This window comes from Nycticebus coucang, chromosome 2 (assembly GCF_027406575.1).
Source record: "Nycticebus coucang isolate mNycCou1 chromosome 2, mNycCou1.pri, whole genome shotgun sequence".
Lineage (NCBI taxonomy): Eukaryota > Metazoa > Chordata > Mammalia > Primates > Lorisidae > Nycticebus > Nycticebus coucang.
In genome coordinates, this window is record NC_069781.1 from 141438178 (window position 1) to 141510266 (window position 72089).

The window sequence follows — 72089 nt, forward strand, 5'->3', positions numbered from 1 at the left end:
ATTCAGGAAGCTGGAACTGGACGTGCTATCCAGTTTGAACACAACATCCGGTTGGAACCAATTTCACATGCAGGCCTGTGCCTTCATGACCCATCCATATCCATTGCTACTGATCCTGGGGTGCTGGCCAATATTTCTCACCCAGGTTTTCTCTGGTATTATTTCAATTTTAATTAACAGAGAACCTAGCCATTTTACTGTGCTTCTTGAACAATGTGTATTCTGGGTACATTCCATAGTATTTTTCACTTCAGTGTTGATTCCCTAAGCAGGGGAAGTTTGGTGGGTCAATGTAAGGAGCTCAAGCCTACATGCATGCATCTGTCTCAATATGCCAATCTGTCGTCCATTTCTAGAATGTGTTACATATTTCTTTGCTAGTGGTCTTTTGGTTGCTCTTTCATCTGCCTTGAATCCCCCTTTTTTTCCCTTGGAGTACTGTTATCTAGAAGTCCTATCAAAGACTCTGGACTCTCTCATAAACCAATGTTTTTTCTACTCTCCGTGCAAAAAAGTAGATGTTTATTAAGTTTTTGCTGGATACTTTGATTCCATTTGTGTTTAGTTTTATGTCTTTGGTTTTTATTGTGACACACATGAGAATGACCAGGGAAACAGAATACAGTTATCTGAGTCTAACCCCAGACCAAATGCATCAGATTCTTAAGAGGTGGGACCCAGGCAATGACATGTAAGAAAAACAACAAAAACTCCTCCCCAAGTCCTTCTAATTTGTGTCCAGGATCAAGTGAGTTAAGCTATAATGTTAACAGACCAAATGTTAACACCCATGTAGCCCATTTAGCTTTGAACTAAGATAATCTTCTTCTTCTTCTTCTTCTTTTCAATAATCTTTTTAAGAAACTCATTGTTTCTCACAAAATCATAACTAACGAACTCTATTAGCACATAGTCACCATGAGAATCCCTTGTCACAATGCAGAACAGGCACATACAACACAGCCTGCTGTTATTTCTGGAATAAACATTGTGTAAAATAAAGCCCTCCTGATGCCAGGTATAAATGTCATCTAATCTACCAAGTTACAGGTGCGGGCATTAGAAATGTGCATCAGATTGTAGAAGGCTAGAATTAAGTCTCAGTAGAACTAACATCATGAAAAAAATAGAATATGGGAACCCAGGAATGAATCAGGTTTGATTGTGTTTAGTCAGGCATTCAGGAGCATAGGATCTGAAAGGGGACCATGAGCTCCAAGTGGGAAGGAAACATAAAGTGTGAATACCAGAGTCAGATCTCGCTTCAACCTGAGAGCCAGGGAGGGCCGTGGCAGGTGAGTGACGGGGCCCCAAGCAGGAGACAGGTAAAGCTTCCAGCAGGCTTTAGGCAACTGGTTTCAGTTAAGACCTGGGGCAGCTAGAGAGGACCTGACTCCCCCCAACTCATGTAAGGACTAGCTTTGAGAGTAGGGCTGATCAAATACAAGATGCCAGTTAAATTTTAATTTCAGATAATTTTTGTGTGTGTGTGTGTGTGTCCCAAATATCGCATGAGATCTGCTGCCAGGATTAGAAAGCTGTGGCACAGGAGGAACTGTTCTGCTGATTCCTCCTGACGGACAGCTCCATCTTGCAGAGAGTACCCTTCCTCTTCTCGTATGTCCCACGTCCAGCTGGCTGTGCCATCACCCATTCAAATTCAATAAGATCAATTCAAATATTATAGGAATGTTGTTAGTAACATATGGGCTTGAACGTTTAGTTGTGGGAGTCTAGCTTCAGTTTTTTAGTGAGAGGAAGTTGGGATCTGAGCTTAAATCAGATCTGGCTGCATTTCTAAAATTTACTGAAGTACATTTTTATAATTCTGGAGGGAAAAAAAATCTTAAAATTTATTCAATTGATTTTTTTGTCCTAAATTTTCCACTTATGAAGAGATAACTCTGAATGATGTATTTTACATTTTTAATGATAGGTTAACCTTTTACACCTGGGGTCTCTTTAATACATAGAAATTGACAGAAATGGCTTTTAACTTCCTATTGATTTACCACTAAAATCACCATCTAATCAAAGCTCTTAGGAAACTAACTTTAACCTCTTGCAGTTATTTCTGAGTAAATTACTGGCTCCCTGGAGAAATGGGAGCACGACGAATAGGGGAAGGCACAAGATGACACTCAGTAAGAAAGTGTTCAAAGACTGGTGGAGACCTCAAAAGGACCAAGGCATTCTGTTACAGTAAATGGGAAGGCATTTAATCAACAAAATACACAGGTTCATTAAACTCAGAAACCAGAATGTCAGAAAAAAATCATTAAAACCCATGCTATGGCATTGAAAAATGTTGAGTTTTTCCTTTTTTTTTTTAATTGTTGGGGATTCATTGAGGGTACAATAAGCCAGGTTACACTGATTGCAATTGTTAGGTAAAGTCCCTCTTGCAATCATATCTTGTCCCCATAAAGTGTGACACACACCAAGGCCCCACCCCCCTCCCTCCCTGCCTCTTTCTGCTTTTCCTCCCCCTCCATAACCTTAATTGTCATTAATTGTCCTCATATCAAAATTGAGTACATAGGATTCATGCTTCTCCATTCTTGTGATACTTTACTAAGAATAATGTCTTCCACTTCCATCCAAGTTAATACGAAGGATGTAAAGTCTCCATTTTTTTTTAATGGCTGAATAGTATTCCATGGTATACATATACCACAGGTTGTTAATCCATTCCTGGGTTGGTGGGCATTTAGGCTGTTTCCACATTTTGGCGATTGTAAATTGAGCTGCAATAAACAGTCTAGTACAAGTGTTCTCATTATAAAAGGATTTTTTTCCTTCTGGGTAGATGCCCAGTAATGGGATTGCAGGATCAAATGGGAGGTCTAGCTTGAGTGCTTTGAGGTTTCTCCATACTTCCTTCCAGAAAGGTTGTACTAGTTTGCAGTCCCACCAGCAGTGTAAAAGTGTTCCCTTCTCTCCACATCCACACCAGCATCTGCAGTTTTGAGATTTTGTGATGTGGGCCATTCTCACTGGGGTTAGATGATATCTCAGGGTTGTTTTGATTTGCATTTCTCTAATACATAGAGATGGTGAACATTTTTTCATGTGTTTGTTAGCCATTCCACTGTCATCTTTAGAGAAGGTTTTATTCATGTCTCTTGCCCATTGATATATGGGATTGTTGGCTTTTTTCATGTGGATTAATTTGAGTTCTCTATAGATCCTAGTTATCAAGCTTTTGTCTGATTGAAAATATGCAAATATCCTTTCCCATTGTGCAGGTTGTCTCTTTGCTTTGGTTGTTGTCTCCTTTGGCTGTACAGAAGCTTTTCAGTTTAATGAAGTCCCATTTGTTTATTTTTGTTGTTGTTGCAATTGCCATGGCAATCTTCTTCATGAAGTCTTTCCCCAGGCCAATGTCTTCCAGTGTTTTTCCTATGCTTTCTTTGAGGATTTTTATTGTTTCATGCCTTAAATTTAAGTCCTTTATCCATTTTGAATCAATTTTTGTGAGTGGGGAAAGGTGTGGGTCCAGTTTCAGTCTTACATGTAGACATCCAGTTCTCCCAACACCATTTATTGAATAGGGAGTCTTTCCCCCAAGTTATGTTCTTGTTTGGTTTATGGAAGATTAGGTGGTTGTAATATGTTAGTTTCATTTCTTGGTTTTCAATTCGATTCCAAGTGTCTATGTCTCTGTTTTTGTGCCAGTACCAGGCCGTCTTGACCACTATGGCTTTGAAGTACAGACTAAAATTGGTATGCTGATGTCCCCAGCTTTATTTTTATTACTAAGAACTGCCTTAGCTATACGGGTTTTTTTCCAGTTCCATACAAAATGCAGAATCATTTTCTCCAAATCTTGAAAGTACGATGTTGGTATTTTGATAGGAATGGCATTGAATAGGTAGATTGCTTTGGGAAGTATAGACATTTTAACAATGTTGATTCTTCCCACCCATGAGCATGGTATGTTCTTCCATTTGTTAATATCCTCTGCTATTTCCTTTCTGAGAATTTCATAATTTTCTTTATAGAGGTCCTTCACCTCCTTCGTTATGTATATTCCTAGGTATTTCATTTTCTTTGAAACTATGGTGAAGGGAGTTGTGTCCTTAATTAGCTTCTCATCTTGACTTATTGGTGCATACTGACTTGTGGACATTGATTTTATATCCTGAAACATTACTGTATTTTTTGATGACTTCTAGGAGTCTTGTGGTTGAGTCTTTAGGGTTCTCTAAGTATAAGATCATGTCGTCAGCAAAGAGGGAGAGTTTGACCTCCTCTGCTCCCATTTGGATGCCCTTTATTTCCTTGTCTTGCCTAATTGTATTGGCTAGAACTTCCAGCACTATGTTGAATAGTAAAGGTGACAGAGGACAACCTGGTCTGGTTCCAGTTCTAAGAGGAAAAGCTTTCAGTTTTACTCCATTCAGTAAAATATTAGCTGTGGGTTTGTCATAGATAGCTTCAATCAGTTTTAGAAATGTGCCACCTATGCCTATACTCTTCAGTGTTCTAATTGGATGAAAAGGATGCTGGATTTTATCAAATGCTTTTTCTGCATCTATTGAGAGGATCATGTGATCTTTATTTTTGCCTCTGTTAATATGGTGGATAATGTTTATGGACTTGCGCATGTTAAACCAGCCTTGCATCCCTGGGATGAAGCCTACTTGATCATGATGAATGACTTTTTTGATGATAAGCTGTAATCTATTGGCTAGGATTTTGTTGAGAATTTTTGCATCTATATTCATGAGTGATATTGGTCTGAAATTCTCCTTTTTATTTGGGTGTTTTCCTGGTTTTGGTATCAGGGTGATGTTTGCTTCACAGAATGTGCTGGGGAGGATTCCTTCTTTCTCAATTTTTTGGAATAATTTCTGCAGTACAGGAATAAGCTCTTCCTTGAAGGTTTGATAGAATTCTGGTGTGAAGCTATCTGGACCAGGGCATTTTTGGTTGGAAGATTTTTATTGTTTCTTTGATCTCAGTGCTTGAAATTGGTCTGTTCAGGAGCTTTATTTCTTCCTGGCCAAGTCTAGGGAGAGGGTGTGATTCCAAATATTTATCCATTTCTTTCACATTGTCAAATTTCTGGGCATAAAGTTTCTGGTAGTATTCAGAGATGATCTCTTGTATCTCTGTGGGATCAGTTGTTATTTCCCCTTTATCATTTCTGATTGAGGTTACTAGAGATTTTACTTTTCTATTTCTCATTAGTTTGGCCAATGGTTTATCTATTTTATTTATTTTTTCAAAGAACCAACTCCTTGTTTCATTAATTTTCTGAATGATTCTTTTGTTTTCAATTTCATTGATCTCTGATTTGATTTTGGATATTTCTTTTCTTCTACTGAGTTTAGGCTTAGATTGTACTTCTTTTTCCAATTCTGTAAGATGGCTTGTGAGATTGTTGATGCGCTCTATTTCTGTTTTTTGAATGTAGGCATCTAAAGCGATAAATTTTCCTCTCAAAACTGCTTTTGCAGTATCCCACAGGTTTTGGTAGCTTGTGTCTTTATTGTTGTTATGCTCAAGGAAGTTAATGATTTCCTGTTTTATTTCTTCCTAGACTCATCTGTTATTAAACAGAAGATTGTTTAATTTCCATGCCTTTGTGTGGGGTCGAATGTTTTTGTTAAGAGTTGAGTGCCTTATGGTCTGAGAAGATACAAGGTAAAATTTCAATTCTTTTGATTCTGTTGATATTTGTTTTGTGTCCCAGGATATGATCAATTTTGGAGAATGTTCCATGGGGTGATGTGAAGAATGTATATTCTTTATCTTTGGGATGGAGTGTTCTATATGCGTCTATTAAGCACAGTTGTTGTAGGGTCTTATTTAAATCTCTTATATCTTTGTTTAATTTCTGTTGAGAGGATCTGTAGAGCTCTGTAAGAGGAGTGCTAAAGTCCCCCTGTTTTTATGGTATTATCAGATATCATATTGCTCAGACTGAGTAAGGTCTGTTTCAAGAATCTGGGAGCTTTTAAATTGGGTGCATAAATATTTAGAATTGAAACATCTTCTTCTTGTATTTTTCCCCCTTTCTATTTTTCAGTAGTAACTGCAGATGTGGTGATCAAGTAAGTGTGGGTGATGAAGAAAGCTTCTTGTTACACAAAGAAGTTTATAATGGTAAGGATGAATGAAGTGAGAGAATGAGAAAAATTAACATTATGGTGCTGTCTAGGGCAAGGATTATTAAGCAGTGTTAAAACCATTGGATCAGACTTATGGGGAACTGGGTATTTTCATGGTGCTGAAGTAATTCCATGTGGACTTCTTTCCAGGAGTAAAGGGGCCCTAACTGTGCAAAGAGGGGTAAATTACCATGATCTTAATTAGTTGTTAATTTTCCGTCATTGACTATCCCACAGTCACACATGGTTCCTGCCTACCTAATGCAGCAGGAACCACAAAAGCATGGCCAGCAGTGAACACCAGCCAGGACGCTTACCTGTTGTATGAATCTATCAGATTTCGATGTCCAGCTGCCATTCTGTGGAAACTACTGGACTAGGGGACTAAACTGAGAAGGGCTGCAGGGAAGTACCCTGACAAATCCAGAAGGTTGAATATTTTCAGCAGGAGAGTCTGTGACTTTTGTTTTTAATAGTTTAATGTCATGAATCAAGAAATGCGGAGGGGGGCAGAAGGTGGCCTGGGCCGAACAGAGAGACACAAGGGAGGGGGGTCACCTCCAAATTGGATTCAGCTGTGGTCTGGATTTCCATCCTGATTTGGACAAAACGACTGAGGAAGAAACTTTTCAAACACGTGAGGAAATTTGTTATCGCACAGAATAAAATTTCTGACATAAACAGATGGACATTGTTAACTTTAAAATATCACTTACAGTATGACCTCATTTGGGTGAAACTGTACTGATCTATGTATATGTGTAAGGAAAAGGATCTGGAGGGACATCTGCTGGGGGTGGACAGCGCCGTTTCTGGGTGCGGAATGCAGCACTTTCTTAGTTTTGTGAATCTCTGTTTTCTAACTTTATATGGGGATTATCTAGCTTTGGAGGTGGTGAAAACATATTTTTTAATTGAAAGTTAAATAGAAGCAGCATTGCTGATAAACATACATATCCATGTTAAAAAATATTTATTGGATTTTGTTTTCTAGAACTTTCACTTGGATTTTCAGCCAAATGCAAGGCTCAAATAATGCTTTTCCTCCTTCTGATTTCACATAGTTTTCCAATCTCGCCTGGAAGAAATCCTTTCTCAATCCCCCAAGAAAACCATTTTCACTGAACTTTTGATCTTACCGGAAAAAATATTTGTAAAGAGAAGTCTGTTGCTTCTCTTTACAAATTCAGTCTGATGTTAGATCAAAGAAATTCAGATAAACATCAGGGCTGAAAGTTGCAAATTCAAGATTAATTCCTAATTTAAACTTCTGAAGAAATTCATGAAGTGTTTACTTAAGTATAATGAAAGCTTCAGGAAACAGAATAAAAGATAAGTTTAGCAGTGACAAGAATAACACCTGTAAAAAATATCTGAAACCTTAGTGAGCTTTATTAACATGTTTATTGACATGATAACTGGAAACTGAGGCAACGGATTCAGAAAATTTATACAGAAGGTGATAGTTTTCTTTCCTAGCATCTATGTAGCCAATAGTTTTGTTTTTTCAAGAGTACTTACCACAGGGCAGAGAAGAATGCACTCAATACATATTTAATGAATTTTCTCCAGCTGAACAAAGAATTTTCTGTTCTGCATATTAAAGCTGTTTCTACCTAACTGTTTGAAATCGAAAAAAATGTCACTGGGCTGGGTTCATGTCTGAAAGTTGTTCACAACTACTTTTACAATTTTATCTCTATTTACTATATTCAGTATTTCTTTGGGTAGCTGGTAGACAGCAGTTAATTAAATGGAACCTTGAAGATAACTAAATCTTGTTATAAAAGTATTATTACCACCTGTGAGTCCATAGCACCTTATACAGAACTCTTATAGCCATATACATTTGGAAATCAGAAAATTCTGGACTTAAAGTAATATGGTGCCTATAATCATGTATATAGGACTGTAGAACCAACATATTAATATTGCTGCAATGAAATATATCAGTACCCAAAAGTGGAATAAAAATAAAGCCTGCACATAGCAGAGTTCCCATTAGTTCATATCAGATTTTGCTGGCTGATGAATTTTGGTGCCAAATTTTAAAACAGCTTTGGGCTTTCAGAGCTTTGTGGACTTCAGAATTACATTCTGAATACCTGTAGTGTTATGGACCAGTGTCATCAATCAATAATCTGTCAGAAACTAACTCCTACTCCCTACTTTTTGAAATGAGAGGCATTATTTCACTGCCTAGACAAAATATGTTTAGGACATGTTTTAAATATGCCATTACCTTAATAATCCATCATTGTTTGGACTCGGTCTATGTGTGTTACTCCCCTGAGAGACTAAGAGAGACAATGTTTTGTGAGATTCTAACCGCAGGGCTCAAGGGACGCAAGTGAACACCCAGCAGCAGAACAGAGCAGATAACTAGGGAAGCTCTGGCACAGACCACCCGCTCCTTCCTTAGGACACAGGCAGACTGGGCAGGTTGCAGGCGAGCCCTACATGCCTCGGATCAAATGCCTACAGCTCTTTGGAGTAAGTTGGCTATTCCATGAGTAGAAGACAATTTATTACATTATTAGAGTAATTAAAATTAAGTACTTCCTAAGATGATGAATGGTTTCCAAGGTATTTGAAGATGTTCAAAGAATCAAATGTATGGGTGGTTTTAAGTTGATTTATTATAAATCAATCCCATATTGGTTATTAAAATCTATATTGAATGTAAAAGCTTTGCCAAGTGAGAAAAATTAATCCATTCACTGAAACCCAAATCATAAGAAAACTTTACCACTTGTAGAGGGAGTTAAAGGTGATGTTACATAATCCCTGAACCTTGAACTATAAAAGCGACCCCTTTCCCAGTTCCATCTGTGGATAAGGTGAACTCTACATCACGTATCACAAATTTCAGCCTTTGTTCTATATGTTGGACCAAAGATCAAAAAGAGGGGTAGGACCCGAAACAAACCAAGACAAAGAATAAAGAAAAGTAACTTACTAAAGATAGGAAAGTTGTGAGAGGTAACTTACTAAAGATAGGAAAATTGTAAGAGAGGTGAAGGTCACTTCAACCCATAGGGCAAGTGGAGGAGAAGGCGTGTCTCCCCCTTTTCTTCCAAACCACCCACTTGAGGGTAACGGCTTGAATAGGAAGGAGGGATGAAGAGCTTGCGTGGGCTGTCAAAAGGACCCCTGAGCCTATGGGGGCTTTCAGAGTGTGGGTGTTTTCCTTGGGGAAGACACCTGGTTCTGCTCTCCAGGAGGAGAAGCAGAGAGCAGGGACTGTGCTCTGGCGTCAGGCAGACCGTCTGTGTGTGTTTGCTCAGGATGTCAGGGCACCAGCTGGCCTCCAATAGAAATCATGTGCCCTTGATTGACAGCCCTTTGTACTGTGTGCGTTGGGACTCTTGGCACAGGATTGGAGCTGCAGGAAGATGGGGCATTCCCCCTTAAAAGCAGACATTACTTTGTGGACAGGAAACACACAGAGAATTCTTCAAGAACCTCACAGAGTACAATAGATTTACTGAGTAACCACAATTAATGCATCTAGAATGAGGCTTGGAAATGCCCTCTGTGGCAGGCAGAATAATACTTCATCTCTGAAACCTTGACTATGTGACCTGGCAAAAGGACTTTGCGGATGTGATTTAAGTGAAGGACCTTGAGATGGGGAGATGACGTTGGATTGTCTGAGGAGGCCAGTGTCATCAGCAAGGTTCTCCTGCAAAGATGACCTTTCCCGGCTGGTTAGAGGGAGCCAGAGGACACCAGAGGCAGCACCAGAGAGACGGCACACATTCGGCTTTGAAGACAGAAGGAAGAATTAGAAGCCATGGAACCTGGGCAGCCTCTAGAAGCTGGAGAAGACACAGGGACAGATTTCCTTCCAGAGTCCCCAGAAAGAACGCAGCCCTGGGACATGTTGATTGTAGCCCATAGAGACCTGTTTCAGGTTTCTGACCTCCATAACTGTACTGTGATAACTTTGTGCTGTTTTAAGCCCCTAAGTTCACGGTGGTTTGTTAAAGAAGCAAGAGAAAGCTAGTACACACAGCACCCAGTTGGTCACTGAGTTGTGTGATTACTTACAGGACAGAGTGGCTGTAGGCTGGAGGGTCCATTGCTTTCATCAGGCCATTCCTTTCCACTGTTGGATCCTCTTTCTTTGTTCAGCTTGTTCACCATCCTCCCCAAGCTGCCCTGTCTTCTGGCGTAATACAGAGCGAATACAATTTCTCTTTTTTCAGTGTGTTACAGGGTGGTTGATCTTTGGGTGAATAACCACCTTTTTGAGTTGGTTTTCTAGTCTCCCAGTTGCTTCTCAGAATAACCAAACCACATGTAAATACTAATCATGCAAAAATATTTTTACTAAAAAAACTCTGTAAACATATTCCTTATCTGTATAAATTTAAGGTCAACACATTCATTGCTGACTAGTTATGAGTGACCCATTAACGTGGACAGTTTCTGTGTAAAATTGCCAGTCAACAACATGTTATGATGTTAGAGGCACTAAGTGGCTCTGTGTTATAAGCAGCTGAGAGATAAGGAAGAGAGAAATAATAAAAAAGGCCAAACTGGGGACAACTGGGAATTGAGACCAGAAGAAATGAATCAGGGAACAGCTGCTTTGTTAACACATCATTGACCAGCAATTTTACACAGAAACTATTCATGTTACAGGTAAGTTGTGACTGGTCAGCAGCAATATGTTAGAATGAAAAAATGTAGTATATATAATGCTTTTACCTCTTAGTAGCCAAAGGGTTAGAAGTGTGTGCATTTCAGTTTTCAGTCCATAGAGTGAGGTGATAATAACTTGAAACTCCAGTATTGCTCAGAGGACAAAACAAGTTACCATGTAAGAATATGGCCTGTAAATTTTTAAGTGTTGAAAAGTTATGGTTACATACCTGCAGTCTCTTCAAATGTATCCAGTAAGCGTGATTTCTATCCAGTTGCAAACAATACATAGCTTTTCTATATAATCATTAGACAATCTTCCATGGGAAATGTTACACCAATTAAGGATCACAGGAAATGCAGAATTACACGTGAACATGTATATGCACACACACATATTTGAGCATCTCTAACAAAAGGGCACAAGGACAGCCTCATCCGCTATTGTCTTGAAGGTAGGGCCCCCTTCCTGGCACAGCCCCGGGGCAGAGGGCAGGTCCCAGCCTGGGCTGACCCGGCAAATATCCCTGTCTTGCAAACCTGTAGGCAGAGGCAGCCCCATCAACGACTCCACCAGCTGGAACCCCCAGCCCGGTCAGCAGGGCTTCTCACCGCCTTATCCTCTGTCCCAGTTTCTGACCCGGCTCTCTCCTTTACCCTAAAAAGTAACTGTGGCAAAAGGAGGAACATGAAGATTCACTGTATGAGGTTTCTTTTCATGGTATTTTATGGGAAAAAATATTAACTTGTTACGTTCTACATCTGATCAGCCCCAAGGCCACCTTCCTGGAGACTCTCACATTCTCCCCCAGTGAGAGAAGCCAGGCACGTGTGTGGCATCTGAGCACCAAGATGGGGCGCCAGCGACACTGGGTCACCCTGTCTGTGCTAAGAAGATCGCTTAATGCTATTGGAGCAAAAGAAATGATTGATGCTGCTGGGGCCTCTCAGGGGAGGACGCAGGAGGAGACAGCTTGACATTGATGAGGTTTGAAGAAGTTCCCACCTCAGTGGGAGGATTGTTTGCCCCAAGAATACAGATATTTTTTTTTTTTTACAACCTCAGGCTTGGTTAAGCAATGCCTCCAAATTGGTAGCTGAGTGAGGACTGAAAAATCACCCAAGCACACAATGCTGATGAGTTTGGAAAAGTCCCTAAGACTTTCAGCCTCCTCAAGACTTCACAGATGACCTGTGGCACTGTCCTCAGTATGAGTATGGATAAAGAATAAATCAATTAGAGGTCATTCTCACTCATTATATATGCATCAAATATATTCCTTTGGTTATAAAATCTTCTTTTAGTCAGATGCATTATGACAGGAGAAAAGAGTTGTGCTTTTTTTTTCCCAAAATTGGGTCCAAATGTTAAAACATGACTTTTAATTGCCTTTCTTAGACTTGGGTAAGATCATAGCTAGGTACCCAGTGAGACGGTAGGAAGGGGGAAACCAGCAACCTTGTTTTCATTAATCCAGTGGGATCACATCGGGTCACACAGTGAGCCCTGCACACAGATGTGGACTGTTGGGTCACACCCATGCTTCAATTTCTGTTGAGTAGAGAAATAGAAATAGAGCATCCTAAAGGCACCGTATTAAATACATTATGAGCTATAAAGGACTAATAAGTCATGACGCCTTCCTTTAAGGGGCTCACACACAATCAGGAGACAGCGCTGGGGACAGCCATTCCAGAAGTTCCCAACACGCCACTCACAAAACCGCCTCTCTTGCAATGCTCAGTGGGTGGATGACAATGGTAAAGGTGGTCTGCTTGGCTTATATCTTGCATAAACAAAAGAAATTCTGAGTCTTTATAGATCTCTCTCTACCAGGGAACTCTGTGGGATCTGCGTGGAATCTGCCCTGTCAGTTGGAGATCACAGCTAATGCCCACAGGGTTCCTAGTAGTTTTCCACAATCTAGAAAGAGCACATTCTCCTGAACATGGATGTCCAGCGTCTTTATATTCCAGACTCATCCTGAGCCAGACTCCAAACAGCATTTTCCAACAAGGTCCTCAGGTACACTGGCCCTTAGGCTTGGTCTCACTTTATTGTGAAAACCAGTACTTTAAATGTTTTCCTTAAATTTGCCATTTTAGAACTTTATTCCTTACTATAGTTCTTCAAAATAGGACCACAGACTCAAACTTTTAAATTAAGATGCATTCGTTTGCTGATAATCTACGTGTGGGAAGGAGAGAGTGTGAGAAGGAGAGAGAGCCCTGCTGAGTGTGTGCGGTACTCAGGCACCCGCCTCTTCCTCAGCTCCAGGACCTGTAGACAGTGACACTCACCCTTTCACATATCTTTCTGTAGAACACATGTGTGCTGAAGATGTCGGGCAATTTGAGCATCATGTCCCGGGTCTTTGCCCAAGAGTTTCCTTCGTCCAGGGCTGAGAGGGGGCAGTACTTTTCTGGAGAGTTTCTCTCTTTTCTTTTATTTTATTTTCTTCCTTCCTTTCTCTCTCTCTCTTTCTTTCTTTTCTTTCTAGACAGAGTCTCACTTTGTTGCCCTTGGTAGAGTGCCGTGGTGTCATAGCTCACAGCAACCTCAAACTCCTGGGCTCAACTGATTGTCTTCCCTCAACCTCCCAACTAGCTGGGACTACAGGTGCCTGCCACAATACCTAGCTATTTGTTGTTGTTGTTGTATTGTCATTGTTGTTTAGCAAGCCCAGGCTGGGTTCGAACCTGCCAGCCCAGTGTATGTGGCCAGTGCCCTAACCCCTGAGCTATGGGTGCCGAGCCGAGTTTCTTTTTCTTATCTGTGCTCATGCAACACAGGCCAGCTTTGGAGAGAACTCTGTGTGGCGGCAGGCATTGTGAACTGCTGCCAGGGAAGGGCGAGGGGACTCCTGGTTGCATTTGTTGAGCACTTTCTCATTCATTCTTATGAGAAGATGTGGTTCCTACCCATGTCCTGTCCCATGGGCACTCATCTCTGTCAGGGATGCTGACCCTTCGACTGGGGCCACCACTGCAGCCAAGCTGCTGATAACCTGAAATCCTTGATGTATCAAAGCCACACGAGCCTAATGGGGATCTTAGGCCCCAGACCCTGCAGCTGAGAACATCAGAAAGAGCCAGGAAGTGTCCACCATGCATGGCCCTGTAGGAGGGGAGGTACCAATCAACAATCTGCACCCAGTATAAAGAGCATTCTGGAAGGCGTGCATAGCTCGAGATTGCAAACATACCTGTAGATAAATATGCTAAGAAGATATTCCTGGCTGCAGAAGGGATGCCATTCCCAAGCAACACTTGTTTGGCAGGTTTTTGTTGTTTTTATAAGTTTTAATGAGAAAAATTGAAATTAACATTAAAAATCACATCTTTTTTAAGCTATGGAAAACAGTGTACGTTTCTCACTTCACAGGGTAAGACTCACTATTCTCAACTAGTCCTTCCACTGCTCTGTGCATGGGGCAGCTGGATCAGCTCTGCAGACTCTGATAAGTGACCTTCCCTGGGCCCAAAGGCTCTTCCCAAAGATTTGCCTGTCAGGCAAGTCATAATAAATGCTGCCTACAGAGAAATATTTTTCAATTACAAACTAATTCTTAAAAACAAAGACAAAAACAAAGGGAAAGAACATTTTCACCCGCTAGTCAGACTTAGTTCAATAAACATTTGTTGTGTCCTTACCACATGTCACCTGGGGAGGGAAGGGCAGAGAATGTGAGTGAGAGACATTCACTGCCTTGTCAGATGACCAAGATTATTTTCTGTAACGAAGGGCACTTACACAGAAGTTCACAAATAAGGCTTAGTGCCCATAGCTCAGTGGTCAGGGTGCCAGCCACATGCACGGGGCTGGTGGGTTCAAACTTGGCCTGGGCCTGCTAAACAAACAAACAACAACAACAGAAAAGAAAAATAGCCAGGTTTTGAGGTGGGCACCTGTAGTCCCAGCTACAGGTGCCCACCTGTAGGCTGAGATAAGAGAATCGCTTAAGCCCAAGAGTTTGAGATTGCTGTGAGCTGTGACACTACAGCATTCTACAGAGAGCAACAAAGTGAGACTCTGTCTCAAGAAAAACAAAAGAAGAAGTTCACAAATAAGATGCAAAATTGAGGCATTTCTTAGTGTTGTCAGAAGACAATGTGTTAGGGAAAGTGTTTACTATGACAGTTGTACTGAGTAATACAGGTCTGCATAATATTCTGTACATACCCAGAAGTATGGAGTTTTTTGGTGAGAAAAGCATGTTTTCAGGAGAATTCCTAAGTATTAGGGGGTTGAAATGATTGATCATAGTTACGCAGTGGCTCCAGTCTCAAGAACACACAAAAGCAGCACTGTACTTCCTGAGTGACCAGCTGGAAATGTATCAATTGCTGGGCCATTATGCCCCTCATAACTGGGGAAAATGTAACTGTTACGTCCTTGGCTGTAAACCCTGAGAATCAGGAGAGTCAACACCCTCAGTGTGCCCTCTAACAGCGACACACTGCCACTTTGCTCCCTTGTTCGTTCCTTCCATTCTGAACCTGTCAGGTGGAGACACAGTAAGAAAATGTGGTTTCTTTCTACATCTGAAGGGATATGAAGAGATTTGAATGGCATTGGCTTACTGGGTTTCAGGGATCTAGTCTGAGATTCCTGTTAAATGATCATGAATATAGGGCATCTAGTCATCGAACTTCAAAAAGCCTTCTATTAGCAAGTCTGCCTTCTGGGTCTCTGTGCAATGTTGAACACATCCCCCTACCCCATTGTCTTCACACTCCCTCAACTCCTGTTAGGAACCTCAGGTGAGACTTCTCACCCCTCAGAAACAGCTTGTCCCTGTTCCCTCAACTTCCCCTGAGAAGAAAGGGGAAGCTGAGCTCCATCCTGTAGACACAAGCTTAGTCCACCTCCAGAGAGAGCTGCATGCGGCCAGCCTGTGCTCTCAGGTGGAGTCAGGTCTGCTTGAAGTAATTCCTGGAAGGTTTTCTCTACCTGAGGTTTTCCAAGACCCGTATCTGTGGCTGTAAAGAGAAATCCCTAGGCCCCTGTCGCAGATATGGCTCAGGGAGACCCAGGGTGAGAGCGGCATAAACAAGACAAATGAGAATCATTGAGACTTGCTGCAGGCAGTACTGCTTCAGAAAAGCCAGACTGTGAATCTCCCAAGCTGCCTGTAGATGAAAATACTCTCCTTGCAAATCCCTAGCTGTGGGTTGCTGAGCTGCCGGGTTCCCAAGGCCTTGGCAGGAGTCTCCATTTCTGTCTCTTTTTAAAACAGTGTTTTTAGTTCTTCAGAAAATGCAGTACTCGCTACAGAAATTGCTTTACATGATTCTTATAAATGGAGTCTTTGGGGCGACCCTGGAAATCTACCAAGGAGCCCGGACTCAGCCTTGAGTGGATTTCCGCCCACATGTCTTGAGACGTCAGTTCTCTGGAGGTTGTGCTGTCTGTCTGTGTGTCTGGTTCCGGGTAGACTGTGCGATTTCTCTCTTCAGGTAAAACTGGCCTTTAGATATACAGACGCGTTGTCTTTTAGATTGCTGTTCTACACTTGGCAAACTCTCTGGCACGATAAATACAGTCCAATGTGGAAATGTCTAGAAAGGAAAACAGCTGAAGTATTTTTACTGTCATCATACAGGATGGCTAACAGCCACTCAGACCCTTCTCTTTGAAGATCTCTGCCCATTCACAAAGACTCCTGCTAGCTAATAGGTACTCTCTCCCTTTAAATGCTCCTCAGAAAATTCCAGTTGTCCCTAAAGCCTATAGTTACAGTTTTTAGCCTTGAAAGTATATCATAGTTTAAATATCAATACATCCTTCTTCACTATTGAGTAGGCAGCAATAGCTCAGAATAAGTGAGGCAATGGACACATGCTGGGAGGGAGCACAGGCTGGAGGGGGCATAGGCTGGGAGGGGACACAGGCTGGGAGGGGACACAGGCTGGGAGGGGACACAGTCTGGGAGGGGACACAGGTTAGGAGGGGGCACAGGCTGGGGGGGGAACACAGGCTGGGAGGGACACAGGCTGAGAGGGGGCACAGTCTGGGACGGGGCACAGTCTGGAGTGGGCACAGTCTGGAAGGGGCATAGGCTGCGAGGGAGCACAGTGTGGAGGGAGCGCTGGCTGGTACGGGCAGCCGCAGGCAATAGTGAGGGGTGGAAACACACTGCTGCTTCTCTGAGACTACAGTCCCTGTGTATCTGCGCTGCAGTGGTGCCCAGGCTCTGCTAACATTGGTCTGCATACCGCAGAGTGCGGGGAAGACTTATCGGAGAGACATGCAGCCCCTGAGCAAGATGTTGGAAGACCCCAAATCATGGAATTAGAGACTCAGCACTTTGCAGGAGCTAGACCATCAACAAGTGCTCTGGAGAGGTGAAGGGTGTAGATCCCTGGGTTGTTATATTCCACTGACATAAATCTCTAAAATGAAGAGCTAGCTGGTTTGGAGAGAGATTCATGCGGCATGAGTTTGGGGATGATATTGACAGGATGGGGTGACTGGGAACTGCTAGGGGAAAACCCCCATTTCTAATGATCAAGATAAACAGCTAGGGCTTCAGTTAGGGCATGGAGGTCCCGGGAAACCAGTGACAGAAGTGGAAAGGCAGTTGCAGGTTTTGGTCCCCAGGACCCAGCACTGGGCCAGCGGAGCTGCACAGACCATGTCCCTACAGCTCACAGCATCACCTAGCAGACCATCCCAGCAGAACTGTGCTCCAATCATTTCTTTCTTTTTTTTTTGTTAGTATTTATTTTCATAAAGTGCAGATTTAATTTCAATTGTTTGCCTCAGTAAATGTCACCTCATTTCAGGACACACACACTCCGCCCCCATCCAAATGAGGGAGGGAGAAAAGGGTATTTTTAATTTTTACTTAACAAATATCTAATACTAAAAAAAATGAAAGACCTAACAGAGACAAATTTTTTACAGACATGTTTCCAGGTAAGATTTCTAAGGACAAAAGTACTAAGTAAAAAATAATCTTTCATAATTAATACGAACATACATAATAAAACAAGGAGTACATAATTTAGACCTCCATGCTTATTTGGCAATTTTAAAGTCTCCAATGATGAAAAAGGTACGTCACAACTGAAAAGAAGTGGCCACATTGCTTCACTAAAGTTGTCTGAAGACATTTTCTGGTTTTGGCCCCTGTAAGAAGTTAACGCTTATACTCCCTTACCATAACGTCACTGTTTTAGTCCTACAGACATTTATATTCAAAATGGGCTTCCCATTTTACCATGTAAGGACTGGCATTTTTTTTTTTTTTCAAAAGAATATTATTAGCAACTGGGTAAACTAAGGAGTATTAATTGGCTTAAGTTTGCCAAATGTTTGCTTCTGCGACAGTATAAATATGGATTATTACAGCAGTCTACTGAAGTATAAAATCTATGCACAATATAGGCAAAATCTTCAAAGGCCAGGAAAAAACTTTTTTATGAAAGTGCAATTACAAGATCTTTTGAACGATCTTCTTAGACAGTTCTGCAGAAAACTTAGTAGTTTGGCTCAGAAAGTAGAGTTCCTCAGGAGGAATTTAAGTTCTTCCTAGAAGAATACAAAGCAAAATTTCAGGCAGCTTTCTGAAAGTAAACCATTAGTTTATGGCTATACCATGAGACAAACTGGAACTTATAATAAGGAAGGCTTTCGCATTCATGGTTATTTGCACAAGAACTTCGCAGCTTTTTTTCTTATTCCAGGACACTGGGCCATTTTGTAATGTTATATATAGCAGTTACAGCATTTTGTCCAACACTAACAGTGGGCAGGAAACTGTATCAGCTAGGAGAAAATCAGAGGAAGTGTTTTCATGTGCTTCAATGTTTTTAAGGTCAAATCATTAAAAATATAACGTTTCTCTGTTACTTTCAGTATTTTACATAGTTAATGGACAGAGTGAAAGGGTTTTCTATCAGTCCAATCATTTCTTATATGATGACGACTTGGCACTTGGAACACATAGCCCCCTAAGCAGCAGTGGGTTGTGACAGTGATTGCATTTGTAGTATTTCTGTCTATCTCTCTATTGAGTGGCTTCGTACCCATTGTGCTGTGGACCAGACCACCGCCCAGAGCCACAGTGCTGCATGGCCATTTTTCCACAGAGCATCAGGTCCTGTGCAAGCAGCATGCTTGGTTCCCTTCCTTAATTCTGAAGAGCAGAGGTTGGCATATGTAATACCCTGGTGAGAAAATGTGATTTCCTTAAAAAACTAATACTAGCGGACATGAGTTCAGGTGTCATTATGTATGATGGACACTTCTGAGTACTTTACATGTATTGATTTTGACTTTCTGCAGCTCTTTGATTTGGGTGCCACCTTAGTCAGCTATGGAGGCTGTGACAAATGACCACAGACTGGGTGACTTCTAAGCAGCAGAAACCTTTCTCCCAATTCCGGAGGCTAGGAAACTGTGAGCAGGTGGCCGCATGGTGGGGTTCTGGAGACGGCCCTCTTTTAGATTGGGGACTTCTCGTTCTGTCTTCACCTAGTAGAGAGTGGGGAGGGAAAGCAAGCTTTCCCTTACTCCCAGAAGGCACTAATCCAATTTGACTTCAAATTGCCTCCCAAGGGCACCACTTCCAAATACCATCACATTTGGCATAGAGCTTTAACATATGAATTTTAGGGGGGCACAAATATTCAGGCCATACCAGGTGCTACTGTTTACCCCAAACAGAGGAACAGAGCAGTTAAATAACTTGTTCAAGAACATTGGTCAAGATAGGATTTTACTATGTTGGACTCCAGAGGCCAAGTTGTTAAACATAAGGCCACACTGGCCAGGACAAAAACACAGCATCCTTGGGGTGAGTGGGTAGTGAGGTCCCCAGCTCTGTCCATCTCAGCCTCTTCCAAAAGTATCTTCTTCATTCCTATTAACAAGCATTTTAAATTTAATGATGCCAGGGAGCCAACTTTTGAGAGATGTTTATGAAGGCTGCAGATTGGTAATAAAAGAAGAGTAGAATAATACAAACCCTCTAAGTAAGCAACCTGGCTCTAAAGTTAAAGTTCATCTTCTGGGATACAGGCCCAGTTCAAACACAGATAAGATCCCCCCAAAACCCCAGAAAGGCCACATTCTCCTGCCTCAGAGATCCTCCTGGTGAGGGTCCTTTAATACCTAAAGCTCTGGGAAAGTTTATCCAGACACCTTAACTCCACAAAGTTGAGATCAAGAACTTGATTTTCTCCTTTATGTACACATCCCACCAAGACACAAACATTTCCCTTCTGGTGGCTCCCACTTACAAAGAGCAGCCTGTGCATTTTACACTAAAATTCTATCACCATTTTCTCATTGATATTTGTGACAGCCTTGAGAAATTATTACCATTATCCCATTTTACTGATGAAGAAACCAAGACTCATGGGAGCTAACCCACTTGTTTTGATTTTCTGAGTGAGAAAGTGAGAAAACAAGAGTAAAAAAGAAAGTTCATTGGATAATTTGGGGGCAAAAACCAAATCACCTAGAAAGTATTTTAGATGCTTACAAATAAAATCTTGATACAGGATGGCACCAATTGGTTATGGTTTCTGGACATTTGGTCTATTCTAAATCCCAGATCTAATTATACATGTTAAAGACAGTACCATAATACACATATTGTCTTCTACATGAACTAAATTAATTGGTTTGCATTTATGATCAAGATGAAGCAAAGGGGGGTGGATTTAACCTCCTACCAGAAACAATAAACCGGACAAAATACATAAAACAATGGTTTTCAGATATCAGACACCAGGCATTGCTCAGCAGTACATTGACCCCTGAGAGAGAAGAAATAAATTTGCTATGATCACTTAGCTTCTTCCTCGGAGAAAGTTTCCAGCAGCTGCACAGGATGAGAAAACTCAAGCCATGTCCAGTGGTCTCCCTGAGTTGAGAAGGTGGAAGTGGGAGGAGTCCAGGCACTGAAGTTCTCAGGACAGAGTAAGAAAGGAGAGAAGGCACAAAGAGAATGCTCCAAAGCTCTGTCGCCGTTACCCTTCCAGGCTTCACAGGGCAGCTCTGTAAAACCGAGGACAGAACTGCTCAGACGGAGCAGAGGAAGCAATCACCATTTCTGATACATAAAGCGGAAATAACTTATCACCAGCAGACTTGCACTACAAAAGATATTAAAGGCAGGAGGAAAAGATTCCAAATAGAAATCTGCATCTCTAGAAAGGAATGAGGAGCACCAGAAACGTCTTATAAAAGACATCTTTCCTCTTAATTTTTAACCTTGTTAAAAGATAATTGTTTCAAGCAAGAACAATGATGTATTACAGAAGTGGTGACAACAGAGGCACAAAGGCTGGGCAGGGCTGATGGAAGTGTCAGGTGCTTCTCTGGCATGTGAATAGCACACCGTCACATGAAGATGACTGTGCTAAGTTAAGGACATATGCTGTAAGTCCTAGAGCAACTACTCTTAAAAATTTAGCACCAAAAAGCCAACAAAAGTGTCATCCAAAAAACCCACAAAACTCAATCTAGCTCAATTCAAAGGAATACAGAAAAAGGAAAAAAAAATGAACAAAGAACAAATAGAACAAATAGTAAATAAATAGTAAATGGTAGGCTTAAACCCAATCACATCAATGATCACATTAAATGTATGTGGTTATAGATCCCAAATAAGAGATATTTTTCAGGTTTTATACATAAGAAAGACCCAACTATATGCTGCCTACAAAAAATGTGCACAAATTGCTTTAAATGCACAAACACAAAGAAGTAAAGGAGAAAACATGGGAAAAGATGTTTTGTATTACTACGTAGTACCATGGGTGGGTATTTCAAAATCAGGCAAAGAAGATTTCAGTAAAAGAGTATCAAGTATCATGAGGGATAAAGTAGGTCATTTTATGATGATACAGTGGCCCATTCCTTATAGAACAATGATCTTAAAAGTTTTGGTATACCTAACAACAAAACTCCAAATACATGAAGCAAATCTGATAGAACTGTAAAAAAAAACAAATTCACAATTATAATTTGAAATTCCAACACTACTCTTTCAATACTTTGTAGAACAAGCAGACCAATAACAGCACAAAACATATTCTTCTCAAATGCATGGAGAGTATTTCATGATAGACCATAAAACAAGTCTCAATGCATTTAAAAACATTCAAATCATGTTCTCTGACTACAAAGGAATTACATTAGAATTTAGTAACAGAAAGGTACCTGAAAAACCCTCAAATACTGAAAAACTAAGACAATTCTAAATAATTCATAGATCAAGGGTGAGACTCAAAGTGAAGTTAGAATATATTTTGAGTTGAATAAAAACAAAAACACAGAATATTAAATATTGTAGGATGCAGGTAATAAAGTGATTTGAGGGAAATTAACAGCACTAAACACCTATCTTTAAAAAGGAAGAAAAATGTCTTCCAAATAGCTACACACGTGCATACACACACAGAAGGAAAATCCCAAATCAAGGACTTCAGTACCCACTTTATAAAACTATTAATAGAAACACACAAGATAATTAATCTAACATAATTAGAAGAAAGAAACAAATATATTATGACAAGAAAAATGCCCATTTCTTCCTCCTATCTTGTTTTTTTTTTTCTAGTTTTATTTTGTCAGAATCACAATGAGCAAGTTGTTCTGTGGGATAAGAATGCTGAAGGGTGCTACTTTATTAAGAAGTAAGGCACTATATTTTTCTTTTTCTCTTTTGCTTTGAGACACTCTCACTCTGTTGCCCGGACTACAATGTTATGCCATCATCATAGCTCGCAGTAACCTCAAACTCCCGGGCTAAAGTGATCCTCCTGCCTTATCCTCCCAAGTAGCTGGGACTACAGGCACCCACCACAACACTCAGTTAATTTTTCTACGTGTAGTAGAGACAGGGTCTCACTCTTGCTCAGGCTGATCTCAAACTCCTGAGTTCAAGGGCTCCTCCTGCCTCTGCCTCCCAGAGTGCTAGGATTACAGGAGTGAGCCACTGAACTGATGAAGTCAGGCATTACTGAGGCAGGTGTGGGGAGGGCTGGCTCCCAGCTTTGTCTACAAGGAGGAGGCCCCTACTCATATTCAACTGTTCATATTACAACTGTCTGTCTGACCACTAATTGGTGACCGAGTTGACAATGTTCAGGGCCAGAGTGGACTGCACATGCCCTTTATTCTACCACTGTCTTGATGGAAAACTCCTCTGAGCACTATCTAACCTGTCAGCTTCTCGCTAGGGGCCCACAGAGGTCCTACCTCAGACATCACTGGAGATGTATTCAGAGTCAGGAATCTCCCACAGAAATCCCAAACTCAGTGGTCACTTCCCTCTCACACATCCAGCTTGCTGATCTGCCCTGCTCTCCCTTCACTGGTTCCTTCCTTACTGGCAGCTGCTGCCCTACTTTGAGAAGATAAATGCTCACATATGCTTATGAGAAAAACAAAAAAGAAAAAAAGAAAAAAAAGAAGAAAGAAAGCTACTGGTTGTGCCTCCTCCCACCTTACTGTAATCTTAATTTTGGCACAAAAAAGAAAAAGTCAGGAAGCACCAGGAAGAGACCAAGCCAGGCAGATGGCTGGACTGTTGCTCTGGTGGATGGAAAGCCCAATGCCAATTTGCTGATCCAGATACTGGGGTAAAATAAGAGGAACAGCATGTTCAGCTTGAACTTTTCAACAATTAGACCTGTCACGGTTTCGTCCAGATGACCCAACTGGATTAAAGACTCTTTTTTCTGGTGGTAGAGGACACGGGCTTTGTTTTTCTCACTCTGCTGCCCTGTATAGAGTGCTGTGGCATCATAGCCCACAGCAACCTCAAACTCCTGGGCTCAAGCAATCCTCCTGCCTCAGCCTCCTGAGTAGCTTGGACTACAGGTGCCTGCCACAACACCTGGCTAGGTTTTCTATTTTTTGTAGAGAGGGGGTCTCTCTCTTGCTCAGGCTGGTCTCAAACTTGTGAGCTCAAGCAATCCACCTGCCTTGGCCTCCCAGAGTGCTGGGATTACAAGCGTGAGACACTGCACCCAGCCTCAGGAAGTGGGTTCTATAGAGGATAAGGTGAAGAGGGGATAAGAAGAGAGAGAAAAAAAAAAAAACATTCTATCCCCCTATGCTTTTCCCCCCATAAAAGAATCAAACCCAATATACACGGGTTATGTATTAGAGCTGTGATTTAGAGCTGCCTTCTGAATTTGATTTCTGTATATTCACAGTAGGCAGCATTAGAAATACTCTCCCCAGTGTACCCCCCCGCCCCACTAACCTTCAACCAAAGAGGAAAGTTCGAAACACAAAATAATTTATTGGATCTGAATTCATTCCTCTTCTGTACAGCAAAGGGAAATCCTCTGACATCTGATGTCTCTTTCGACTCAGCAAGGAGCAAAACACTAATTGCTGTAAAAAAAAAAAAAAAAAAACCCAGGGTGCACTATATCATTACAGAACAAAGTCAAGTCTGGCTTACAGAAGAAATATGCTCTCTTCATATGAAAATATTTTTGGTTTCTGACATAAAGCATGTGTTGGTGACATGTGTCAGCTTTTTAGTTTACCTCTAGTTTTTATTAGCTGCAGTGCCACCCTTCAGGAGATACACAGGTGGCTGAGGCTACCCAGCTTCCCTCCAGTTAGAACCCTTTGGGCTCCAAGGTGAAAGTCTTTGTGGCATCCAGCTGAAGCCATAAGGGTTTGAATTGCAAAAAACAAGATAGTTAAGGTGGGGGCAAAATTCATACCCAACCCCCAGGAATTTTCTGAAGAAGATATGGGACAGGCCTGCTGATCTGATCCTTTTGTAATGAAAATTCTATTATTATTATTGTTGTTGTTGTTGTTGTTATTTTGAGACAGAGTCTCACTCTGTTGCCCTGGATAGAGTGCTATGGTATCACAGCTCACAGCAATCTCAAACTCTTGGGCTTAAGCGATCCCCTTGCCTCAGCCTCCCAAGTAGCTGAGATTACAGGTGTGCACCACCATGCCCTGATAGTCTTTGTATTTTTAGTAGAGATTGCTCTCACTCTTGCTCAGGCTGGTCTTGAACTCCTGAGCTTAGGAGATCCACCTGCCTTTGCCTCACAGAGTGCTAGGATTATAGGTGTGAGCCACCACACCCAGCCTGTAATGAAAATTTTATACCACATTCCTTATCTGAGTTGCGTTGGCTGGAAAGCACTTAGGGAGAGAAAAATAACCACCCCTAACCATACTATGCTCCTGACAGCAGGACATTGCTGGGGACAGGGCTAGCAAGACACAGCCTCTGTCTTCCCAGTACCCCAGGACTACTAACCTAGAACTCTCCCCACAAACCTGGATGTCTCATAGGCATTTCAGATGTTACAACTCCTGTCTTAGTTTTTGAATTACTATGAAGCAATATTTGTGGCTGAGTGATTTGCAAAGAAAGGAGGTTTATTTGCAGGCTGTATAAGAAGCATGGCACCAGCATCTATTCCTGGTGAGGACCTCAGGAACAGAAAGGGAAGGGGAAGGGTGAGTATCCCATAATGAGAGGAAGGAAAGGAGAGAGGGGAGGACTGCCAGGCTCTATATAACAATCAGTGTTTGTGGGCAGCAATAGATTCAGAACTCACTGAATGTGGCACCAAACCCTTCTCGAGGAATCCACCCGACCATGACCCAAACACGTGCCCACCTCCAACACTGTGATCAAATGACAAGATAAGATTTGTAGGGCACAATTACTCAGCTCCAAAAATAGACTGGAGTCTCCTAGCTTTCTCTTTTGTCTTCCCAAGCCAGCATTTTTCGCTATCTTCTTTGACTCAGTTGTGCTTGTACATCCCATTTATCAGACAATCCTGCCAGATTTGCCTTCAAAATATATATATATATGTTGTGTATATATATATCTTTGCCTTCACAAACCACCACCTCCAGTCTCACCACAGTGGTACAAGCTGTCATCATCTCAGCTAGGTTAGGACAATGGCTTCCTGGCTTCCTCGCTCATGCCTATCCTCAACGGAGGAGCCAGAGAGACTGTGCTGAAGTGTGTATCAGGTAAGTTCATGCCCCTGCTCAGAACCTTCCACAGTAGTCAGATTAAGTCAGGTGTGCTGGTCCAACAAGCAAACCCTGAGTTCTTGGTGGCTTAATGAAGGAAGTTTACCATGCAGCCTCCAGGAGGGTTCAGTGGTGCTCCAGCAAAGCTTCCTTCCAGCGGTGGCTCAAAGCTGCGGGCTGCTTTTCTGTGGTAGCCACAACTTGTGAAGCACAGCTTCCACATCACAGGGTCAGTGGAAGAGAGCACCCAGGGAACACAGGCATGTCCTGCTGTACTATGTTCCAGACGTCTACTGGCCATGGCTGATCTCTCAGACCTGCCTGCTCAGAAATGTGGGTGGGCACATGAGCATTTGGTCCGCATCAGATCTCTCTGCTGCACTTTCCACTAGCTGCTTCTCTCCTTTACAAGTAAAGACAAAGTCCTCACAATGGCCACCCTGGGCATCTCTCACATCAGAGCCTTTGTACTGGCTGTGTCTCATTCCTTCACCACCCTCCTAATGCTCCTTCCTTAGCTCCCATGTATTTTCCCCATGACAACTGTTACCCTGTAACCTTCTATATGATTTTTTCTTTTTTTGAGACAGAGTTGCACTCAGTCATCCGGGGGTAGAGTGCTGTGGCATCACAGCTCCCATTAACCTTGAATTCTTGGGCTCAAGTGGTCCTCTTGTCTCAGCCTCCAGAGTAGCTGAGACTACAGGCACCTGCCACCACATCCAGCTAGTTTTTCTATTTTTAATAGAAACGGGATCTCACTCTTGCCCAGGCTGGTCTCAAACTCCTGAGCTCATGCAATCCACCTACCTCAGCCTCCCAGAGTGCTAGGATCATAGGCATGAGCCACCTCGCCCAGCCCTTCTATATGATTTTTGAATTGAAAAATTTTTTTTTATTGAGGTAATTGTAGAACCCTTATCTGGATTCCTCCCAATGGTAACATTTGCAAAAGTACAGTACACTATCCCAACCAAGATATAGATATTGATATAATCCACCGAACTAACTCCTAACAGATTTTGCCAGCTTTACCTATATTCACTTGTATGTATGTGTATTTATTTCTATACAATGTTACCATGTGCATAAGTTCCTGTACTGACCACCACCATCATGACACAGCACATTCTGTCATCTCATCTTAGGGGCCCCTCCTGTACCCCATTCATAGCCACCCCTCCCTCCTTCCCATCACTATCCCTCCACCCTGTCCTTATTTCTGACAGTCACTAGTCTGTCACTTATAAGAGTGTGCATTTCAAGAATGTTATATAAAAGGAAACATACAAGGGGTAGTGCCTGTGGCTCTTGCACATACCGGAGTTGGCAGGTTCAATCCCAGCCCTGGCTAAAAACTGCCAAAAAAAAAAAGGAGACATATAATGTGTCCCAGCCCTGGGGGCTGCACACATGTATCTCTATGTTCTTACTGAAAAACAGCAATATTTAGGATTCCAAGGACCAAGGGTGAGAGGGACAGTCCTGATTTTCCTATGAGAATCCATCATCTAGCCATGGAAATGGAACCAGAGACTCAGACACTGCAGCAGCCTTGGGTGGTGCCTGGGTGAGGCCCACAGGGCTTGTTCTTGGCCCTGAGTACCCTCTGAACAACTGGCAGGAGCCTTGGTCACCTCTGCCTTTCATCTCATCAGCCCTACTCCCTTACCAGAGAATCCTTTTATTATGTTAAAATAGGACGTCATTACCGAAATTAGAAAGGAAAATACCAGCTGCTTTAGTCCTCCAGGAAGCACTAATTAGCCAGCAGCCACCCTGATCCCAGGCGACAGTGGAATGTGTGCAGACTAATTATTATACAAGCCTGCTGCCTCCCGCACACTGTGGGCTGGGGCTGCAGCACCTGCACTTCTGAGTCGGAGTATTTTTAGGCTCTGGAATTTCCCCCGGCCCTTATCTTGCATTTGATGCCTTCATTACACATCTCCTTTCCCAATAGCTTCCTCACAGGTCTCTGATTTCCAGCCAACGCATCTTGCACAAAACAACCAGATTCCTCTCCCTAGAACATAGCCCCAATCATATAATTTCCTTTTCCCAAATTTGTCAGCAATGATCCCCATGCTGCACGTAAATTATAGCCCAAACCCCTCCACTTGGTCATGAAGGCTTTCTAAGAATAAAGGCAACCAAGCCCAGATTTCTGGCCTCCTGCCAGTCTGACTCCCACAGCCCTTCTCACAAGAGATAGGGCCCAGCTCAGGTCCCCCAAAGCAGCACTGTCCCAGCTACATGCTCCTACAGTGGCTCTGGGAGCTTTAGAGGTGGAGACAAAACCTGCACCCAGACTCATGGTCTGAATGCTTGTATCCCCCCATAATTCATATGTTGAATTCTAATCTCCATGATGAGGGTACAGCTTGAGCATCTCAAGTCCCCAAATCAAAATCTAAAATATTCCAAAATCTGGTGCTCGCTTCGGGAGCACATATACTAAAATTGGAACAATACGGAGAAGATTAGCATGGCCCCTTTGCAAGGATGACACAAAAATCTGTGAAACGTTTCATATCTTTTTCAAGTTGGGGGGATGGGAAGAGGGAGAGGAAAGAAGAGAGGAGGAAGGGGGACTGGTGAGCTCCCACCTAAGGGCACAATGAAAGAGTACAGGGCACACCTCTTGGGTGCAGGACACAACTACAACAGGGACTTTACCTAACAAATGATTGCAACTTAATCATTTGTGCCCTCATATTAATCTGAAATAAAACTAAAATAAAATACTCCAAAATCTGAAACTTTGAGTACCAATGTGATGCTCAAAGGAAATGGTCATTAGAGCCATATGATCCAGAGTTCTGCTGTGGGTATATATCCAAAAGGAAGGAAATCAATATATTGAAGAGATGAGTGCCTTTATATGTTCACTGCTACACTAGTCAGGTAGCCAAGATACGACATCAGCCTAAGTGTCCGTCAGTGGCTGAATGGACGATGTGATGTGGTCCTTACACACAATGGAGTAGTATTCAGCCATACAAAAGAGAATGAAATCCTGTCATTTGCAGCACAGTGGATGGGAATGGAAGACATTGGGACATTTCAGACTTTGGATTTTTCAGATTTAGGATGCTCGACAGGGAAGTATATACAATGCAAAAATTCTGAATTCTGAAATGTGAAATTCAAAACACCTCTGGTCTCAGTACTGTGGATAAGGAACACTTAGTCTGCATTAATACATGAAGCATTTGGGAGGTGACTAGGTCAGAGGGCGGAGCCTTCATGAATGGGCTTGGTGTTCTTATGAAAGGAGTTCCCAAGAGCTCTCTGGCTCCTCCACCAGGTGAGATCGCTTGTGAACTAGAAAGGTCTCACCAGACCAAATATGCAGGTGCCTAGATCCTGGACTTCCCAGCCTCCAGAAGGGGGAGGAATAAATTTCTATTGTTTAAAAGTTACCCAGTCTCAAGTATTTTGTTACAACTGCCAAAGCTGATTAGGACACAGACTGATGGAATATGAACCCCTAGGTGTGGGGGAAAAGGGCATTGGTGACATTTTAAAAGCATAGAGCATTTCTCTGCTCTGCTAGGATGTAGAAGCCTGCTCTAGCACAGGTGGGGAGCTTTGGAGGGGCTGCACCCCCCACATGCCTGGGGTCAGGTGTGTGTCTCCCAGCCACAGCCTTTAACACAGCCCTGTCCATTCCTTGCCACTGGGATTGGGGTTTTTCTTTCTCACCTGTTAAGGCTGTCTCTATAGTATATCAAAGAAGACTGCTATGGATTGAAGTGTGTCTCCCAAAAATTAATATGTTCCTGACCCCTCCGAATGTGACCTTTGCATATGTATAAGGTCTGAGAATCAAGCTCGCAAACTCATCCTAGAAAAAAATCACCTACAAAATACCACCCTTGGAAAGTTCTGCACTGACATCAGGGCTTTGTCCACCCTTCAAAGCAATTTTGAACTCTTCCTGGATTGGCCATCAGAGCTGTGGCTATATTGCCCTTGATGTCCTAAATTTCATCCAGATGTCTTCCTTTCAATATTTCCTTTATCTTTGGGTAAAGGAAAAGGTCATTGGGGGCCAGATCAAGTGAGAAGGAAGTGTGTTCCAATACAGGTTTGTTTACTGGCTAAAAACTCTCTCACAGACTCTCATGTGAGCTGAATTGTCATGATTCAAAAACCCTGAGTTGTTGGCCAAGACTTTCAGTGAAGATTTTCATGTTTTTTCTATCAATGTTTACTTGTTCTATAGCCAGCCAATGATTTTCACACAGAATTCAATGATTTCTTGAAATGTTTTCATCAGTTCTGCCTCTCACTGGCTGCCCTGACCTTTCTTCATTTCTGTGACCCTTTCTCTCCCCTCAGAGAAACATTTAATCCATTTGTACACTGCCACTGTCTTTGTGACATTATCCCTATAAACTTAGACTAATGTGTCCCCCATTTTACTTCCACTCTCACCAAGTTTAACATGAAATTTAATGTTTATGCACCACTCTAATTCAAGCTGTGACATTCTCTCAATGGCACACAAAAACACTCAATAATGAATGCCTCATGTCAACATGAACACAGCTGTGAGACACTTATATGTCGAGGTTATAAAACCTTACCAAGTTGTTTACATGGTGCTGCCAGAGAACGGGCATGCTGGCAAGTTCAGAAACTTAATTGTCATCAAGTTAATGGTAATTCATCAAGTTATAATGAGGTCACACTGCAGGAGGGTGGGACCCTCATCCTATATGACTGGGGTCCTCACAGAAAGAGGAGAAAGTGGCACACCCACACAGGGAGAAGGTCACGTGAACATGGAGATCTGGGTGAGGTGTCCACAAGTCCTGGAACACTGATGATCACCAGCAAACCACAGGAAGTAGGGAGACATCCCAGAGCTGTTTCTCCCTCAGGGCCCTCAGAAGGACCCATACTTGACCCTGAAACTTTAGGCTCCACAACTAAGAGAATAAACTTCAGGCGTTTGAGCCTCCATGTTATGTGGTAATTTGTTATGGCAGCCAGGCTAACTAATACACAGATAATGCATGTTCACACAGTGGCAGTGTTAAAATCCACCCATGAAAATTAGAAGCTCAGTGTATAAGCAGAGGAGGGTCTATCTTTTACATGGCAAATACCATAGGAAGCACTACTTATTATTAATTAACTACTCATTCATACGTACCTTGTCACCTTTTCCTTTAGTTAGCTGTACTTAAGTGTGAGTTCGCTCCATGACAGGCTGGTCATGACCATTACTGTCTGCAGCCCAAAGTGTGCGAACTTCCTGGCCCCAGGGTGTGGGATATTTTGTGGGTGGGCCTGACCCAATAAGATAAGCCCTTTGAAAGCAGAACATTTTCTCCAGTTGGTAGCAGAAGAAGAAGCCAGAATCCAAGCATGAGGATTCCACACACATTGTTGACTTGAACATTTGGTGGTAAGGGAGACACATCAGAGAATGCAAGTGGCCTCTAGAAGCTGAAATCAGTTCCTGGCTGGCAACCAGCAAGGCAGGTGGACCTCAATCCTGCAGCCACAGGAATTGAATTCTGCCCACTTGCATGAGCTCAGAAGCAGATTCTCCTCAGAGCCTCCAGGTCCCAGCCCAGCTGACACCCTGATTTAGATTTGTGAGATCTGGAACAGACAGCTCAGATGAGTCTGCTTTAACTTCTGAATTCCCGACTTGGAGATGACCATGGGTATTGCTTTCATTGGTAACCTGGTGGTAATTTGGCATGCAACAATGGATAGCTAGTATGCTGCTCAATTTGAAAAAGCCTAGAAGGGCACCAGTTGCTCCCTCCAATCTCCCCCTATTTACCCCTGCAGAGCCCTGAGCCTCACACAGGTCTTCCTACTGACTCACCAAGCTATGTGGTCACACTGTATCCCAGTATGTGCTGATGGCTGCTATAGTTCCTCTGTATTTGCTAAGGAAAACCTGCCACACAGGCCAGATGCTCACAGTGGCTTCCTGTAACAGGGTCTCTCTTATATAGTTGAAAATAAGTGAGCCCCTGCTCATGCCTGTAATTTGAAATTAAGCCAGGTGCGGTGGTGCACACCTATAATCCTAGCCCTCTGGGAGTCTGAGGTGGGAGGACTGCTTGAGCTCAGGAGTTGGAGGCCACCTGACCAAGAGCAAGACTCCATCTCTACTAAAAATAAAAAACTAGCTGGGTGATGGGCACCTGTAGACCCATCTACTTGGGAGGCTGAGGCAAAAGGATTGCTTGAACCCAAGAGTTTGATGTTGCTGGGAGTTATGATGACACCATAGTACTTTACCCAAGGTGACAGAGTGAAACTCTGTCTCAAATATATATATATAATATGTAATTTGAAATTAGCTTAGCTGAAGTCAATTTAAATGACTCTAACTTGTGAACATAAATCTGAGTGGCAGAAAAGTTAAAAACAAGAAGAACCATCTTCCTGCTGCTAAAACGAAAGCCCATCTGTGGATCTGTATGTGGCTATACATTCCCTCTCATAAAATAAGAGTGTTGTTGGGTTAAAGAGGCACAAGTGGAAAAACGAACTAGCAGCATTCACTCCTATGGTAACAAGTGTAACATCATTGCACCCTATTCACCTTAAGTGTCTTAGTCTGGTCAGGATGTTGTAACAAGATGCTGTGGACAGGGTGGCCTATACATAGCAGAAATTTCTCTCTTACATTTGTACAGGCTGAGAAGTCCAAGACAAGGTCTCTGAAAAATTTGGTGTCCGGTGAGGTTCTCAATTCACAGATGGTACCTTCTTGTTATTTCCACATGTGGTAGAAGGGTGAGAGAACTCTTTGGGGCCTCAGTAGAAGGGCACTAATCCCATTCATTGGGGCCCCACCCTCATGACCTAATAACCTCCCAAAGGCCCCAACTTCCTAATGCTATCACTTTGGAGATTAGGTTTCCATATTTCAGTACAAACATTCAGACAGAGCACTGAACAAGTTGTTACTTTAACTCTTTTAACACTGATTTATTCATCTTTTCTTTAACACTGGAGTAATATTAGCACCAAATAATGTAACATTGCTTTGTAAAATTTTAAGATATTTTCCCCCAAATCACTATCAATTTCTTGGTATCATTTTATTTTTATTATTGCAGGGGCATGAGGGAGTCCTGGGCATGAGATCAAAAACCCTAGAATGAAGCCCCAGGGCTGCCTTCTGCTACTGTGTGACTTGGAGGAAATCCCTGCTGCCCATCCCCTGGCTCTCTCTGTAAGCAGAAAAGGAGTGAAGTAGACCTGTACTCAAGGTTGATGCCCAGGAGGTCAAATTTTTACTCTGCACAGGGCTGCTCTATGCATGTGTCAGGCACTTGTCTCCTTGGCAATACAGAGGAAGTGAGGGACTTCTCTGAGGTCATGACATGAAGGGTGCATGACTCCTTTGTCACAGGATTTTGTTTTTAACTTACCTCAGTGCACATCACACCAAGGGAGGTGGGAAGTTTCTAAGAAATGCAGAAGAGGAGTGTTAGTCTGTTATCTCTGTGGTTTATCTTTAAATCAGGGGGATTTGAGGGCAGCGCCTGTGACTCAGTGGGTAGGGCACTGGCCCCATATACCGAGGGTGGTGGGTTCAAACCCGGCCCTGGCCAAACTGCAACAAAACATAGCCAGGTGTTGTGGCAGTGCCTGTAGTCCCAGCTACTCGGGAGGTGAGGCAAGAGAATCACATAAGCCCAGGAGTTGGAGGTTGCTGTGAGCTGTGACGCCACAGCACTCTACTGAGGGTGAGAAAGTGAGACACTGTCTCCAAAAAGAAAACAAGGGGATTTGTAAGCAAGACAGGATGTCTGCCTGTTCGTGAGTTCAGAGGAACGGCTTTCTCAGTTCCTTTCTCTCTCCACCAGAGCGAGCTTAACTGCTTGCAAGGAGACTATAAAACCAGTGTATGGTGCCCCATGATTGCATTAATGTACACAGCTATGATTTGATAATAAAATAAAAGAAAAGAAAGTGGCATTTTAAGTCACAAAGTCCAGAAGTCCCTGTGTGGTCTTTATGTGACAACGTCTCCTCAGCATTTTGGTCTTTCAACACTCTCTTTCTAAGATCTCTCCACTCTCATCTCTTAGGAGAACATTCCCTCTTGGTTTTATATCCTTTCTCACCTACTTGGGGTCATGAGGAGCTGAGACAGGTTCAGTCTCTTAAGGGCTCTGCAGACTCAACTGTTACATTTTTGGTAATTGTGCTAGTCAGTTGATGTCATGTTAGTAGTTTGAAATCAGCTGTGCTGGGAGTATTTACACTGTGGGAATTGCCAAATGCTACTTTTTCTCATCTTTTCCAGCAGAGTTGGTGTTAGACTGTTGCCAGCACACTGCCACACCTGGGCTTTGGGTCAGACCCACCTGTTCTCACAGCAGGCCGGCAGTGGCCTTTCTGCCTTCAAGCATTCCATCACCCAACCATGTTCCATATGTCTTTCTTACAGGCCAGGCACAAAACTGATTATGTCACTCCCCTGCTGAAATTTCTTATGATGAAAAACAATTCTTTAGCATATCAGAGGATGCTGGCTGTCATTTTCCTTGGGTTGCCCTTTCACTCCATTGCTATCACCTTATATTGAATAAATTTTAAAAAATTATAGATTCTAATTTGTCTATTATCTTCTTTGGTTGTTTGTGTCTTTGCTGTCATACCCAAGAAATCATTACCAAATCAATGTTGTGAAGCTTTTGCCCTATGTTTTCTTTAGTTTTAGAGTTTTAGTTTTTATATTTAGGTCTTTGATCCATTTTGAGTTTATTTTTATATATAGCACTTTCATCCTTGCATATGTGAACATCCAGTTTTCCAAGCACTATTTGTGGCAAAGACCGCTCTTTTTGGTCTTCACACTCTTCTCAATAATCCTTTGTCCATATATCTGAGAATTTTATGTCTGGGATTTCTATTCTATTTCATTACTCTGTATGTCTATCATTGTGCCAGGACCACACTGTTGTGATCACTGTAGCTTTGTAATAAGTTTCAAAATCAGGATGTGTGAGCCCACCAGCTTTCTTCTCGTTCTTTAAGACTGTTTTGGTTACTTGGGGTTCCCTGAGATTTCATATGAATTTTAGAATTTTTTTTAACTTCTGTAAAAACTTCTTTGGGATTTTGATAGGGATTTCACTGAATCTTACCTTGTTTGGGGTAGTATCAACATCTTAACAATAGTAAGCTTTCCTACCTATGAACATTTGTGTCTGCTTTCTGGTTTTTCATCAAGGTCTGTAGTTTCCATTGAATAAGAGGCTTTACCTTCTTGGTTAAGTTAATTCCTAAGTATTTTTTGATGCTATTATAAATAGAATTGTTTCCATAATCTTCTTTTCAGATCATTTATTATTAGCATACAGAAATGCAACTGATTTCTGTGTGTTACTAATTTGCTGAATAAATTTATTATTTCCAACCATTTTTATGTGTGCAATTCTTAGGATTTTCTGCATATATGATCATATCATCTATGAACAGAGATACTTTTCCTTTGTCCTTTCCAATCTGGAGACCATTTATTTATTTGTTTATTTATTTTGCCTAATTGTTCTGGCTAGAACTTCTAGTAGTATGTCAAATAGACAGTTAAAGCTGGCATCATTGTCTTAATCCCAGCCTTAGAGAAAAAGTTTCCAGTATGTCATCACTGAGTATGTTTACTCTGAGTTTCTCATATATGGCTCTTCTATTTGTAGTTTGTAGAATGTCTTTTTTTTTTTTTTTTTCGTAGATACAGAGTCTCACTTTATGGCCCTCGGTAGAGTGCCGTGGCATCACACAGCTCACAGCAACGTCCAACTCCTGGGCTTAAGCGATTCTCCTGCCTCAGCCTCCTGAGTAGCTGGGACTACAGGCGCCCGCCACAACGCCCAGCTATGTTTGTAAAATGTCTTAATCCTAAAACAGTGTTGAATTTTGTTAAATGTTTTTTTCTGCATCAATTGGAATGATTATGTGGTTTTTGTTCACTCTTCACTCTGTTAATGTGATATATTTCCTTATCAAATTCGAACTGCCTTTGTGTTTCAGAAATAAATCTCACTTGGTCATGGTAAATTATCCTTTCAATATGCTATTGAATTTGATTTGCTGGTATTTGGTTGTGTATTTTTTATATGGATATTTATAAGGGATATTGGTCTGTAGTTTTCCTTTCTTGCAGTACCCCTCCCTGGCTTTGGTGTCATGGTAATCTTGGCCTGGTAGAATAAGTTAGGAAGTAGCCCCTCCTCTTCAGTTTTGTTTGGGAAATTCTCAATTTCACAAATTTCAATTTTAAATTTTTATAGAATTCACCAGTGAAGCCATCAGGATTTTGTGAGTTTGGTTTTTTTAGGGGGTCATTTGTCTCATTTCTTTGGTCAGGGTAGTTTTGCTTACTGATTCAACCTCCTTACCAGTTATTGGTCTTTTCAGATTTTCTCTTTCAGTATGATTTAGTCTTGGTACATTTTATGTTTCTAGGTATTAGTCCATTTCATTTAGGTTATCTTATTATGTTGACATAATTGTTTACAGTACATGTACTCTTTTGCAATCCATTTTTATTGCTATGGAGTGATTAGTAATAATATCCCCACTTTCATTTTTGATTTTAGTAATTTGACCATTGTCCTTCTATTAGTCCATCTAGATAAAAATTTGTCTATTTTGTTTATGTTATCAAAGAAACACCTTTTGATTTATTGATTTTCTCTAGCATTGTTGGATACACATTTTTTGCCTTATCTCTGCTATTATCTTTATTATTGTCTTCCTTCTGCTAGCTTTTAGTTTTTGTCTTCTTCTTCTACTTCCTTAAGTTGTAAAATTAGGTTGTGAATTCGAGATCTTTGTTGTTTTTCATGTGTTTGTACTTACAATTTCTCCCTCAGCTCTGCTTTCACAGTTTCCCCTATGTCTTTGGTCCCTTATGTTTTTGTCACTCATCTCCTAAGTATTTTCTGATTTCCCTGTGATCTTTTCCTTTGATCTATTTTTTATGTAAGAGTATGCTATTGTAATTTCCCAAAATTTGTGAATTCCAATTTTGCTTTCATTATTGATCCAACGTTATTGATCTATCCCTGTTATGGTCAGAGAGGATACTTTATATAATACTTAGCTTCTTAAATCTATTAAGACTTAATTTGTAGCCTAAAGGAAGTTCTATTTTAGAAAATAGAATGCCCCATGTGCATTTAAGAAGAATATGCATGCTATTGTTGTTCGGTAATGTCCTATATATGTCTATTAATTAAATCTAGTTAGTTTATCATGTAAAGTCCTCTATTTCCTTTCTTATCTTCTATCTAGTTGTTCCATCCACTATCAAGAGTAGGATATTGGAATCTCCAACTGTTATTGTAGAACTGTCTATTTATCACTCCAAGTCTATCAGTTTTTGCTTCATATCTTTTGATGGCCTATTATTAAATTTTTATAATTGTCATAAGTTATTAATGTATTAAAATTGTTATATATTCTTAGTGTATATATAATGTCCTTCATTTTCTTTTATAATCTTTCTTGATTCAAAATCTATTTTGTCTGATATTAGTATAGCCGCTCTTGCTCTTTCAGTTGCTATTTGCATGGAAAATCCTTCTCTATTCTTTCACTTTTAATCTATTTGTGTGTTTGCACATAAAGCAAGCCTCTTGCAGATAGCATTGTCTATCTGTAGTTGGATCAGTTTTTAAAATCCTTTCCTTTGGATGGCACCTGTGGCTCAAAGGAGTAGGGTGCTGGCCCCATATGCCAGAGGTGGTGGACTCAAACCCAGCCCCGGCCAAAAACTGCAAAAAAAAAAAATCCTTTTCTTTAATCTCTGTCTTTTGATTGGAGGATTTAATCCATTTACATTTAAATTAATTATTGAAAAGGAAAAACTTTTGTCATTTTGTTATTTGTTTTCTTTATTCCTGATAGCTCTTCCCACACTGATTTCCACAGTCATTTTTTATGTTTTGTTGATTTTTTGTAATGAAACATTTAAATTTCCTTCTCATTCCTTTTTGTATTTAATCTACAGCTGTTTTCTTTGTGGTTACCATGAGGATACATTTAACATTTTAAAAGTTATAATGCTCTGATTTGAATTTCTATCAGCTTAACTTCAATAATGCAAATGCAAAAATTCCTTAATGTTTCTGTCTCCCACTTCTTTCTTTCTTTTTTTGTTTTTTGGGGGTTTTTTTGTTTGTTTTTTTCACTAAGACTTTTCTAGAGAAGGAAGTCTCCCACTTGTTTCATTTGTTGAGGTCTTAAAATTATATCTTTACACAGTGTGCGTCTCAAAACATTATCTGAGAATTTTTAAATATGTTAGTCTCTTAAATTATGTAGAAAACAAAATGTGAGCTACAAACCAAGGTCACAATAATACCTCTTTTTAGACTAATAGTTTAAGTGTATTTGTCTCTGAAATCCTACCGAAAACCAAAAAAATGGAGTTACAAACTGTTGTTACGATAATACTAGCTTTATGTTGCCCTTTATTTGTTTATTTCTTCATATATCTTATGGTTATTGTCTAGGGTCCTTTCATTTCACCGTGTATAACTCCTGTGAGGTTTCTTACAGGGCAGATCTGGTGGTAATGAAGTTCCTCAGCTTTTGTTTACTTGGCAATGTCTTAATTTCTTTCTCACTTTTGAAGATCAGTTTTTGCCAGTTATAGCATTCCTCATTGAAGGTTTTTCTTTTCTTTAAACACTTTGCCTTCTAGTCTGCAAGGTTTCTGCTGAGAAATCTGCTGATGGTCTTACTGAAGATCCCTTGCATGTTCTGAGTCACCCCTTTCTTGATGCTGCCAAGATTTTCTTTTAGTTTGGCTCTTGAAAGTATGATTATAATGTGTTTTGCAGTGAGTCTCTTTGAGTTCATCTTATGTAGAATTTATTAAGCTTTTGGATTTATATTTGTGTCTTTCATGAAATTTGGAAAGTAAGGTTTTTTTTTTTTCTATTTTTCTTCACATTTCTCTCTGCCCTTTTTTCTTTTCTTTTTTATCAAAATCCCACAATGCTTGCTGGTGCCCTGGAGCTCTGTTAGGACTTGTTGACCTTTTCCCAATCTTTTTCTTTCTGTTTTCTTTTTTTTCTTTCTTTCTTTTTTTCTCAGACTTGATAATTTTCATTCACTTATCTTCAAATTCAATGATTATTCTGCCTGCTCAAATCTGCTTTTGAATCCCTCTAGTGAATTTTTCACTTCAGTTATTTTACTTTTCAGCAGCAGAATTTCTTATGGTTTTCTTTTTAGAATTTTTATCTCCTTATTGATACTTCCATTTTGTTTATACATCTTTTTCTTCACTTTTCCCGCATCTTCCTCTAGTTCTTTGAGTATCTATAAGTAGTTTTAAAGTCTTTCTCTAGTAAATATGCCAGTAGGCATTTTCAGGAACAGTTTATATATTTTTTTCCTTTGAATGTATCATAATTTTCCATTTCTTTGTGTGCCTTGCAGTTTTTCTTTTCTTGTGCAGAAAACTGGGCATTTGAATATAATAATGTGGCAACTCTGAAAATCAGATTCTCTCCCCTTCCCCAGGGTTTGCTCTTTTTGTTAGCATTTTTGTTTATTATTTTTGGGTTTTGATTGCTGTAGGCTATCTCTGTGCTAAAGATCAACCTGTGGTGTCAACTAAGGTCTTCTCAGTTCTTTTCTGTGCCTGCACTTCTTTCCCTAGTCATGTGTGTTCACTTTCTAACTTTCCCCATAAGTGCAGTGGCTTTGAATTCAAATACCTAGTATTTATTGTCTGGCTCCCTAAAAGGCAGGGCAGGGTAGAGAGAGCACTGGTCTTTTAAAGGGAAAATAAGAGTACTAGCCCTTTAAACCTCTTGGCAGCCAGTTCAGCCTTAGGAGGAGGAGATTCCAATAATGGAGGGAGGTGCAACAACAATGATTATGGAATGTGGGGCTTTAAGGATCGGAGGAGGTACAGCAACCACTCACAGCTTTGCAGCTCTCTGATGAAGAGCAGCAGTCAGAAGATCCCTGATATTTGGAGGACACAGTGCTTTTTGCACACCCTGCTCCCCCCCCAGCTGCGTGCCATTAACCACAATTTACCATTAAAGCCATCCCCTGAATAAGGCAAGCTTTCAGTAGACTCCAGAGACAGACTCACTCTGGCAGTGCATTTGTTGTCTCAGTGGGGAGACAAATCCCTGACTCTTTACCATCTTCCCAGAACCCTCCCCACTTTATGCATCTTCATGTCCCACACACAGTGCCAGGCACAGAGTGGATGTTCGGTGCAGGTTGTTGACAGAATGTAATAAATGAACAAGGAAATTGCATGCATGGGACTAGATACTGCTCCTTAAAACAAAGCAAGAGGGGCAGCACTTGTCGCTCAAAGGAGTAGGGTGCTGGCCCCATATGCTGGAGATGGCGGGTTCAAACTCAGCCTCGGCCAAAAACTGCAAAGAAAAAAAGAAAAAAAAAGCAAGAAGCTCCATTTTTATCCATTCAAAAGGTATCCTCCCCTTCAACCCTGCAGTGTAGACAAGAGGGGCCTGGGAGCCATGTCTAGGGACACATTCACAGAATCAAGCTCCCTAAAGGCCATAGAAAGGCTCAGCCTCCATTTTTGTGAAGTCCTCCATTGAGAAGCATATTTTTAACATAAGGCCATGCTTCTAAACACAGCATTTACCTACAGCTTGTGTATAAGCTTCACTTTCTTATGAAATGTGATTACCAGGTTAAAAAAAAAAAAAATCATCCTGGTTGCTTGGTGCTGTGAGGCCAACATGGTGATTCACTTGCTATGTCAACAGCAAACAATTACTGTCTGATTTTACCTCCTGAAGTAATCTCAGGACACGGAGGCCCTATGTTTTCAAGTGCATCAGTTGACTATGTGTTCCTCCTGCCTCAGTTCACTGCCTCACATTTATTTATTTCCATATTTCTCTCATTTTAAAAATAACATGAATGATGCCCATTCTGAACATCTGGGTCTTATCATGGCACTATAAATTATTTTTAATTTACTAAAGTCTGTACATTATTCATATTTCCTTAGTTTTTCCCTAATATCATTTTTATGTTACAAAATCCCATCCAAGATCCCACATTGTATTTAATTGTCAGGTTTTCTTAGGCTCCTCTGGGCTGTGACAGATTCTCAGACTATCTTTGCTTTTGACGGCCTTGACAGTTTGGGTGAGTACTGGTCAGATATTTTGTAGAATTTTCCTCTATTTTAGTTTGTCTGATTTTTTTTTTCATGGTTACGTTGAGTTTATGGGAAGAAGACCACAGAGGCAAAGTGCCATCCTATTGACACCATTCTGATACTGACTTTGATCACCTGGCTAAAGTAGTGTTTGTTGGGTTTCTCCACTGTAAGGTTAGAGCTTCTTTTTCCTCTTCCTCTACGGTACTTTTTAGAATGAAATACTTATGGAAATCACATTAGAAGGAAGCCCACATTTAAGAGGTGAGGAGTTATGTTTCACCTCTTTGAGGGCAGAATAGCTACACAAATCATTTGGGTTTGTATATGGAGATTTGCCTATTCTCGTCTGCTTATGCATGTATTCAAGCATGTATTTATACCAGTATGGACTCATGGATATTTATTTTACACTCCAGGTTATGATCCAGTATAATGTCATTTGTGTTGTTATTCAATTCACCTTTGACCACTGGAAGCTCATCTTGTTAGTTTCTTTGCCCCTGTGGCAAACCTATCGTCTGATATTTTTTGAGCACTTCTGTACTTTCTGATACTAGAAGATGCTCCAGGCTCTTCTTGCATATCCCCCACCCCAGGTTTAGAATCAGCCATTTGTCCAGGGAGCCTGATTCATTTCACTGAAGAGTGGTGTATGAAACCTATAGCTGGGCTCCCAGAGTGAAGTATTTTGCAGGAATGTTGTTTCATTTAAAACATCCTCCCAACTATTATTTATTCTCGAACTCAAAGGAGAAAAGATGTATTTATCTTGGATCTTTTAGAATTTATGTAGATTTTCCAATTCTACCACTACTTAAATGAATAAGTTGACTTTACTTTGTTTTATAAACTAATACTACTAGTCATTTCTCCTAAACATGTGCACAAAATTCCTAATGCATGGCTGAGGAGTGATTTTTGCTGTTTACAATTTTCATTTTTGTCTCTTCTTGTTATATATCACACAATCTAAGAATGATTCAGTTTCTCCCTCTCACAAGTATCTCCCTCATAGTGATTATTTCAATTTCAGTTTCCTTTATTCAAGTTTATTCTGGTCCTACTAGAACTTTCTTGTTCTCCAGCCACTAGAACTTCAGGCAATTGTTCAACTGAGGTGTAAACGGTGCTGTGATTTTGCACACAGGGAAAGCAATTCTCTCTAGATTGTTTCCTGTCCCTCCTGGTGATTCAGAATATTTGACTAACCTTTCTGATAATGGCAGTGGCACCTTTTTTAAGTAATGCCTTCAGTGAATGGTCTGTAGTGGATCTCACTCAGGTCCATTTCCTGGATCCTGGCTGAAAGTTCAAGCTTCTTTTTCTTTTTTTAGACATGTTATTTTGTTCTTGCTCACTTTATTTTTCATCTGCCACTTTCCTGCAACATGGCTACACTAAATTACTTCCAAGATCTTATTTAATCGCTGGCTATACCTGAAAAAACCTATGTGTACAGTAACAGAAATAGGCCTGCCCATGTGAGACTTTGCTCTTGCTAAATTAGAGAATGACTTAATATTTGTATGTGACTGAGGGTGGGAATGCCATTAGAATGCAGGCATCTCCTGATTCTCAAGCTCATAATTACTGTGCAAAAGTACCAGTAATTTCTCAGAATGGATTTCTGGCCATGTCTATATTAGAGGCATATTATTCTATTTTGTTCAGCATGCACAAAGTCAATGGATAGGAGAAAGCTGCAGAAAGGGGAGATGCCAACATCATCTATTTATTAGAGTTGATTTTATAAGTCAACACCAGAGTGGGATTTTCCCCCTACGTATATATCATGCCCCCCCCTTAACTTTATATCAAAAGATTAATTCAGTAAACACTAATGGAGCATTTACTCTGTGCTATGTGGTCACTAGGGTTAGTGCAAAACAGCCAAGGGAACAGAGTTTGCCCCAGTGCTGAGAATTCTCAGACCTGAGGGCCCAGACAAGAATCTAGATCTGATTTGTGGACATCTGCTCCAAGCAAGCCAGAGAGAGGTTTATTTATTTATCCAGCCTGGCTACACTGAGAGTGAGTGAATCTCACATTTCTACTTTTTTAATGGATTAATTAAATCAACACATTATAATTGCACATATTTAAGAGGTACAATTTGAGGTTTCAGAATGTATGTATGCTGTATAATGATCCAGCTGGGGCATCTGGCACAACCGTCTCCTGGTGCATTTATCACTTCTTTGTAAGGAGGATATGCCAAGCCCTCTCTTCCAACTAGTTTGTAATAGAAAATATAATATCTTACTGTTAACTGTGCTTACCCTACCATGCAACAGAACACCAGAACATAGTCCTCCTGTCTAATTGTAACTTTGACCCATTTACCAATCTCTTTCCATCCTCTCCTTACCCCTGCCCAGTCATAGAACAACAAAAAATTTCACCCATCTGTAGAATCTGGAAAAAAAAATTGCTATCATATAAGCGTAGAGTAAGACAGTAATTATCAAAAGCTTTATCTGTACCCTTGAACACCACTATCATTCTGTCGGAAGTATTTCTTTTTCATTTATTTAGTTTAGGTTTTTTGTTTGTTTTTCTTGCACTGTCAGTCACCACTCCATCTCACTTTTTGCATTGGAACAGACCCCAGGAGTAATCCTTAATTGCACATTTAAATGTGCTGTGTCTGTTGGGTGTGAGCCTGCTGATCTGGTATTTCAAATTCTTAACTTTCATGCCAGACACGACAGACGTGAAGGGAAGCAAGTGATTACCATGGCATTCAAAGATAGAACTCTGAATGCCACCAGCAGAATGTCACTGCTTGCAGTCATAGCTGAAAGCAATTGAGTAGGACACACTTTTTTCCTTCAGGTTTTAAGAATGTAAAATATAACTGTATTTTTTATGTTTAAACCTGATACATTTCAGGCATTATAACACACACACACACACACACACACACACACCTATTTCCCAATCCTTGTAGAGCAGGTTTGAACACCATGGAAATGAGCCTCGGGTCATCTATGTGTTAGTCACTCTGGGGCCCACCACGGGGCTTCCTCCCTTGGCACCAGTGGTATGGCTGGAGATTGCAGCAGCGAATTGCATTGGGGATTGCAAAGGAAGCTCAGCGAGGACCAAGACTAAGTTAGGGACCAGGCACACCCTGACACCGAACTGGCCACACAGACAGGCTCATCCAGACAAACTCCAGCTCCCAGCCCAAGGCAGGTTTCCAGGTGCTGGGCCAGACCCACGAGGGGCCCTGCCCTGTTGGCACCCAGAGGAAGTATGGTCCATGCAACGTTTGGAACCCACTTATACTAAAAAGTTACAGTTATCTTAAATTCAAATTTAACTGGATGCCCTGTATTTTAAATGACGACTCTATGAGAGGACGCCTCCAGCCAGCAGCAGAAGGCAGATCCAGGGAGAGCAGAGGCACAGAGCAGCCTAGGAGACTGCTGCAGGAGGCAGCACAGCCCGGGAGAGGGGGCGCCTGGGGCTACGGAGCACGAAGGGAGCAGACAGGGGCTGTGCTCCTTATCTTCTCTGAAGGCGCGTCTTTTATTATTATTATTATTATTAAGGATTCATTGAGGCTACAAAGATCCAGGTTACCCTAATTGCATTTGTCAGGCAAAGTCCCTCTTAGAACTGTGAGCCGCGTTTTCAGCCCCGCAGCTCGGCGCTTTCACGCGGGTCTTCCTGCGGCGAAGAGCCCCGGGCTCCCCCTAGAGGCCGACAGGGGCAACAGGCCTGGACGCGGAGCTGCCGGGCTCAGCTCTCACCTGCAGCGGAAGAGCAGTTTTAGGGGATCACCAGCCCCACCCACAGCAACTAACAAGGGCTCCAAGTACAAGAAGTCAGAACACTTAGCAGCGAGGGAAGCATGGGCACTGGTTGTTTAAGGTCGTGTCCGTGCCGACTGGCGACTCCGTCGTTGGATGTTTGTGCTGTGTGCCTGGTTAAAGAGTTGCACTGTTCCCCCGCCAGCCGTGCGTGTATGAAGGTGAAGGAGACGGGCCTGCAGGGGGGACAGAGTGAACAGCAGCAGGCCGTCAACTTAGCTTTCTGCTCTTCCCAGGGCTCCTACCAGAGCTAGTCTTGTATGTTAGGATTTTGTTGCACTGCAGTGTGACTTTTAGCCCTCCCAGCATGGAACGTTCCTGTCACCTCCGTGGCTCAGAACACATCAGACACCTGAAAACAGAATCAGGTAGGTGAAACCTCGGGAAACGAGTAGCTGCTGTGCGCTTAGCTCGCAGTGAGACGTGCTGCGATGGCTTCCCACCACCGCATCCACGGCCTTTTTGGGCCTGGAAGAGGGCAGATGCCACTTGTGACCATGAAACAGATATCAATCAGGTTTTAGTTTCAATCACATTTTTCAGAGGCCATGACGTTAGAATCTGTGTCTGGAGCCAAATTTGGAGATCTGAGAAGAGCTCTTTGCTGTGAGACATAGTTCATCAAAGACACAGGGTCCAAGGGGAATTGGTGCCTGATGGGGGAGGCCTCTGTGGGGCGTCTCAAGAGGAGAGAGGAAGTGCAGGTACAGGGGTCCTGGAGGCAGATGGAAACAGGGATATCTGAAAACCAGCTCCTCTGGGTGCACCCTGGCCCACATCCAGGCAGAGGAGTGGAGATCTTAGATAAGAACAAACAGTTTCCATCCCACTGTAGAACTGTCCTTGTCTTTCCAACAGCATGGCAGGCAGGGTCCCACACAGGAGCACGCTGCCTGCCTTGTGATAGGCATATTCACACACTGTGTGTCTTAAAACAACAGAAATGGATTCTCTCACATTTCAGGAGGTCCAGAAGTCCAAGGTGTTATCAGGGTTGGTTCCTTCTGGAGGCTGAAGTAGAACAAGCTCCATGCCTCTCTCTCCTGGCTTCTGGCGGTTGCTGGGAAAGCTTGCTGCTCCTTCGGGTGTGGACACATCACTGCGGGGTCTGTCTCCATGCTCATCTTCACGTGGCCATCTTCTCTGCATGTCCCTCCCATGTCCCTCTCCTTTCTCTTATAATGACACTATTGGATTTAAGATCCACCCTAGATCCAGGCTAGTTACATCTGAGAAGCCTTATTTCAAATCCGGTCACATTTGAGGTTTCATGAGAACATGAATTTGGGGGGACACCATTCACTCTCAGGTGGTGGAATTAAAGTTTGGCATCAATTTTTGGGAAAAAATAAAGTCTTGACAGCAGGGAAGACAGTGAGGAGCGTGAAATGAAAGGACTCAGCAAAGTATCTCTTCACCTGAGCTGTAAATATTCTTTCAATCATTTTCTATACTGTTCACTTTCTAGTCAAAACAATTTTCTTAATTTTAAGCCCATTTAGTAGTTTTTAGGTATAATGACATCATTGTAGAGGATAAAATATGTGTGTGAATCATGTTAACAAAATACATGTTATGGATTCAAAGGGGAATTTGCCTTTGTTGGTTGTTTCTTACTAAAAGCAGTGGGCATGCAAGTGATGGGAAATCAGCCTGTGAGTGGCCGTCCGCAGGCCCACGTCCCACTCTTGTGGTGTCCTGCTCTACTCTTCTCCCCACTTTGTTCTTTCAGACTGTGCACCTCAACATGTCAGCATCAACGTCATGGCTTTACATGGAACCACCCACAGAGTCCCTGAGAGTGTCATTGATGGAGGTGGGAAGTGCTCTCCCTCACGTGGTCTTTCCACAGCTGTAGTTTAGGGTCCTGCTGTTGGATGCTGCTCTGGCAGCCTGGGCTTCCCCTCAGCACCCTGCCACCTGCTGGGCAGGGTCTGTCTGGTGGGAGTGAGAAGATGGATGTTCATAGGCTGCCCCGCTTCCTCTGGGCCATGGTTTACTTTCAGGAGCAGAAACCTTTACACGAGAAGACTTAAGACAACCTGTTTCTCTACCTCTGGTGTGTCCAGAACTCAGCTTCTGTATCTATTCTAATATAGTAGTCTAAATCACAGTTTCTAGTTCAGGGTGGTGATACAGACCCACAGTGATACTGACTCAATTTTGTCTTTCAAATTAAGAGATTGTAAGGGGAGTCACATACTTTATTTAGACTTATAAGGAGATCAGAAATCTAAATGTTCAGGCACCTTATTTTTTAGACAGTGAATCTGAGGTCCAGTAAAAAATACTTAAAGAATATGCAACTTACATTGGGCTACTAGAGAATCACCTTCTTTAATTCAACCATGAACTAACAGAACCACAATTTATGTCTTTTATTGCAATTCAATCACTACCCAACATAGCTCTTAAGGGTCAAGTTCAAACAATGGATTTCATTTAATTTTCAAATAAACATAAATTTATCAAAGAAAAATAAATTTAAAATAGCCCAGATTTCCTCCACATTACAACTCTGTGATCAACTAGACAAGTTAATGAAATGATCACGTTAATTAAAGTTAAATAAAGAAATATTTCAATTTTTGAATATCCTCTGATTTTACTGTCATACAAAGGCTCTCACTCTTCACTGCACATGGTTGTCAACTGGGGAGCTGGACTCCACTCCCTCCACAATATTCTGCAATAATTGACCTGGATGTATGTGCTGAGAACCATTATTATAGGTAAAGGGCCTCAGGTAATTCAAAAGAGCACCAAAAATTGAGAGCCACTGATATAGTGATTCTTTTTTTCCTACTTATACTTTGAAGCACAGCAGTTAGATTCAGTATCAAATGAAAATTTAATAAGGTGCTCACAGGTGCAGGCATGAGCCATTTATCTGCTTAGACATTCAGCTTTCTTTACATTTATTTAAATGATGGAAACACAACACGCAATAGCAACAATAATCACAAACAATTCCAGATTCTCAACCATGTCAGCAAGGATGACCAGCCCTTTCTCTGAGTCCTGACTCTTTTTCTACACCCCCAAATAAATCTTTTCTGTCTTTCCTACTTCCAAGGCACCGTCTCTACTTCTTACTTTGGAAAAGGGGACTCCTCTCATTCCAGTGACTTAAATAGAAACTTCAGAAACCTGAGCTGTGCAGCCTGCCCTGATGATTCAGTGGCTGGCAAGACAAGGCTCACTCTGCCCTCAGGGAGTGGAACTGAGCCTATGCTGTCGCTGAGTCCGAGCCACACAGGTGAGCATCATGTCAGGGGCCTCTTACCTCATCCTCCAGCCCAGGCTCCTCCCGCAGCCCACGTGCCCTCTCCAAAAGCTTGTGCAGCTGCCATTTAATGCTCATCAATTTCTCATCATTGACAGAACGTGTACAACTTAACCCATCATGGCATACAGCCCTCCATGTTTGATTTTAGCCCCGAAATCACCATGGCGTTCAACATCCCCACCCAGCCCCCTGCTGTGCATCAAGCCAGCAACCATCATCCTTGGTTGGCCACCAGGGTTTCCTCTTGAATACTTTAAATGCTAGCTTCTGCATGACTTTGGAATTGAGGCTTTCTCATCTAATATTACTCCCATCCATTGACTGGGAAGTCATAATTGCTATTGTGGTTGGCATTCTTTGTTATCTTCAGTTTCTTTTTTTAAGGAGTGTGTCTTAATACTCACCATATGAATTCTCTTTCAAGAAATGTTTGTGGCTTAGAAATTTATATCTCTTGAGGTTCAAGGATATTCCCTTTCATCTACTGTGTTGCCATTTTGCCTGCCAAGTATGACCTCATTCTAATGAATCTGCCGCATGGGCTCTGCAGGTCCGTCATCTGTCACTCTTCTATTTATTTTTTAAACATCTGTCTTCATCTGTCTTTTATCTCTAGTCCATGAATCTATCACCCGTGTATCACCTCTCATCTACCTGTTCATCTCAATATTTTTTTCTGAACCATTTGAAAATAAGCTGTGGACCTGATATCCACATAAAAAAGAAACGCTGTTTCTTTCTTTCTTTTTTTTTTTTTTAAAAAAAAAGTTGTGTACATTATGGGGCACCATACACTGGTTTTATAGACCGTTTGACACATTTTCATCACACTGGTTAATACAGCCTTCCTGGCATTTTCTTTTTTTTTTTTTTTTATTGTTGGGGATTCATTGAGGGTACAATAAACCAGGTTACACTGATTGCAATTGTTAGGTAAAGTCCCTCTTGCAATCATGTCTTGTCCCCATAAAGTGTGACACACACCAAGGCCCCACCCCCTCCCTCCGTCCCTCTTTCTGCTTCCCCCCCCATAACCTTAATTGTCATTAATTGTCCTCATATCAAAATTGAGTACATAGGATTCATGCTTCTCCATTCTTGTGATGCTTTACTAAGAATAATGTCTTCCACTTCCATCCACGTTAATACGAAGGATGTAAAGTCTCCATTTTTTTTTAATGGCTGAACAGTATTCCATGGTAGCCTTCCTGGCATTTTCTTAGTTATTGTGTTAAGACATTTATATTCTACATTTACTAAGTTTCACATGTACCCTTGTAAGATGCACCATAGGTGTAATCCCACCAATCACCCTCCCTCTGCTCATCCTCCCCCTCTCTCCCCTCCCTCTCCCCCAGAAACCCTGTTTCTATGACAATCTCTCTCCATCCTGACTCTTATAAGTAACCATTGTTATTGATTTCTGCTTTATCTTTAGCTATAATTCCAGAATTTTGTAATAATAGGCCAAATTTGTTTTCTCATCACCTCCCTGATTCTTCTCAGTTTCCTTTGTTTGCTGCTATTGTTGTGGTTTCTACTTTGCAGTTGGCCTTGGGGGAAAAGATCATTGCAGCCTTGAGCAGGCTTAAAATGTTTTGTTACCTAATTAATTTTTTACATAAATAGATTATTATAGGAGAAAGAAATATATACTTTAAAAGAAAAAAATGTAATAAAGGAAAATAAATACACATATAAATATAATAAAGAAAAATAAATACACTAAGGAAAACAAATACGCTTTAGTACATAAAGTAATGAATATTTTGTTGGTGGAAACAGGTGGGTGAGTTGAACATATTTTTCCATCACAAAATTTTTCATAAAGGTGCAGATCCAAAAATAAGGTGATGTCGTAGCCCAGGTAGGTTGTCAGTTTTCTGTTGCATTATTTTTTAATGTTATTTAATCTTTTGCAAAAACAGAGAAAATAAAAACCTTGAAGGGCAGAGATAAGTTGAAGCAACATTTTTATGAGCACTGTGACCAAATGCATGGGGAATACATAATAAAAATAAAAATACCGGCCATCATTATAAATGTTCAAAGGAAGAGAAGGAATTCCTCCAAGAGGATATGTAGAAAGGATTGAATATTTCACTAGAGTTCCTGGGATTTGTTTGAGGCATTAATTAGAGCAGTGATATGTAATTCAGAAGGGAGCAATAAAGCTTATTACTGAGTGTTGTTACCAAGCAACCCAAGGAAGATGGGAGGGAGGTTCTTCAACCAGCGTCCAGGAGTTATAGACCCAGAAGAAACTCAGTTGAGATGCACGGAGTCTGAATCATGAGGCATGAAGCACAATTCTATTATGAAAGATAATCCAAGAATGGCCTCCAAACAGTCTGTGCCAAATTCCTAAAACAGGAAAAAGAAGCAGAGAAGAAATAGCCTGTTTAGATCTATCTCAACTATTTAATGTATCCTGAAATATGGAGACCAATCAAAAACAAATAAGAAGACCTTTGCTTCATGGAACTTCAATCTAATGTAAACAAAAACAATTATACAAGGGGAAGTCCGGCAAAAATGATGTGCAAAAGGTCTCTATATAAACACAGAAGGAAGCATTATGGACACCATTCTGTCCCAGTTTTCTGTACTTAATGTATTTTGAAGATCACTTCAAATGTGTGTCAGTTTTAAAGTTTTGTATGGTAGTTTAGGCAATTCATTAATGTAGTTTGTTCAACCATATTAACAGGTTGAATGCCTTCGTGAAGAACCATGGAAATAAATTGTTCTGCACTTGCTGATGGGACCCTTTGAAGTGAAATCCTCAAGAGTAAAATAGCTGGAGAGAAAGGTAAATGCATCTGCAATTTTGTAAGATTATTGCCAAGTTCCCCTCCATGTAGCACATGATTCACCATAGCCTTGCCAGCACCACAGCCTCTTAAGTTTTAGACTTGTGCCAACCTGGTGGGTAGAAAATGTGTATTTCTTTTAGTATGAGTAAAAGTAAATTCCTGTGAGGATTTTGTGTGTGCACATGGTTTATGTCTGCTTCTATGCTTTGCACTATTGTCTTATTAATGTTTTGGCCTTTTCTTCATTTTTAGGATTTCTTAACATGCTGAAAAAATTAATTCCTATGTCTATGATATGAATTTAAGCATGTTCTTTGTCTATGATAAGAATTTAAGTATTTTCTTCAATATTATTTTTGATTTTGCTTATTTTTCATACATTTTTAATATAGTGAAAGTACCAATATTCTTCAATTTGAATTATATTTAAATAAGCCTTTTCCCAGCCCTAATTAATTGAGATACGCATGGATGTTTTCTTCTAACACCCAGATGGTTTCGTTTTTATACTTGGATTTCTAATCCATTTGGATTTTATTTTGGTGCATGATGTTAGATAAAGATGTACAGGTTTTGTTTTACAAATGGGTATCCAGTTTTCCCAACTTTGTATTAAATATTCATTGTTTCCCATGATTTGAGAGGTGCACAGTTGCTGCCATCCTAAGGTGATCCTCACTTCCTGGTATTCACATCTTTATGCAGTCCCTTCCTTGGAGTGTGGGCAGGACTTTGCTTCACACTGGTTGATTTCCACTGAATTTTACTTTCCTCTGTGCACATGAGTGCTCACCAGTTAGTTTCAGTTTAATAATGATACATGTGGTGTTTATTTTTCCCTTCTTGAATTTTCCCTGAAAACCAGAGTAACAGCCCCACCTCCATTCACACCAAGTGACTTTGGCCCTTGGGCCTCCCAGCCCTGGTTCTTCCTGTTCATGGCACCAGCATCTGTCTCACCTCCAGGCTTCAAACCCTAGGATTGTTTGGCTCTAACAAATAAACAAAGGTGTGGGCCATGCTTTTAGGAAATCTTGGAGGGTATGAAGAGAAAAACGATCTATTTGGGTGCTGGGAGCATTCTTACAGTGGCCCAGAAATAATATTTATTCTGGCTTATGATCTGGTTCTATGTTGGACAATGTACAACATAATCCTAATTTGGAAGCTTTGTTTTCCACTTTGGTTGAAGCAGAAATTTTTGGTCGTGTTACAATGAAAATGTAGAGAAGCTTGTCAATGTGCAGGTAAGCTGAGTATCCTGGCAGGAATGGGTGGACTCAGGAAATAAAGGGAAAGGAAAGAGAGCTTGTATCGTCATCTTATAAAAAGGGGGTCATAACAAGTTCTCAAAAATCATATATATGTCTAACATTGGAAGCAGGAAGCCTGGGCTAGGGAATTAAACAAAATATTTTTTATTACAAGAAATCAATAGAAAGTGTAAAGTAACCAAACAGCAAAATATAGGCATTGTAGTATTAATATCCTTGTGGAAGAGAGAAACAGTCAGAAGAGGAGACTCCAGCTGCTGGCAAGGCGAGACAGGTGTAAATGGTGACTTTCATCAATGTCTCAGCCTCTCCACCAGATTTGTGACCCCAGGCATACACTCTTTTGCAAAAGTAAAAATCTTCCACTGTAATTATTGTCATTTTACCCTTTGGAGACAATTTACCATCTCCCTCAGGAGGCATTCTCTACTCCCACTCAGACATCCATGAGGGGAATCCCTAGCAGGGGGTCTAACCTTTCAACTTCTCTGCATCAGATTGGAAGAAGAAGAACAGTTTGGGATCACACATCAAATACACAAACACTATGGAAAGTTGCTGAGCTCACACGCATATAAAAGGTCAATGCATGATTTTCATGATATCTGCCACCATAGATGAGCAAAAAAGTCCTCACGTAATCCTCATGTGCCCAGCGGGCCATGGGTGGGACACCCTTGCTAGAACCTTCTTCTCCTCTCCCCACTGTGTACCCACCAAGATTAGGATTCGGGGTCAGAGCAAGACTGTGTAGCTGGGCCTTTCCCAGTGTTTCTCTTTCTCAGGGCCAGCCTGAGGCAGGGGCAGGGGCAGGGATGAGGAAGCTAAGGTGTGCCCTGCGCAGTGGAGAGGCCTATGCATTTCAGGGATGAATCACTGCAGGCTCCAGCTGGTGGCAGATCTGATGCCACGTTCCTAGTCAGCTTCGACAGGTAATTTTGTAGCTGGTGACTGGAGGTCCACATCATTGTGGAAGACTGGTCACGGATTTCCACTGAGAGTCCATAGTTCTAAGGCAGCAGACCAAAGACGTAGCTTGCTAACTCTTGTATTCCCAGTAAATACAGACTCCTAGTACTCTGTAAGTGTCTGGCCAACGAATAAATGCATCTGTAGGATCTTGAGAAAGTCCACTGTCAACCAAAAGCAGCTGTGCTGACATAGGTCTTCAAAAACGAGGGAGAGCAGGTTGAAACATGGAAAGTGGAAAGGAGATGAAACAGGGAGCTTCAGGGAAAGTGGGTTAATGCTTTGCAGATGAGACAGGTCAGTGTGAGGTGGGGAGCCACAAATCACAACTCAGCAAGGAATGTAAGATTTGCTGTCATCTAAACTAAAGTACTGGTACACATTTTTGTGGCAAAAACAGCTCAGATCTACTCAGTTAGCCTAAATCCCTAATACAGTATAATTTTATTACTTGTATTCTCATGTTGTAAATCAGATCTCTAGAGCTGTTCACCCTACTTCACCTGCTAACGACTTACATGTGCCTATTTCCTCTCCTTCTCCATGCCCCTGGGTAGCCGCTGTTTCTTTTTCCTTTTCTCTTCTCTTCCACTTTCCTCTTCTCTCCTCTCCTCTCTTGTCCTTTCTTCTCTTCTCTTCTTTTCTTTTCTGTTTTCTTTCTTTTCTTTCCATTTCCTTTCTCTTTTCTTCTCTTTTTCTTTATTTTTATTTTTGAGATAGTCTCACTCTGTTGTCCTGCATAGAGTGCCATAGTGTCATCCTAACTCACAGTAACCTCAAGCTCCTAGGCTCAAGTGATCTTGCTTCAGACTCCCCAGTAGCTGGGACTACAGGCACCCACAACAATGCCTGGCTATTTTTGGAGACAAGAGTCTCACTCTTGCTCAGGCTGGTGCTGAACTCCTGAGCTCAAGCAATCCACCTGCCTTAGCTTCCCAAAGTACTGGGGTTACAGGCATAAGTCAACATGCCTGACCTTCTTTGTTTTGTCTTGTTTTGAGATGGAGTTTCACTGTCTTGCCCGTGTTACAGTTCAGTAGTGTCATCATAGCTCATAGCAACCTCAACCTCCTGAACTCGAGAGATCCTTCTTCTCCAGCTTCCCAAATAGCTGGGACTATAAGTACCTGCCACCACATCCAGTTAATTTTTTCCGTGTCCTTATAGAGACAGGATCCCATTATGTTGGGCCTCCAAAAGTTCTGGGATTAAAAGCATGATCCATGATACCTAGCCTACTGTTTTATTCTCTGCTTCCATACATTTGACTTTGTTTTTGGATTCCACATATAATGATGATTATACAATACAGTGGAATCTCTGTAAAATGACCACCCATGTCATGTAGAAATCTGGCCAACATAACAGGGGTGGACAACACAGGGAGTTGGGCCAACTGTGCTGGTACGCAGATGTGGTACATGTCTGGTCTAGGAAAATTAGGTCAATGTAAGGAGGTGGTCAGTGCAGGGAGGCATCAGCAATGGAGGTTCTACTGTATTTGTTTTTTCTGTGTTTGGCTTATTTCATTTATCATAATGTCCTCCAGTTTAACTATGTTGTGGCATATGGCAGGATTTTCTTCTTTTTAAAGACTAAATAGTATTTCATTGCATATGGCATGTTTGTGAAATTCAAAATGATCTAAAATCTGAAACTTTTTTGGTGCCAACATGACACTCAAAGGAAATACTCACTGGAGCATTTTGAATTTGGGAATTTCAGATTTGGGATGCTAAACTAGTAGGTATAAGACAAATAGTCCAAAATCTGAAAAAATGCAAAATCCAAAATCCTTCTAGTCCTGCATATTTTGGATAAGGGATACTCAACTTCACTATAGTTTCTTTATCCATTCATCCATCAACAGACACTCAGGATATTTCCACATTTTGGTTATTGTGAACAGTGCTGCAATGAACATGGGAATGCAGATATCCTTACAACATGATGATTTTGTTTTCTTTGGGTACATCTCAGAAGAGGACTTACTAGTTTATATGGTAGTTCTATTTTAATTTATTTAGAAACTTCTGTTTCCCATAATCTACATAAGTCTACATTTCCACCAATAGTATACTAAATTTATTTACCTTTTTTGCACACCCCACTAACATTTTTTATCTCTATATCTTTTGGATGATGTCAATTCTAACAGAAGTGAGAGGTGTCAAACAGTGGTTCTGGTTTGCATTTCCCTGATGATGGATGATGCCAAGCACTGTTTTATATATTTCTTGGCCATTTCTATGTTTTCTTTGGAGAAATGCCTATGATTCAGGTCCTTTGTACATTTTTAACTGGGGCACTAGCTTTATAGCTATTGAGTTGTGTGAGTTCTTTACACATTTTGGTTATTAATCCTTTATCAGATATGTGCTTTGCAAATGTTTTTTTCTCAGTCTTTAGGTTGCCATTTCACTTTGTTGATTATTTTCTTTGCTGTGAAGAAGTGTTCTGATTTGATGTAGTCTGATCTTTCGTAACATAATTGAAATTGTACTCTAAGTTTCATTTATAATTTCTCTTGTGGTAGTGTATAGACATTTAATTAATGTGTGCGTATTGATATTCTATTCTATCTTAAACTTACTTCTCTATTAGTTCTGTTAGTTTTTTGTGGATTACAAGTTATTTTGTATGTGGTATACATTATTTTTATAAGATGCCAGTGACATCATTGGCAAATATAATAATCTCATGTGTATCTCATTGACAACTAGAGATAATTTTATTTCTTCCTTTCCTTACTAGATTTCTCTTATTTCTTTTTCTTACCTAATTACCTGAGACAGAATGTTCTCTATAGTAAAATGTTGAATGGAGGTGTTGAGAGAATGTATTTGTGTCTTATTTCTTATATTAGGGAGGAAACATTCAGTATTTCACCATGTAGTATGAAGTTAGCTGTAGAATTTTTGTAGATAAACTTTATCAGGTTGAGAAATTTTCCTTTTACTCCTAGTTTGTAAAATATTTTTATGACAAAAAGGTATTGGATTTTGTCACATAGTTTTCTTGCTTCTCATCTGTTAAAATGATCAGGCTGGCATGGTGCCCATAGCTCAGTGGTTAGGGTGCCGCTACATACACTGAGGCTGATGGGTTCAAACCCAGCCCAGGCCTACTAAACAACAATGACAACTACAATAAAAAATAGTTGGGTGTTGTGGCAGGCTCTTGGGAGACTGAAGCAAGAGAATTGTTTAAGCCCAAGGGTTTGAGGTTGCTGTGAGCTGTAAGGCCACAGCACTCTACCAAGGGCGACATAAGTGAGATTCTGTCTCAAAAAAAAAAAAAAAAAAGAAAAAAGATCATGCAGTTTCCCCTTTTATTTTATTCATGTGGAATTGCATCAATGTGTACTACATTAATTATTTTTGGATGCTGAATCAACCTTTAATTCCTGGAATAAATACGATGTGGTCATGATATATAATCTTATTTATATGTTGGTAGATTCTGTTTGCCAGAATTTTGTTGATAACTTTTGCTTTCATATTCATAAGAGATATTGGTCTGTAATTTTCTTTTTTGTAACATCTTTGTCTCCTTCGGTGTCAGAGCAATATTGGCTTCATAGACTAACCTGGAAAATAGTCTCTTCTGTTCTATTTTCTGGAAGAATTTACGAAGAACTGGTATTTATTCTCTTTTGAATCTTTAGGGGACTTCAGTGAAGCTGTGCCTGCTTGGAAGCTTCTATGTGGGAAGTGTTAAAATTACTAACTCAATTGCTTTACTTGTTAAAATTCCATTCAGTTTTTTATTTCTTCTTTAGTAAAATCAGTAATTGGTGTCTTTCTAGGAATTTGTTCATTTTATTTAGTTTTCTTTTCTTTTTTTTTTTTTTTGCAGTTTTTGGCCGGGGCTGGGTTTGAACCCACCACCTCCAGCATATGGGGCCAGCGCCCTACTCCTTTGAGCCACAGGTGCCGCCCTTTATTGAGTTTTCTAATTTGCTGGTGCCTATGTGTAAATAATATTCCCTTATAATCCTTTTCATTTCTGTAAATTTTCTATATTTCCTCTTTTTTTTTTTGAGACAGTTTCACTTTGTTGTGCTTGGTTGAGTGCTGTGGCATCATAGCTCATAGCAACCTTGAACTCTTGGGCTCAAGTGATCCTCTAGATCGCTGATCTCAAACTCGTGAACTGAGGCAATCCATCTGCCTTGGCCTTCCAGAGTGCTGGGATTACAGGTGTGAGCCACTGTGCTCCACCCTCTCTTCTTTTCTTCACTTAAATAATTTGATTTTTCTCTTCTTTTTCCTGGTTAGTCATGTAAACACCAATTCCTTGGTTTGTTAATTTTGGTGATCTTTTAAAATATGAGTTGGTTTGATTTATTTTTCTCTAACATTTTTCTATTTTATATTTCATTTGTTTTGGTTCTAATCTTTATTTTTTGTCTTCAACTGGCTTGGCATTATGTTGTTCTTTGATCATTTCCTAGAGGGACAGTTAGGTTATTGATTTGATATCTTTTTTCTTGGTACAGGAATTTATAGCTATAAATTTCCCTCTAATAACTATTTTAGCTGCATTTTGTGATTTCTGTTTGATGTCTTCTCATCGTTATTCATCTCAAAGTAGTTTATAATTTACCTTGTGATTTCTTCCTTGACCCATAGATTATTTAGGGGTGCTTTATTTAGTTTCTACATTTTGGGATGCCTCAGCACTCAGCCTTCCAAAATAACTCAGGGATAAGAGGACAGCTCTGGGGAAATAAAAAGCTGTGGACATTGCAGAGTTATTGGGACCCAGGGTAAGTCTCCCCAAGACCATTTGATCTGGCTGCCCTCATCCCCAAGACCACAGAGGCCAAGGGGCTGCTTCCTCCTCCCTCCATCAGCTGCTCCGGACAATCTGTGTTCTCCTGGTAAGCCCCTCCCTCTGTGGCAGCCCCTGCTGACTCCTGGCTACGGGTTTAAACCATCTTGTCAAGACCCGTTCTTGGTGCCCAGGGTTTGGCAGTGGCGAGTGCAAAAGCCAGGGCTGTGGGTTATTCAGCAGTAAGCAGCGGGTCTCACAGAGACGAGGAGCGTCTTTCAATGCTGCTTCTTTCCCTGTGTTGCTTTATGGAGATAAATAGCCTGCCCGGGTCCTGGGAAAGACTACTGGAGGCCCGTGGTATTTGGAGCCTCAGTGGTCAGGCCCAGACACGGCTGACTGCAGCCGTCTGTGCTGATACGGCAAGTTGTGAAAACCTGTGCTGATTCCAAATCTGTTCCCTTTTTGTTTATTGTTTTAAAATCGCCCGCAGACAAGTATTTTGTTCTCTTCTGACCATTTCCTTCCCCAAGGATTCCGCACCTTCCACCAGACAACACTCACCGCCCTTCACGGACAAGCCTGTTTCTCCCAAGCGCCGTCCTAGGCACCGGGGAGCTGGAGCCGACCCAGCATGGCTTGAGCCCTAAGGAAGAAAAGCACTCCAGACAGCAGATTTTCTGGGACTTCAGAAGTTCGCTGAAATGCATGTTGTTGGTTTTGCATTCACAAATAATAAGAAAAAATTGCTGGGAGGCTCCGGGGTCAGCATCCTTGTAAATAAATGCTAAGGGGACTCCAGCAAGCCTGAAGGAGACCGCGAGTACAGACGTGGGTCGCAGGGCGCCTAGGCTTCTGCCACTCCTGGTGGTTATGGCTCGCGGCTGCCCCCAGGGAAAGAAAAGCTGGCACTAGGAAACCATGGATAGATTTTCCTCCCCCTCCTCCTTTAATTAGAAATCTCTTTCTGATAAATTGGATCAGTTATTCTTGTTTGCTGCTTTCCCAAGGGAGAAATGCCCTTGGCCCAGGCTGGGTGGCATGGCCCCTGCGTGGTGGGGGCTGCCTGGGCTCGCCCCGGAGCAGCTCTGCAGCAGAGGTGAACAGGGGAGGGAGGGAGGACTCAGTCACTGCTGAGGCGCAGGCTTCTTTGGAGCCCACCGGGCTGGGCTCAGCTGCTGGGCAGCAGCGAGCTCTCACTCATTGGTGTGCTCTATTTCCTGGGCTCCTATGTTGATGCTCCCACACCATGGGCCTGGCCTTCTGCCATCTTCACTGTACTGGAGAAAGGTCTGGTCCAGGAGGCTCAGTATGGATTATCTAGCTAGATACACCTGAAGGAAGGGCAATGTCATGGACGTGTCTATGGGGAGAAAAGCAGTCATTTAAAGACCAACGCCTCCTGTCCCCCAGCAAGGGCCCTCTGGAAGTCAGAGACTCAGGTGTGAAACCCATTGTGATCCACAGGCGTGTGAGCTAGGTGTACGTCGATCATCACTAAACAGCAGTTATCTTGCTTTCCGTGGAGACTGTACTGGAAAGGAGTGCAGGAAAGAGGCTTTCCTGGAACATGGTAGGTGCACAGTCCATCTCTTCCTGGAACACAGTAGGTGTGCAGTCTATCTCTTCCTGGAACATGGTAGGTGCACAGTCTATCTCTTCTTGGAACATGGTAGGGGCGCAGTCTATCTCTTCCTAGAACACAGTAGGTGCATAATCTATCTCTTTTTGGAACACAGTAGGTGCTCAGTCTGTCTCCTGCTTTTCATGATTTCCAATACTTTCTACTTTTAGAAGGTTGTAATTACAGGCTGTGTCTAACAAACCAAAATGCCACTTGAACTTGCTGCTACCCTGTTTCCCCCAAAATAAGACAGTGTCTTATTAAAGATGCGCTAGGTCTTATTTTCAGGGGACGTCTTATCTTTCCTGTAAGTAGGTCTTATTTTCGGAGGATGTCTTATTTTCAGGGAAACAGGGTAGTTATAAAAGTCGCCTTCTATACTGTTTATTTGTACTATTTTACTGTCCTTGAATGGGTGATCTCTTTGCGGGGCTGGGGTGGGGAGCAGGTGTGTGTTTCACCCACATTTCTCCAGTCTTGGTGCAGCTGATTCCCTGGCAGCTGGCCACCCTTCCCACTGCTTTCAGGCATTTCATCTGGGTGCTTGTTTCTCTTGTGCCTCTGAGGTAGGAAAATAAAGCCAGTTCCCATTGTGGGTGGGATGTGGGGACTCTGCTAACAGCAGATTATTAGGCTTGGGAAAGTTTAATAGTGATGACAGTGAGGAGTACGAATGTATATTAGCCTTTTTTAATTGTTAACAACATGGCAAGAGTCATCAAGGAAAGGTAAAGGAGTATTTGGTGAAGCTCACAGAAAGTAGGCAGGTGACATTAATGAAATCTTGGAGAAAACAACCTGAACACAAATGTTTTAAAAGACTCAAAAGGAAGCCAGTGTGGTGGCTCACACCTGTAACCTTAGCACTCAGGAGGGATCCAAGGCAGGTGGATTGCCTGAGATCAGGAGTTCAAGACCAGGCTGAACAAGAGAGAAACTCCATCTCTAAAAACAAAAAATCTGGGTGTTGTGGTGGGCACCTGTGATCCCAGATACTCAGGAGGCCAAGGCAAGAGAATCCCTTGAGTCCAAAAGTTTGAGGTTGCTATAAGCTGTGACACCATGGCACTCTACCCAGGGTGACAGAGTGACTCTCTGTGTCAAAAAAAAAAAGGCTCAGCACCTGTGGTTCAAGTGGCTAAGGCACCAGCCACATACACCTGAGCTGGCAGGTTCGAATCCATCCCAGGCCCGCCTAACAACAATGATGGCTGCAACCAAAAAATAGCCGGGCGTTGTGGCAGGTGCCTGTAATCCCAGCTACTTGGGAGGCAGAGGCAGGAGAATCATTTGAGCCCAGGAGTTGGAGGTTGCTGTGAGCTGTGATGCCATAGCACTCTACCCAGGGAGACAACTTAAGGCTCTGTCTCAAAAAAAAAAAGGACCCCAAAAGATCAATGTTGCCAGAGTATGAGGGGGAGAGGGCAGGTGTTTGAGCCCAAAAGGGCAGCATAAGGAATTTTCTAGGGTGAAGGAGGTTCTGTAGCCTGTATGGTGCTGATCATAGGAAGGTATGCATGGGCTAAACAAACCTCACACAGCTGCACACCCCCGAAGACATCCATTTTTGCTGTATACATTTTTAAATCATCACCACTATAAAACAGGCTCAGTGGTCGAAAGCCCACTATTTTATCCACCCCTTGCTTGCTTGTGAGGTCAGGGCCCTCACATTTCCCATCTGCAACCAGGATGGGAGATCCTGGGGCTGAGAGTCACAAACCCAGCCTTTCTTCTTTTTTGCTTCTGCTAATGGGGTGGGGGGGAGTGGGGCCCATTCCAGCCCCTGAGCCCCACAGTGTCTTCATCTTGCAAAACAGTTGTTCTAGGTAGGCAAGACCTGCCGGGATTTGTCAGGCTTTGGTGCACGCACACAGCCACATCTTTTCCAATTTTAGGAAATGAGGCTCTTGCCCAGAGTCACGTCTGGATTGGAGCCCACACCCAGGACAGCTGAGAGCATTTGGCAACTCATATGTTCCCAAGCACATGGTGAGATCTCGTTTAAGGACTTTTCTGCAAATAAGTGATCCGAATATAGAATGAATCAGCACAAGGGGTTTCTATTGCTAAAATAAAAGCAAGGAGTGAGGGGTTTCTTTTTCTTGCTTGTTTTCTTTTTTTAGATATAAAAAGGCCCTGAAGACTGTTTTCATTAATCACGCCAACATTTATACTCATGAGCGTCCAATATATCAGTTTGTTCCTAAATGGCTTTTAAGTGTGTCCTTCTAAGTAGGAGTGGTTGCCATTCGCCAGATCAAACCAATATTCTTTGCTTCTTGGAGTTCCAAAAACTTTATGAAATGAACTGTTACTCTAAGCTCCATAAGGATGAAGAAAGGAGAAAAATTAATTCCAGGATTTGACTTATATCTTGTTTTCCAGAAGCAAAAAACTGAACATTGATTCTGTTCTTGTAACCAGTTGGTAACGGATATATTTAACAATGAGGAAGGAAGCAGCAGGAGCTTTTTTTTTTAATGGAAATTTTTAAACACGGATAAAAGCAGAACAATACACACCACACGGGAGCACATCCTGCAGCTCCATCTCCATTCTGCATCTCTCGTTTGGCCGAATTCATTTAGTTTGCTTTTTCTCCACTCCCTTCCACTTCTTCTGTGCAAGGGCTGGTGTATTTTTAAAGAAAACTCCATTTTATTTCCCCTGCAAATATTTTAGTAGGTTTCTCTAAACAAAATTAGCAATGATTCCTTCTCGTTATCATGTAATACCCAGTCAGTTTTCAAACTTCCCTGATTGTCTCAACCAAGGACCTTTCAACAATTGGTTTGTTTGAATCTGGATGCAGGTGGGGTCCACAGGCATATGTGGTTGGTTGAGCAGTCTCCTGGGTCTTTTTCCTTTCTCTGCCGTTTATTTGTTAAAGAAACGGCATCAGTTACCCTATGACTTTTTTCTTACACTTTTGACTTGACTTACTGCTTCCTCCTGGTTTTGTGAGACTTACTCTTCTGAACCCTGAGTATTCTGAAACTGAGGGTTAGATACAGACACATAAGTAGATGAAAGTTCAGCTTTAGGGTCAAAAACACTTTATAAGCAGTGCGGGATCTTCCTGCTGCATGGAATCAGCGGGGAGCTGGTCATCCCAGGCTAACAGAAGGGGTCAAGGGCTCGGTCCACCCATTACAAAACTCCTCTCAACTGTCCACTACTGGTTCTATCCGACACTGATGCCACCCCATTTCATTATTTTACCAGAAATGGAAAAATGCCATTTTAAAAACAAGTATAGATCTTTCTTCCTACCTTTATCAGCTGTCATTCTTCTGTAAAGAATAACTTTCTCTCAAAGCTTTATTTTTTCCCAGTATTTAAAAATTGAGGTAAATACTGAGATATCACCTAATACCCATATCACAAATTCCCAAAGTTGCAGATACTGGTGCAGATGTGGAGAAAAGGGAACACTTTTACACTGCTGGTGGGACTGCAAACTAATCAGCCTCTTTGGGGAAAGTAAAGAGAATATAGAGAATCCTCAAAGAACTCAAAATAGACCTTCCATTTGATTCTGAAATCCCATTACTAGGCATCTACCCAGAAGAAAAAAAATCATTTTTTTCAAGAGGACATTTGCCCTAGATTATCACAGCTCAATTTATAATTACCAAGATGTGGAAACAACCTAAATGCCCACCAACCCAGGAATGGATTAACGAACTGTGGTATATGTATACCACGGAATACTGTTCAGCCATTAAAAAAGATGAAACTTTACATCTTTTCTATTAACCTGGATGGAAATAGAACATATTGTTCTTGGTAAAGCATCACAAGAATCGAGAAGCAAGAATCCTATGTACTCAATTCTAATATAAAGACAATTAATGACCCAATACATGAGGGGGGGGAAGGGGAGAAGATGGAGAGGAAAGGAGGGTGGAGGTGGGGGATGACGGTGTGTGACACACCTTTTGGGAACAGGACACAAGTATAAGAGGGACTTTACATAATAAATGAAATCAATGTAACCTGGTTCTTTGTACCTCAATGAATCCCCAACAATATAAAGTAAGGACTTTGCACTAGATTGTTTATCACAGCTTAATTTACAATTGCCAAGATATGGCAACAACTTAAATGCCTACTAACCCAGGAATAGATTAACAAACTGTGGTATAAGTATACCATGAAGTACTATTCAACCATAACAAAAAGTAGAGATTTTGCATCTTTTGTATTAACCTGAACAGAGTTGAAACACATTCTTCTTAGTAAAATATCATAAGAATGGGAAAGCAAGTATCCAATATACTTCAATTCTAATACAAAGCCAGTAGATGATCTAATACACGCCTACACAAGAGAAAAACTCAATTCAATTCAATTTGAAGGGGAGGGGGAAAGAGAGGAGGAAGGAGGGAGAAAAAGGGAGGTGAGAGGTGGTATGGGGGAGGAGGCAGGGTGATTGGTGAGCTCCCACCTAATGGGCACAATGTAAGGGTGCATGGCACACCTCCTGGGTGCAGGACACAACTACAACAGGGACTTTACCTAAAAAATGCAAACACTGTAACCTAATTGTTTATACACTCATATTAATTTAAATTTTAAAAAATTGGGATTAAATAATGAATTTGTGCCCTAGCAACCTCAACAGTGACCCAAGAATTGGTTTATTTTAAAAGTACCATTATTCACTCATGGGTTTTTATGTACTTGAGATACTTTTATTTAATATAATCTGTAGGAGACCAAGCTCCAGGCTTATAGAAGCAGCCACTGGTTCTTGAGGGAGGTGCTGGGAGCAAGACAATCTCCTAGCCAGCATGGAGATGTTTTGATGCCTGGAGATAAGCTCTCAAGCAACTGCATGCATTAATGAGTTAAGATCGGTCACTTGTTAGCAAGCAGATGTCATACTTTGGACATTTGTGGTGCAACAAGGTGGGAGTTGAGCCTGTGGGGAAAGAGCACATAGCAATCATTAAGCATGTAACTCTTGTACGGGGCCCCCACACTTGTATAATGCTTCAATAAAAGGCCATGACAGAGTTCATTTTGGGCTCCCCCTTCACTTAGGGGAAGCCCACGTCTTGCAGGTTTATACCTTCAATCCGTGTCCCAGCTGTTTTTATTCACATTGTGACAGAGTGCCTACAGCAGGCACTGACAAATGGCATAGTCGGCAGGATCTGGACTGGGTCACAGACCAAGATGGGGAACTACACTCAGAGTAAGTGAAACATTCGACAAAATGGCAAGAGGGAGTTTATGGGGAAGCAAAGGATAATAACAGACAACAGAGGGGGACGTCACTCAGAGTAAGTGGACCTCTGGCAAACAGAAGTATGTTTGTGGAGTCATTTTGTTCATCTTAGTGATGTGTCTGTGTTTGTTTGTCATATTGTGGGACACTTTAATAACTATTATGGCAACTGAGACTAAACAGTTGGAAGACTGGGTGAACAGTCTCACAGTTAAAGCTACTAAATGCCATAATTTTAGAAAGCTAGACCATATGAGAAAGGACTGCTGGAGGAGGAATAGCAATCACAATGGCCATTCTTCATTCGATAATCAAAGGAAACAAGGAGAATGTAAACCCTCAGGTGTATGCCCTAGGGATTCCATTGGGCAAATGAATGTCGCTTTCTGTTTGATAAGAATGGAACATCTTTACAGCAGGGAAACTATCAGTCAGGTCCAACCCAGGGCCCAAGGGCAAAAAAATATGAGCATGGGGATGTAAACAACCTATTTTCTATAAAGAAAAACCTGATATGTCTGAACGGGAACCTGGTAATGTGCTAACCTGGTAATGTGCTACATTGGGGTGGAGGTTTTGCTCATATCATTATAGAACAACAAGAAAAGAGTTGTCTGCCTGCTTGCTGGATCAAACCTCGACATGAGCAAGAGACCTCACCAGCTCTTTGACCCCTTCTATTGATGCAAGGTTCCCTCATCCCAGCCTAAACAGGGAACTCCAATCTCCTGGGCCTGAGTAAATTTCAAGAAAAGAATACCCTAGCATTTTACTCCAAATTATCAAGCCAGATTTTCATTTACTGTGAAACCTGGATCGAATTCCTCTGAGGAACCTCTAACTGCCCCCCATTTCATCATCCAGTTTCAGCAGGAAGTATTTTATAGAGGTCAGGGTCCCTTTTCCCAATGGCAGTTGGAGCTTCTGTTCAAAGAGGAAGGATTGATACAGGGTTCCACTCTTCAGGGAACTCCTATTCTCTAGGCCTGGTGAGCTCAGCACATACCCTCTGAGCTCTAACAAGATCATGAACAAAAGCAGCCAGCTTTTGAGGTGGTTGACATGTAAGGTAAATCCCTACCAGCAAAATTCTTGTTCCTGGAATTAATTGCATTGATATTGGCAAAGGTGAGAGAATTTCATTTATTGAACCTATGTCCCTAGTTTTTCCTTGCCACTCCTTCAGTCTTCAGCTTGGATATTGTTTGGCAGGGAGGAAGTATGCCTCCCCTTATGCCTGGTGGGAGCAACACATCATCATATATGGAAGTGATCCCCAGTCCTTTCACCCTTAAGAGTGTGATCTGTCACAGGAATTGAAGTTCTAAACACTGTCAACAGTGTGGCTGCTCCTTCTCCTTTTTCTTCTGTGAGGGCCCTCACCAGTTTTGTTGGAGTAACTTTGCTAATTATTCTGTGCTTTTTGTTCTTTTACTTAGCTGGAAGAAGAGCTACTTGATAAGAACAACAGACAACTGCAGGTCTCTCCTGTACAAGAATATCTTAAACAAAAAAAGGGGAACATGTAGGAGACCAAGCTCCTGGCTTATAGAAGTGGCCACTGGTTCTTGAGGGAGGCACTGGGAGTGTGATAATCTTCTAGCCAGCATGGAGATGTTTTGCTGCCCAGAGACAAGCCCTCAAGCAACTGCATGCATTAGTGAGATAAGATGGGTTGCTTGTTAGCAAGCAGGTGTTATATACTTTGGACATTTGTGGTGCAGCAGGGTGGGAGTTGAGCCTGTGGAGAAAGAGCATGTAGTGGTAATTAAGCACGTCGCTCCTGTCCATGGGCCCACACCTGTTGTATAATGCTTCTATAAAAGGACATGACAGAGGTTATTTGGGGCTCTCCCTGCACCTAGGGGAAGCCCACCTCTTGCAGGCTTGTACCTTCAATCTGTGTCTCTGCTGTTTTTATTCACGTGTGATGGGATGCCTACAGTGGATGCTGACAATAATCATTTATCATTACCAGGGGATTTCTTTTGCTTTGCTTTGTTTTGATTTTCTTTATTATTAAAAAAAAATAATAGGCAGCGCCTGTGGCTCAGTCGGTAAGGCACCGGCCCCATATACCGAGGGTGGTGGGTTCAAACCCGGCCCCGGCCAAACTGCAACCAAAAAATAGCCAGGCGTTGTGGCGGGCACCTGTAATCCCAGCTACTCGGGAGGCTGAGGCAAGAGAATCGCTTAAGCCCAGGAGTTGGAAGTTGCTGTGAGCTGTGTGAGGCCAGGCACTCTACCGAGGGCCATAAAGTGAGACTCTGTCTCTACAAAAAATAAAAAATAAAAAAAATAATAAATTTCAAAAAGTAGAAGGGATGCTATGAACCCCATATTCTCCTTATCCAGCTCTAATAATTATTAATTCATGGCCAATCTTGTTTTTCATTTTTTTTAATGTGTTTCTCTGTTCCCCATGTTTTAGGTGTATACTGTGTAGGTGTTTTAGGTGTATACTGTGGGGAGGTGCCTCCTGGTTTCCACTGTCTGGTGTCAGTGGCCATTAGTGACACCTGTTCATTCACCAGTTGCCTTCTCATTCTTTGTCTTTTTTTTTTTTTTTTTTTTTTTTGCAGTTTTTGGCTGGGGCTGGGTTTGAACTCACCACCTCCAGCATATGGGGCCGGCGCCCTACTCCTTTGAGCCACAGGTGCCACCCTGCCTTTTTTTAATTTATTAGTTGGAATATTTCTATCATGTCAGACTTCTCCCCCATCAACTCTTTTGTTTTCATTGAGATATAGTTTGTAGAGGAAAGGCAGGACACATGATTCATTTTTCCCTTTATTTACCAGCTTTAAACACAATTAACTGGCTGTGTAGCATGCTTGTGACTAATGACTTAACTGTTGCTTTTATGGTGATGTTGCCTTGTATTATTAGAATATTTACTTCATTTTACCTTCAGTTTATAGGCAATATTTTTAAATTTAATTTTTATTTATGTTTATTTAAAATATTTTTACCCTTAGAAAGTCATATTTATAAAATGAGGTCCATCATAAAAACACTAGTTTCTATCACCACCATCCCCAACCCTATTCTCTTCCTTCTTTAACCTGTGACCTCTTAAAATATTTTTTTTGTTTTTTTCATTGCTTTTTACATGTAGTCATATTTCCCTTAAATAAATGGCAGCATATCCTGCCACCACACCAGCTTTCACCACTTTGTTCCTCACACACTTAATTCTATACCAGAATTTGAGTTTGTAATCTATGTGTGACCCACAGGCCAAATCTGGCTCACCACCTGGTTTTGTAAATAAAGTTTTATTTGAACATAGTCATACCCACTTTCTTACAGATTGCTCGTGGCTGCAATCGCAGAGTTGAACAGTACTGACAGAGACGAGATGGCACATAAAGGCAAAGAACTGAACTATCTGGGGCTTTGTAGAGAGAATTTGTCAGTGCCTCCTATAATAGAGGGTCACTCCACAGCAATGTCATCCTGATTCTCTGTTTCAGTGGGATATTAGTTTCTGTAACCAATTATCATGCACTTGGCAGCTTAACACAACAGAAATTTATTTTCTCACAATTCTGGAGGCTAGAATTCAGAAACATCACTGGGCCAACATCGCAGTATTGAGGTGTTGGCAAGGCCAGGCTCCCTCCAGGGCTATAGGGGAGAGTTCCTACCTTGCCTCTTCCAGCTTCTGCTGACTGCTGGTTTCCTTGCTTGTGGCCACATCACTGTAAGCTGCAAAGCCAGCATCTTCAAATCTTCCTCTATCCCTCTTCACATGGCCCTTCTCTTGATGTCAAATCTCCCTTGAGATCTTCTCATAAAGTTGCAGTTAGGGCCTATTGGATGACCCGGGATAATCTCCCATCACGACATCTGCAAAGCCCCTGTGTTAGTTTCAGGTAACACTCAGAGCATCCATGGATTAAGATGTGGATATCTTTCTTTGGGGACGGGAGGGTAATTTTAAGCCTACTGTAATATCTGTGTTTCTCTTTTTGGTGTGTGTTTTATCATTTCTAGTCCTTGGCTTTACAAATAATGTGGTGTTATGAAAAGGCTTTTCATAGTTTTGCCAATGTATCTCTGGGACAGATTCCTAGAGATGAGAATGTTAGGTTATGGGTGAACACGCATGCAATTTTTCTGGATACTGGATATTTCTGGAATCCACTCCAAAAAGGTGGCACTAATTTACATTCCCAAGAAAATGTGGGTAAGTATTCACTGTGTACTCAATCTCATCTCATCTCTGACAACCCTTGGGCCTATTTCTCTGATCACAGCAATCTACTACAGTGTTTATGTGCTCAGCTTGTCTCTCTGTCTGAATGTACTCTGCATACCCTAACAACTGGCACCATTTAGTAATATATTCATTATGTTACTCTGGAGAAAATCACTTTGTCCTGAACAGTAGGAGCTCTCAAAATAGAACGTCAAAGAATCTTGGGGGAGCTGAAGGGCTTTCCTATCTAAGAAAGACTCAGTACCTGTTGGCCTTTTCCTCCAGTCTCTAAAACTGCACCTGCTGGCCTCGAGGGTTAAGTCAGTAGAGAAAAAAAATTTTGTTTCCCTGGTAGTCAATGCAAAACGTATCTAGATTGGTGTTTTCCAAACCTCGAAACTGGCTTCTGAAACCAAAATCTTCCTAAAACCTCTAATGTAAACATTTTAAAATGAGCATAGCTCAGTGTTGCTCTGTTTCCTTCTGATTTTTGGTATAAACGTGCTTTGTTTTTTGCTTCAGGCTTCTTACACAACGGTGTCCTATTTTAACAAGGAGACCCCTTGAACTGTGTCACCTGTGTCATAGGGAGACTATGAGTTGTTCATTAGGATCAAATTAATTTGCCCTGTAGAAATGGAAAAGGTCAGAAATTCAGAGATTCTGGAAATCTCTGCACTTGTTTAATGTTCGTTTAGTGGAAACTCTCTCATCATTCAACAAAGTGTTGGGCAAGGCTTAATTATGGGTGAGCAGAGAAATCTTGGATGTCCTCTCTTCGTGTAGGTCACATGTCTAGTCTCACTATTCTTGGTGTTTTGTGATGCACGTGCAGTGGCTCTCACTGCTCTGTCTCTTGTCCTCTCCAAGCTCAGCCTCGGGACAATAAGAAGCCCAAAGACTGGTGCACCTAGGTGACTCCTGCCTCATGTCTGGGTCCTACAGTGTGAGAGACTTCGTTATTCCTTCTGAAGTGAGCTCTTTAGGCATGGGGATTAGTCAAATTTCTCCCAGGTTTCTGGTTTTTAAAAATGTCTTCCTTTATATCATTTTCAGAATTAGTTAATTTGGGACCCAGAGATGACAGGGCACACTGGCTTCATACCTAGTACCTGGCAGAATTATACTCAGAGCAGTATCTTTATCTAAAACACTCTCAGCTACCCAAACATCTGCAGTCATCTAACTTTCAACAAGAATGCTAAAGCTATTCTGTGGAGGGAATAGCTGATGAAAAAAATAGTGCTGAAAAAAACTGAGTAATCACATGCAAAAAATTAAGTCAGACATTTATGTCACACTATATTCAGAAATTAATTCAAATAGGTCAATGACCAAAATATAAGAACTAAAGCTACATAACTCTAAAACAAAACACAGGGATAAATCTTTATGACCTTGGATTTGGGAATGAATTCTCAGATGTTAACACAAAAACCACAAGACACAAAAGAAAAAAAATCGATAAACAGGATTAGCAAAATTAAAAACATTTGTGCATCAAAAAACACTAGAAAGTAGGCCGGGTGTATGACTCACACCTGTAATCCTAGCAATTTGGGAGGCCAAGGTGGGTGGATCAGCTGAGCTCAGGAGTTCAAGACCAGCCTGAGCAAAAGAAAGACCCCCATCTCTAAAAAGTAGCTGAGCATTGTGGTGGGTGCCTGTAGTCCCAGCTACTCGGGAGGCTACAGCAGGAAGATTGCTTGAGCCCAAGAGTTTGACGTTGCTGTGAGCTCTAATGCCAGGGCACTCTGTCCAGGGTGACAGAGTAAGACTCTGTCTCAACAACAACAAACAACAACAAAAAAAAACCACTAGTACTTGGCAGAATTCAAATGTCTTCCATTTTGTGGTTGCCTCAGTGAAGACGCAACCACAAAATGGAAGAAGACATTTGAAAACCATTCATCTGATAAGGTACTTATATCTAAAATATATAAAGAATTCTTATAACTCAATAATAAAAAGGAAAATAACCCAATTAAAAAGGATCTGAATAGCAGATTTCTTCAAGAAAGACATACAAACACATAAAAAGATGTCCTATGTAATTAGTCTTTAGGGTAATACATATCAAACCCACAACAAGACACTACTTCATTCCCACGAGGATATGAAGATCAGATAATAACAAGTGTTGTCCAGGACATGAAACAATCAAAATCCTCATGCACTTCTTGAAGCAACGCACCTGGAAAACAGTCTCGACAGTTCTCAGATGATTAAACGTGGAGTTATACTACTCAGCTATCACACTCCTGCATAACAATCAGTAGTGAAAATGTATCTTTACACAAAAACTTGTATATGAATGTTTATTGTAGCATTATTTACAACAGCCCAAAAGTGGAATTTTCCCAAATGTTCATCCACTGATGAATGGATGCACAAAATGTAGCGCATCCACACATTGGAGGGTTGGAGTGTTGTTCCACCCCGAGAAAGCATGAAGTATGAGTACACACTACCCTGTTGAGCCTGGGAACACGGTACTCACTGAGAAGGCCAGTCACCAAATCCCACTGACTGCACGATTCATTCATAGAAATATGGAAGTTTCCAGAGACAGAGAACAGATCAGTGGCTGCTTAGAGCTGGCGAGGAAGAGGGGAGATTTGAAGAACGATAGATCAAGTTTCTTTTTAAGGTGATTGTAGTGTGCAAAAGTTGACTCTGGTAACGGTTGCAAATTGTTTGGAATGTACTATAACTTATCAAACTCTACACTTTGCTTTTTGTAAATTTCAGATTAATATGAGGGAGCATAGTTTAAATGGTTGAATGTTATGGTATGTAAATCATGTTTCAATAAAGCTGTTAAAATATATACAGATAGCAAATACATCCATGAAAAGATTCTTTTTTTTTTTGAGGAGTCTCACTTAGTAACCCTGGGTAGAGTGCTATGGCATCATCATAGCTCACAGCAACCTTAAACTCTTGGGATCAAGTGATCCTCTTGCCTCAGTCTCCCAAGCAACTGGGACTACAGGCACCTGCCACAATACCCGGCTAGTTTTTTGTTTTTTATTTTATTTTTAGTAGAGACGGGGTCTCATTCTAGCTCAGGCTGATCTCAAACTCCTGAGTTCAAGTAATCCACCCAGCTTGGCCTCCCAGAGGTGGATT

General features: G+C 41.4%; 1 non-coding gene across 1 annotated transcript; it reads left to right on the forward strand.

Moving 5' to 3' along the window:
• Window positions 1-28203: 28203 nt before the first annotated feature.
• LOC128580021 (U6 spliceosomal RNA) lies at window positions 28204-28310 on the forward strand. Its single transcript, XR_008378384.1, has one exon. It is a non-coding gene; the product is annotated as a U6 spliceosomal RNA (small nuclear RNA).
• The last annotated feature ends 43779 nt before the right edge of the window (window positions 28311-72089 follow it).